Source organism: Balaenoptera physalus (assembly GCF_965194825.1).
Source record: "Balaenoptera physalus genome assembly, contig: SUPER_1_unloc_25, whole genome shotgun sequence".
Lineage (NCBI taxonomy): Eukaryota > Metazoa > Chordata > Mammalia > Artiodactyla > Balaenopteridae > Balaenoptera > Balaenoptera physalus.
In genome coordinates, this window is record NW_028126574.1 from 366,277 (window position 1) to 438,365 (window position 72,089).

The 72,089-nt window shown below is 40.5% G+C and overlaps 2 long non-coding RNA genes and 1 pseudogene across 3 annotated transcripts; all 3 read left to right on the forward strand.

Moving 5' to 3' along the window:
• Positions 1 to 476: 476 nt before the first annotated feature.
• LOC309650512 (serine/arginine-rich splicing factor 3 pseudogene) lies at positions 477 to 1,026 on the forward strand (annotated as a pseudogene). The gene has a single exon. The product of its transcript is annotated as a serine/arginine-rich splicing factor 3 pseudogene (transcript).
• Positions 1,027 to 8,207: 7,181 nt separating this feature from the next.
• On the forward strand, positions 8,208 to 44,198 carry LOC309650504. The gene is made up of 2 exons (XR_014257597.1): positions 8,208 to 8,319; positions 44,031 to 44,198. It is a non-coding gene; the product is annotated as an uncharacterized lncRNA (long non-coding RNA).
• Positions 22,806 to 25,400, forward strand: LOC309650497. Its single transcript, XR_014257590.1, has 3 exons — positions 22,806 to 22,998; positions 23,775 to 24,112; positions 25,304 to 25,400. It is a non-coding gene; the product is annotated as an uncharacterized lncRNA (long non-coding RNA).
• Positions 44,199 to 72,089: the final 27,891 nt, after the last annotated feature.

A 72,089-nucleotide genomic window follows, 5' to 3' on the forward strand; every position in this document is an offset into this window, starting at 1 on the left:
AGGGAGAGAGAGAGAGGGAGAGGGAAAGAGGGAGAGGGAGAGTGGAACAGGGAAAGAGGGACAGGGAGAGAGGGAGGGATAGAGGGAGGAGAGGAAGCAGGGAGAAAAGAGAGAAAGAACACACCATCTACACTTCTGTCAAATGACACCGGGGATCCTTACACAACCAGGAGAAAATAACACAGGGAGGCTCTTTCTCAGCTGGAACTGGAACTGCAGACGGGGCCAAACACCACCAGGCTGGCCACAAATGTCCAGCCGCTGCTCCAGCCCCGTCAGCTGTGAGTCCGGTCACCAGGGCTCTGAGTGTCTGCTCCAGGGAGCTGGGGTTCACCCTCTCACCCGGGAGGCTGGGCCAAGACAGCAGGGCCCCGGGCTGGAACATAGGTGGGAAAGCATCCCCACAGGATAGCTTGTGTAAGCAGATTCAGCTGCCAGATTCTAGAGGCCCGGGACCACCCTGTGGCCCGTGAAACCCAGGAGCCACGAGGGTCTTGCATCGTGATTCCTGTCCATTGGACTGTAAAGTTTATGTAGGGAATCTTGGAAACAGTGGTAACAAGGCTGAATTGGAACGAGCTTTAGGCTATTATGGACCACTCTGAAGTGTGTGGGGTGCTAAAAACCCTCCTGGCTTCGCTCTTGTTGAATGTGAAGATCCCCGAGATGCAGCTGATGCTGTCCGAGAACTAGATGGGAGAACACTATGTGGCTGCCGAGTAAGAGTGGACCTGTCGAATGGGGAAAAGAGAAGTCGAAATCGTGACCGCCTCCTTCTTGGGGTCGTCGCCCTCGAGATGATTATCGGAGGAGGAGTCCTCCACCTCCCACACATCTCCAAGATGGAGAGCCTTCTCCGTCAGCCAGAGCAGGTCCCTTTCTAGATATAGGAGAAGAGAGAGATCCCTGTCCCAAGAGAGAAATCACAAGCCATCCCGATCTTTCTCTAGGTCTCCTAGCCGATCTAGGTCAAATGAAAGGGAAATGGAAGACCACTTTGCAAGAGGAGTGGTGTACAGGCAATAACTTCATTTGGCAGGAGTATGTACAGAATATTCAAGTTTTGTTTGAGACTTCCGAAGCTTGGTGCACTTTTTAAATGTTTTAGTTGTTCACACTTGTTTGTCTCTTGGGACAGTGACACATAAAGGTGTCATTCTCTATGGTTTGAAATGGATCCTATGAGGCATGTAATATGAAGAATTGTTACCTTACAATGTTCCCTTAAGCAAAATTGAATTTGCTTTGAATTTTTGGTCTTGCCTAGACTGATAATGAAACTCTAACTCCTGCCCACCTAAAGTGTGATGTTTACTATTATGGAAACAACACTGGCAAACATTGAAAAGACTTTCTGTAGCTGGGATATGGTATGCAGCTGTAGTTAAGCAAGCAGTCTTTAAAAGGTGCTGTGAACCCAAGCCAGCAGGTAAAAATGAAAGCCGCACCCTTACCCTAGATTAGAGGTTTAAAAATTCCACTAGTCTTCACACTGGACAAGAGGTTGTCCAGGGAGTTTAAAATCTAAGAAGTTTCAAGGAAGTTAGTTTACCTTTGAGTTAGGTCATACGTCCCCTCTGTGTTTGCTGTACATGAATACATAGCTCTTTGTAATATTCTTTGGAAATTTGAGATTATCAAGATACCAATGTCCTGCCAGATTAAGAGTATATTGTAGAGCTGAACTTTGAGTTACTGTGCAATTTTTTTTTCATGCTGTCATTTGTAATATGTTTTGTGAGAATCCTTGGGATTAAAGTTTTGGTTGCAAAAGAAAAAAAGAAAAGAAAAGAATCCGCCTGCCAATGCAGGGGACACAGGTTCAAGCCCTGGTCCGGGAAGATCCCAGGTGCTGCAGATCAACTAAGCCCGTGGGCCACAACTACTGAGCCTGCACTCTAGATCCTGGGAGCCAGAACTACTGAGCCCCCGTGCCACAACTACAGAAGCCCACACGCAACGACGACCCAACGCAGCAAGAAAAAAAAGACGATACTGGCCAGGTGATCAAGGGTAAAATCGTTTGTCATAAGTCCCGTTGATGGTGTGTATCCTTGATGTGACCTGAGGAAAATGGCATTTTTATCTCTGTCTGGGTCTTCCGCCCCAAACCCCATAACTCCAGACCAACCATAAGAAAACATCCGAAAACAAACAGACAAACAAATTGAGGGACAAAATACCTGACCAGTCCTCCTCAAAACTTTCAAGGTATCAAAACCCAGAGACGTCTGAGAAATGTCACAGCCCAGAGGAGACTGGGACAGAAAAAGGATGTTAGGGGAACACTAGGGAAATGCTAATAAAGTTTGGACTTTAGTTAATAACAATGTATCCATCTTGGTTCCTTAGTTGGATAAACATGTCGTACTAAGGTACTAACGAGTTGGAAATAGGGGTACTGGGTCAGGGTCCACGGCACTCTGTACACTCTGTACAGATCTTTGCAACTTTTTTGTAACTCTAAGCTCTAAAATTAAGCGAGTACTGAACAGAGCTAAGAATGTTATTTCCCTGATTTGAACATGCCTGAGTTTCTTTTCATGGTCACATTTTTGCTATCTGGATGTGTCTTGGCATCAGTAGCAAAGGAGAGTTGCCAGCCCCTGGGAAGATGTGGGTGGTTTGCAGGTGGCTTGCTCTGGAGCTGAAGACCACGGTGGGAAGTCTGCAGCCTCGGGCTGCACTTAGAACCATGGGAGGGGATGGGCCAGCTCAGTTAGGGATGGAACCTATAAATAAAACTTTTTTCTTTTCCGTTATGGCTTATCACAGGATACTGAATATAGTTCCCTGTGCTAGACAGTAGGACGTTGTAGTTTATCCATCCTATATTTAATAGTTTGCATCTGCTAACCCCAAACTCCCAATCCAACCCTCCCTCACTGTTTCTCCCCCTTGGCAACCACAAGTCTGTTCTCTATGTCTGTGAGTCTGTTTTTGTTTTGTGGACGAGTTCATTTGTGTCGTATTTTAGATTTCACATATAAGTGAGATCATATGATATTTGTCTTTCTCTTCTGACTTACTTCACTTAGTATGATCATCTCTAGGTCCATCCACGTTGCTGCAAATAGCATTATTTCATTCTTTTTATGGCTGAATAATATTCCATTGTATATATGTACCACATCTTCTTTATCCATTCATCCATCAGTGGACATTTAGGTAGCTTCCATGTCTTGGCTACTGTAAATAGTGCTGCAATGAACATTGGGGTGCGTGTATCTTTTCTTTCTTTCTTCCTTCTTTCTTCCTTTCTTCTTTTCTTTCTCTCTCTCTCTTTCTCTCTTTCTTCCTTTTTTTCTCTCTCTCTTTCTCTATTTCTTTCTTTTTTCTTTCTTCTTTTATTGTCACACGGCATGTGAGATCTTAGTTCCCTGACCAGAAATGGAACCCATGCCCCCTGCACTGAAAGCGCGGAGTCTTAACCACTGGGCAACCAGGGAAATCCCAGGGGTGTATGTATAGTTTTGAATTAGAGTTTTCTCCGGATCTGTGCCCAGGAGTGGAATTGTGGGACCCTATGGCAGCTGTATCTGTTCCTGCACGCCTCACATCAACCACCTGCACTCCAATCCTTGCTCTCAACGTCATCTTCGGGGAACCCAACCTGCGACAGGGACCTTGACAAGAAGAAATGGCTCAGGGAAAAGCTACCTGCACAGGGAGGAGATAGAGGCCATCGCCCCTGGGGTGCGGCGGGGACAGTGGGCACAGAAATTTGTCATTTCACCCACCCCCGATACTCATCTCAGCCCTCCTGGCTGCCCCACTCTAGGTCACCTCGGGATACAGAGGTGACCCGGTTAGAGTCCCTGCCTGTGCAGGAATCTGGGGGCACCAGCGGGTCTGAATAATATTAGTGCAGGGTATCCCCCATGGCACTGGGTTTATTCGGAGCGGGTCATCCTCTGCTGAGGGCCTCTCCTGGTCACTGTGTGGGGTTTAGCAGCATCCCTGGCCGCACCCATTTGATTCCAGGGTCCCCTCCCCCCCAGTTGTGACAACCACAGATTTTCCACACACATCACGGAAGAACTGGGTGAGGCGGGGGCAGGATGGCTCTGGGCGAGGACAGCTGTGTTGAAGCAACCAGCCTGGCCCAGGGCAAGGTCTGCCCCAATCCCGTCAGCGCCTGAATTTAGAACTGCCCCTTTCCTCTCCCACCTCCCTTGCCCTGCAGTGGTCTCCGAGACATCATCCCCATGTAATAAATCACACCTTCTCAGTTTACTGTTTGCTGCCCTCGCTAGAACGTGAGCTCTTTGAGGACAGGGATGCTGTTATGTCCCCAGCACCTAGAATAGTGTCTGCTCTGTAGTAGATGCTTCATAAATACTTGCTGAATAAAGGAGTTGAATACAGGGATAAGTGGATGAATGAATGAAGGTTACAATGGAAGGAGGGGGGAGATTCCCTTTCTGGCTCTCGGGGGTTGGGAGATCAAGTGAAAGATCTGTCCTAAATAGGCTGACCAGCCTTCTGGGGTCCCCTGGGACTGAGGGTTTCCCCAGAATTCCAGCGCTCAAACCTGAGCGGTCCTGGGCAAACTGGGGGCGGGTGTTGGTCACCCTATCTAAACACAGTAACAATTCCAGCTGCAATAGCAATGGCCAATGACCTCTACGGTCTTATTGACCATGCACAGTTCTCTACCTGGCAGGGAAGGGTGGGCCGGGATTGGAATTCTGGTGATCCAGGGCGGGTGAGGGCACACCCCGGGCTTGTGGAGTGGAGTCCAGGAAGGTTCTGGAGGAAGTGACAGTGACACAGGAGGGAGGGAGGAGTCTAAGGAAGAACGTCCCACATGACAACATGTGCCAATGGCCCTGGGCCCAAGGTCACACCTGACCAGGGCTTGCTTTTTTTTATTTTCTAATTTACTTTTTCCCACATGGATATGCAATTGTCCTAATGCCATTTATTGAAAACTCCTTAATTTCCCTACTTTCTATCATATCAAGTTCTCATATATCTGTTTCTGGACCTTTATTCTATACCATAGAGCTATACGTCCCATCCTTGCACCACTAGGGCTGTTTCATCACTATAACTTTATTTATCCATTTTTTTTGGCCGTGCCGTGCGGCATGTGGGATCTTATTTCCCTGACCAGTGATCGAACCCGCGTCCCCTGCAGTGGAAGCTCGGAGTCTTAATCACTGGACCTCCAGGGAAGTCCCCAGGGCTTGCTTTGACATCCATGGAATGGTGGCAGGTGGGCACAGGGAGCAGCTGTCTGTGAGCCATTCTGTGTAGAAATGCAGGGTGGAGGGGAGGACAGGTGGAGCTGGAGGGGGAGAAGCGGAGGAGGGAGGGAGGAAGGGAGGGAGGCCGGGCGAGAGACAGACAGAGAGTTTCCTGAGACAATAGCTCTGGCCGTGTCCTAGGGCATGAAAGCTGAAAATAGCTCCTAGTGCCGGGAGCCTTGGAGCCGGAGCCTGGGAGCCACGGTGACTGGCTCTCCTCCCTGGTGTGTGTGTGTTGCAGCGGGGGGGTGGGGGGGTTGGCTCTGGGCTTCTCAGGCTGGGAATGGGGTGCACAGAGCAGGGACGGAGCAGGGACCCTTCTCTCTGGGACCTCGTGGGCCATCCTCAGCTCACAAAGCTGAGCCACTCCTGGCCCTACGAGTGGGGGGCTTATCCTCCCTGTCCCCTGGATCATACCCCCTCACACACAACTTCCCCATGTGTGTTCCCAGCAACCAAGAGAATCTGTTTTTAAAAGATTTGGGGGAGGGGGGTAACCATACAAACAAGAGCAGAATGGATACTTTTTCAGAATATGAATGGCTCTGTGTAAGCCCACCCCCAGGGTAACCACAGTCCTGACCTCTAACACTCTTGACGAGTCAGCCTTGGTCTGGGCTTGCGGACCCACGGAAGCTTCCTCATCCCCTCCTTCAGATCCCGACTCTCCCTCGGCGTCTTTGTGAGAAGCACCCGGGGAAGTGGGACTGCTAGGCTGTACTGCTGCTAGAACTCCACCTGGGCTCCACCAGGCTCCAGCCCCCTGCCCTGTCCACCTAACTGATCCTGAGGCACCTCAACTGGTAGGAGCAGCATCACCTTCCCTCCTGGGACTTGTGACACTTAAGGGAGACCCCGAAAGACAAGCCTTTGGCTCCCTGGCTGGCAAAGAGCAGGTACTCAATTGTCATAAGTGTCCGTATCAGTGAGGGTTCTCCAGACAAACAGAATCCATACGGGGTGTGTGTGTATATACACACACACGTACATATGTACAAGCATACAAAAATATACAGCTGTGTACATATGCAGTATGCGTACACACATATACACATATAGTATATACAATAAACACATACATATATACACACATAAAATGCAGTTTGTATATATACAGTATGTATACACACATATACACATAATATATACAATACACACATACATATACACTATACATACACACATATAAAATGCATAGTTTGTATATATACAGTATGTACACATACGTATAACATATGCAATATACACACCTAGGTACATATATATCATACATATATACACACATACAAAGATATTTAGGTGTGCATATAGACAGTATACATACATACACATATAATATATGCAATACATACACGTACATACATATAGACACACATATACACCTACATATAAAAGCATATAGCATAAAAATATATATGTACTGTATATAGAAATTCATCATATATATACATACATATATCATATATATAAGATATATACACATACATATATACAATGTATACACACACACACACCTATATGTAAATATGCGCATGGACATACACATATAAATTCATACGCAAGTGTGTATATAATAGTATATTCATATATACATATAATACCTAGAAACATATACACATGCAGGTATACAACAGATATACACACCTATATATAAATATACACTGTATACATACATACATACAGTGTACATACACTGTCTATATACACACACCCATAAATCAATATATGGGTGTGTGTATATATACAGCATGTTCACATTTATAATATGTATACTATATATATATACACATACATACATGTATACAATATATACACACAAATATATAGGCTTGTATGTATACTGTATATAGTACTTACACATATACTACAAACGCACGCACATATAAACATATGTGTATACATATATATAATATGTATACACACATATACAAATTAATAGGCTTGTATATATTCAGTATTTTTACATATATAGTTTTGTTTTAAGGAGTTGACTCATGTGACCGTGAGGCAGGCAAGTCAGGGCAGGACTCTGGGCTGGAGACACAGGGAAGAGCTGATGTGCCAAGGCCATTGGAGGAACAGTTCCCTCTTTCTACGGAACCTCATTTTTCTCTCCAGTCCTTCAACTGATGGACGAGGCCCACCCACGCCACGGCATTGACAATCTCCTTTATGCAAAGTGGTCCAATTTCAGTGTTCATCTCTTCTGAAAAATACCTTCCTGGCCACATCTGGAATAATGTTTGTGGTTGCCGGGGCCCCACGCAGTGCGCACATGAGATTAACCATCCCCGTGGCGATGACACTTTATTTTCTCCCTTGACCATTGTCACTACTATTCCAATTAAAATGGCAGCGCCATGAGGGCAGGGCATTTCCTTTTTTGCCAGTACTGAGCGTCCAGGTCTGGTGCCTAGCATAGGCTAAATACACAGCATTTTTGTGAACAGAAGCCAGGATTCCGGCTGCCATATTTAATGAGGAATTATAGTCTTATTATTGGGGGGGAGGTGTCACGGTACGTTAAGGGCGGGAGTCGAACCCGCCACCCCAGGCCCCGAGGGGTCTCCCCGGGTCTCCACTTCGGGCCGGTGGGTGTGGCCGGGGGCAGCTGAAGACGTGCGTGCGTGCTTGCGTGCGTACGTGCGTGCGTGCGTGCGAGGGGGCGGGTCCACGGGGCGGGAGGCGCTCGCTGCGAGTGAGTGGTTCAGCTGGCCCCCGGCTCATTGTGCTTGCCTCACGCCGGCCCCAGTTGGCAGCAGCGCTGGAGGCCCCGGGCCTGTGACCACAAAGAGGGAGCCGGGGGCCGGACGGGAGCAGGCCGCCGGCGGCGGCGGCGGCGGCGGCGGCGCGGCGGCGGCGCCGGCTGAGGCCCAGGCCAGGCTCCCTCCCCTCAGCCTCCCGCCCGCCCGCCTGTCCCGCCCCCGCCGGCGGCGCCCCGCCCCTCCCCCAACCGCCAGACTAGCCTGGTGCGGGTGCCGCGCGCGAAAACGTGGGGGAGAAGCTGAGGCTGGAGTCGCCCGTGGTGGCCGAGCCCGCCGTCTACCCATGGCTGCTGCTGGTCTACGTGAGTGTCGCCCGTCCCCTCTTCCTGGACCTCCACCTCTCTTCCCCCAGGGCGCGCGCTGAGCCCACCGAGAAACGGAGCGACTCGAGTCGCCAGACCCTCTTTGGAGCCCCCCTTCCCGCCCTGCCTGCTTCTCCGCGGCCGTTTCCAGCCCCCGTGCGCAGGGTGGGCAGAGGGGAGCCGGGGCCGGCCGGGGGCACAGACTCGGCTGCGGGGACCCCGCGCTTCCGAGGGTCGCCCGAGCCGGTCTGCCGTTGGCCCTGTAGGGCTGGGGACCCCGGTCCCCCCCCACCGGCCTGAACTGCTGGCGGGCTTGCCCTTCCGTACTTTATGATCTGACACGTCGGGTTTCTTTTTCCTGGCCAGCTTTACCATTACCTGCCCAGCTTTCCCAGCATCCCCTGATAATGTGTTAGATATTCAAGTTTTAGGGCCCGGTCCCAGCCCTATGGAATCAGCAACTCTGGTGGGGCTCAGTGATCTCTGTTACAACAGACCCTCCAGATGATTTTTATTCACCTTAAAGTTTGAAAATATCTGCATTGTCAGCTGGCCAAAGCATCCACCAGCAGGTGAAGGGGAGTGGCGCCTGGAAAAGATAGGGACTAGCCAAGGTAAGTACAGTAGCATTTGCCATGGTAGTAATGGAGAATGCCTTTTCTCCACTGGTTGGCACAGACTAGTAGTATCTGGGAGCAGTGGCAGGGTTATTTCGGATGCTTTACATTGCAATGTAGAGTGACCGCTGTCCTGGTTTGCCAGGGACTTCCCCTGTGTGAGCACTTAAAATCTCATCCTGGCAAACCCCTTAGCCTTGGGTTTGAAAAACTTAGGGAATAACATGAAATTTAGGGGAAACATGATCTAGGTTTTGGGCAAGTCACAAGTGCTAATTAAAGCTAAGCAAGTATGGACAACATCTAGCCTCCTTTACCCCTTTGCGGGGAGGTAAATCTTGATTGGGTGAGAGGACTTATTGTTAAGAGATCTTTGTAGAAACATCCCCTTCTGCTTAGTCCGCTGGTTCTCGGTTCTGGCTAGACATTGGCATCGTCTGAGGAGAGTTAAAATGATTGTATTGGTCTAGCATGACCAACCGTCGGTGTGAGGGTTTTTAAAAAGTGCTTCAGAGGATTCTAATGTGCAGCCAAATTTAGGTGCCACTGCTTAAGCTTTTGAACCGCTGCTACGTATTTTCACCTCATCTTGCTGTGAGAATATCCAACTGTAGTTGAGGTTTGTTTTTTTTCTTTTTCTTTTTTTAACTGTCTTATTATAAGATTTACTGTCTTAAATAAGATTGAATGTACAGAAACTCCTGCTAGTCCATCTGGTATAGCTGGATACCCGGAGTAATATCGTTAAGATATGTACCATTTAAGTATTGTGACTGGCCTTTTAAAAATTAACATATGCATTAAATTAGTATTGATAGTATAGATCTCTTTCGAAGTTGTCATGTTGGGGAGCTATACCTCTAATCTGCTGCCATTGCTAAATATCTGGACACCTCTTATTAGGAATTGCTTTAAAAAATCTTTAGGGATTAAAACCAAGATTGCTGTATTATTTGTACTGGGACCACAAAAACCTCACGAAGTTCCCCTGCTGTACCTTCTACCCCCATCTCTAACCCTTGGCAACTTCTAATCTGTTCTCCATCTCCACAGTTTTGTTATTTTAAGAATAATATGTAAACATAATCATGAATTACTTAATCTTCGGAGATTGGCTTTTAAAAAATTTTCCCTCAGCATCATTCCCTTGAAGTTCATTTCAATTTTTGCATATATTAATAATTTGTTCCTTGTTGTTGCTCGGTAGTATTCTATCATAAGATTTTATCACAATTTGTTTCAACATTCACCCATTGAAAGACATTTGGGTAGTTGCCAGTTTTCGGCTATTAGAAATAAAACTGCTATGAACATTTATGTGTAAGTTTCTGTGGGAACTTCATTAAGTTTTTGTTTCTTTTGGATAAATGCTCAAGAGTACAATTACTGCATTGTAGGGTGAATCTACTTTTAGGATTAAAAGAGACTGTCAAGCTGTTTCTCAGAGTGGCTAAACCATTTTATTTTCCCACCAGTGATGTGATATAATTTTTCTACGTACTCGCTAGCATTTGATGTTGTCACTATACTTTAATTTTAGTTATTCTCTGATATCTCATTATGGTCTTAATTTGCATTTCCCTGACGGCTAACGATGTTGAACATCTTTTCATGTGCTTCTTTGCCATGTGTATATTCTCTTCCATGAAATGTCTGTTCCTGTCTTCTGACTATTTTCTAGTTGGATTTTTTTAAGTTGTTTGGAGAGTTCTTTGTATATTATAGATACAAGTCATTTGTCTCCTATGGGATTTTCAAATATGTTTTCCCACTGTGTAGTTTGAGTTTTCATCCACTTAAAAGGATCTTCTATGAAGCATTTTTAACTTATTTTGATGAGATCCAATTTATCAGTTTTTGCTTTTATTGATCATACTTTCGGTGTCAAGTCTAAGAATTATTCACCTAGTTCTAGATGCCAAAGATTTTCTCCTATTTTTTTTTTTCTAAAACTGTCCTGCTTTTACATTTAAGATTATGATCCACTTTGATTTAATTTTTGTGTAAGATGTGTAAGGTTTAGGTTAAGGTTCATTGTTTGTTTGTTTGTTTTTGTCGAGGGATGTCCAACTGTTTCAGTACCATTTTTTGAAAAGTCTATTCTTCCCTGATAGCTTTTGCACTGCTGTCAAAACCAAGTTAAATGTATTTGTGTCGGTCTATTTCTGGGTTCTCTGTTCCATTCCATTGATCTGTGTATCTACCCTCCATCATTATGGCGAAATCTTGAAATTGGGTAGATTAATTCCTCCCATTTTAATCTTCCTTTACAAATTGTTTTAGCTATTCTTCAGCCTCTTCCTACCATATAAATCTTAGAATAAGCTTGTCTATATCCACAAAAACCTTGAGGGCATTTTAAGAGTAATTGTGTTAAGCCTGTTAACTTGGGGAGAATTGACATCTTTATTATGTTGTGTTTTCTAATCCATGAACAAGGTATGTCTCCCTATTTGTTTGGGACTTTTAAAATTTTCTTCATCAGCATTTTGTAATTTTCAGTATAGAGGTCCTATAAATGTCTTATTGGGCTTCTATTTAAGTATTTATTTAGGTCAGTTGTAAATGGCATCACATATTTTTATTTAAGCTTCTACACATTTGTTATTAATATGTAATTTGATAAAATTGTGTGGATCTTGTACTCTAAAACATTTACAAACGAATATTATTTCTCAAGCTTTTTGTGGATTCCTTGGTATTTTCTCCATTTAGATTATCATCTCATCTTCAGATATAGACAGTTTTAGTTTTCCTTATTCAATATAATAGGATATATTACTATTCAACATTCAGTAGGATATATTCCTTCCTATTCAACATAGTAGGAATAGTTCTTTCATCTTTTAAATAAACTTTTTAAAAATTTAACTGTTAAATTTATCTATTTATTTATTTTTGCTTTATTTTCTTACTAGAACCTCCAGTAATATATTTAATAAAAGTGGTGAGAGCAGATATCGGTGCCTTGTTTCTGATCTTACAGAGAAAGCGTTCAGTCTTTCACAGTTAAATATAATGTCGGTATAGGTTGTTTGTAGATCACCTTTATGAGTTTCAGTATGTTCCTTTTCTATTCCTAGTTTGCTTGGAGTTTTTTTTCTTCTTTTTTTAAAATCATGAATGGGATTGGATTTTATCAAATGCTTTCTCTGCTTTAATGATTAGGATCACATGACTTTTCCCCCTTAATCTGTTGGATATGGTAGATTACATTGTTTGATTTTCAAATATTTAACCAACTTTGCATAACTGGAATAAATACCGCTTGGTCATGGTATATTATTCTTTTTATATATTTCTGGATTTAATTTGCTAATATTTGGCTGAGGATTTTTACAGCCAATTTCATAAAAAATACTGGGCTGTAGTTTTCTTCTTTCTATACTGTCCCAGTCTGGTTTTGGTATCAAGGTAATACTGGCTTCATAAAATTAATTAGGAACTGTTCCCTCTACTTCCGTTTCTTATCAAGTCATGTAAAATTGGTGTTAATGCTTTAAGTCTTGGGTAAAAGTGAAACATCTAAGCCTGAATATTTCTTTTGGGAGTTTTTAAATGAAAAATCAGTGTTTCTCATAGTTACAGGAAAATTGAGATTGTCTCTTTCATCTTGGCTGAGTTTTGGTAGTTTTGGGTGTAGACGCATTGGTCCATTTCATCCACAGTTTTGAATTTATAGTGTAGACTTGTTCATAATAACGTGTCCCTTATTAACCTGCAGGATATGTCATGGTATCCCTGGTTGCATTTCAGATATCTGTGATTTGTGCCATCTCTCTTTTTATCTTTATCAGTCTTGCTACATCTTTCTTGATTAGATTGTTTATTTTGAAGAACCAGCCTTTTGTTTCATTGATTTCCTCCCCCCCCCCATTTTCCTGTTTTTAGTTTCATGGATTTTTGTTTCATCTTTATTATTTCCTTCTTTCTGCTTGTTTAGTGTTTTTTCCTCTTCCGTTTTTACTATTTTAATATAGAAAATTAGACTATTTCTTTGAAATATTTTCTTTCCCAATTTAGTGCTATAAACTTGCCTTTCAGCATTGCTTTCACTTCATTCCACAAACGTTGATCTGTTATATCTCCATTTTCTTTTATTCTATGCATTTAAAATTTTTTCCTTGACTTTTTACCCATGAGTTATTTGGAATTGTGATGTTTAGTTTTCATGTGATTGACGATTTTCCTGTTGTCTTTCTGTTATTGATTTCTAGTCTGGTTCCATTATGGCTAGAGAACATACTCTCTCTGATTTTAATTCTTTTAAATCTGCTAATGTTTTTTTATCACCCAGTGTATGGTATATGAGTGAATGTTCCATGGACACTTGAATATGTATTCTGCTTTTATTGAGTGTGTTCTTTAAATGTCAGTTATATCCTGTTGATTGATGATGTTTTCAGTTCTTCCATACCCTTGCTGATTTTTCTCTCTGGGAGTTCTATAAATTGCTGTGTTGAAGTCTCAAATAATAATTGTGGATTTGAAATTTTCTCCTTTTACCTTTTTCAGTGTTTGCTTCATGTGTTTTGAAGTTCTGTTGTTTGGTGCACACGCATTTAGTATCACTAGGTCATCTAGGTGGATTATTCCTGTTATCTTTATGTAATGACCCTCTTTGCCCCTAATAATTTCCTTTGCTCTGAAATCTACTTTATCTGATATTAATATAGCCATTTCTGCTTTTTCTGATGAATGTTCACATGATATACCTTTTTCATCCTTTTACTCTGAACTACCAATATCATGATGTTTAAAGTAAGCTTCTTATAGACAGTATATAGTCGGATCATGCTTGTGATTTTTTCATCTACTCTTCCAATGTCTGTCTTTGACTTGGCTATTTAGATCATTTACAGTTAATGTAACGATTGCTATGTTAAAGATGAGGTCTAGCATTTTATTTTTTTTATGTTTATTTTTTATTTTATTTTTTTCACACACACACACACTGTATTTTATTTTTACAAGAGATAAATAGACTGACAACAAGCATTCTACATGGATGACCACAACAAAAGCAACAATGATTGCAATTACCAAACATGAAACACACTCATGCTATGTCATAATATTGACATTCAGTCCAGTAATCCTCCACTGTAACAGCTCCTTTACTTTGCAGTGAAAATTGATTTGTATATTCTTTGCCTCTGAGTCCTTGTGAGATTTTTTTTTTAATTCAGACGGAAAGTCACAAAAATTATACTCATCCTCATCAGTTCACTCAGTCCCATGTAATTAAATTTTTTTTCATCTTGATCTTTTGTTAGCACTTTTATGAGTTCATCAGTTTTTCATTAGAGTTCTGAAAATGCTTATTCATTCAGTTCAGTAGTACAGTCAGTTACCAGAAACCTGTACTTGTCAGAGTCTTTTCCATGAATTTCTTGAAGATGAAACCCTTTTATAGGAACATATTTGCCAAAGCATCAGAGTACACCCAGAACTGTCTGTAAATGAGAAAAGACTTAAAAATGACCACAGTTAAAGATTTGATGAAAGTTCATAATAATGCAGTTGACAAGAAAATTAGTTATTTCTGAGATATACATTTTAAAGTAATAACTAGGATTATTACTTATAACATTATACCAGAACATATAAGATTTTTAGAAATTTCATGTAATGTCTGAAACATTTATATTAACATATTTCCATACATATTTCAATACAAATACAAATATAAGATTTTTAGAAATTTCATGTAATGTCTGAAACATTTATATTAACATATTTCCATACAAATAACCCAATGAAAGTTTAGTATTAGTTGTTTTGTTTGTTTGTTTTTTTATACTGCAGGTTCTTATTAGGCATCAATTTTATACACATCAGTGTATACATGTCAATCCCAATCGCCCAATTCAGCACACCACCATCCCCACCCCACCGCAGTTTACCATTTTATTTTTTGTTTTGTCTTTTACCTCAGTTTCTCAATCCTGTGTTTCTCTTATTTTGCCTTCTTGTGGGTTACTTAAACATTTTTTAATAAGTCCATTTTAATCTAATTTATTTATAATCGTTTGTGGATACTGTTTGTATAGTTTTCTTAGTGGTTGCTTTTGGCATTACACTATACATATGTAACTTATCATAGCCTACTGGAATCAGTGGTTTATTACTTCAAGTGAAGTTTCAAAATTTTACTTCCATTTAGGTCTCTTAATAGTCCCCAGTTTTAAAGTATGATTTTCTGTAGTATTTCCTTTATATACATTGAGAACCACATCAGATGGTGTCATAATTTTTGCTTTGACCATCAGAGGGAATTTAAGAAACTCATGAGGCTAATGATAGTCTCTTATATTTATCCCACTTGTTTTCACCCATTCCATTGTTCCCCTTTTCTTTCTGAAGTTGCCAGTCTTCTGTTATTTTTTTTTATGTTTGCATAACAGTAGGTGATATCTGGGCTTTCCAGTGCCATTGGATATGAGTTTCAGGAAACACTGAGCCTGGCTCACTTAATGCTACTGAGTTGGAGGGTTTGTATACGTTGGGCCTGTTGGCACAGCAGATGCTAGCAGATTAGACTAATGCTGATGGGACTAGTGCCACAGGAGGATGCATTCCCATTCAGGCTATGCTGCTGCTACAGTAGATCAAATCCCCCTCTACCCCAAGTGTGGGGCAGTGACCTGCTGCTGTCACTGCTTCTTTATTAGGCTGCTTTCGCCTCAGGTGTGTGGTGGGATCCCTTGGAAGCTGCTGCTGCTGTCAATCACAGGGTTAAATTCATTTTAGAAATACTTAAATATAAATATATAGCCTGGCTCTTGTAGGACCTCTGTATTTGTTTTTTTATTGCTTTCATACGAATTACCACAAATTGAGTGACTCAAAACATCGTAAATTTATTACCTTACAAGTCTGACATTGGTCTCAATTGAGTAAAGTAAAAGTGTTGGCAGGATCGACAGATGAATGGATAAAGCTGTGGCACGTATATACAATGGAATATTACTCAGCCATAAAAAGAAATGAAATTGAGTTATTTGTAGTGAGGGGGATTGACCTAGAGACTGTCATACAGAGTGAAGTAAGTCAGAAAGAGAAAAACAAATACCGTATGCTAACACATATATATGGAATCTAAAAAAAAAAGAAAAAAATGGTTATGAAGAACCTAGGGGCAGGACAGGAATAAAGACTCAGCCATAGAGAATGGACTTGAGGACACAGGGAGGGGGAAGGGTAATCTGGGATGAAGTGAGAGAGTGGCATGGACATATATACACTACCAAATGTAAAATAAATAGCTAGTGGGAAGCAGCCACAAAGCACAGGGAGTGGAATCCTGCAGTGTTTGCTGATGGGTCATTTTGGAAGAGCTGACTTTCAGTCTGAAGCTCTGCCTGTTTGCATCTGAAGAATCTGCATTTAAGGAGAGGGTGTATGAGGAAGGGGGTGTATGAGGGACAAAGGTGTCCTGGGTGCAGATGAGCCAGGACCTGACCAGCTGCCTTTTGGGTCCTCTGGTCCCATCTCTTGGTCTGTGCCTCATCTGCATCATCACTGTCCCTGCTGGCACCCCTGGGGTGTTGTTGTCTGAGTGAGATTTCCCTGGTGCCCCTGCTCTCCTCCCCTCCTCCTGCTGGTTGGGGAGGGAACTGCTTGTTGTGTGGTCTGTACTCCTGAGGCACGAAGGACCCTGTAGCATGGACCTGCAGAGTGTGGGATGTGGTCCCAAGAGCATGGGGCCCACATAGGACACAACATCGGGGCATGACCAGTATTAGGGCTGCCTCATCACTGACAGGGAATGTTGTCCAGATCGTGCTCGGGAGGGTGTGGTGGGTGGCCTGGGACCCTAGAGGCCCCATTCCTATCCTGGAGCTTGGAGAGTGCATCCCCATGGGCTCCAGATTCACCCCATATCTCAGCCATATCCCTCTGTCCTGTCTTTGAACTCAGGAAAACGAGTTCTCTTGTCCACAACATAGGCCTGGTCCTGTTGGTATTAGGATTCTTTAAGTTAGGCATCCTGGGATAGCTCTTTTTAGGCCTGAGAAGGAACAACTCAGGAGTGTACAACAATTTCAGATGAAACTAATATTCAATGACTATCTCTAACTACTCGGTTGTTGACTTCTATTAGTCATTATTCTCCTGGTTTTAGCTCTGATGTGGGGATTACAGAGGAGTCAACATTTAAATCTTCATAATCTGTGTATTTGTAGCTTCAGTATCATTACTGACCCATAGTTTTTTATGGTTTGGGAAGAGTTATTGATTTCATGTGTCATGTAAAGGATTCACAATGATGATAGGGCAATTAAGATTACAATAATGGCTAGTAAATTGTTCACATTTTCTCTACCTGTGCATCTATTGTATGCAAGTGAGTTAGTTTAGATGTCAATATTAGTGAAATGATATAGAGGACTAGAGAACTTATTTTAAAAATCACTATTAATGTGTGATGATGAAAATGTAAAAGTTCTTCCATAATCGGTGATGTTGTATCTTGAGAGCCTAGATGAAAGTGATATGCCTTAGTAATATACAGGATTTTAGCCTATGATTTAACTTTGACAAAGCTACATCACTTTTTACTTTTATCTCATTTATTGAGAAAGACATAATTGTTATGGTGTTGGCTTGAAACTGGTTGAAAAGGACTTGAGTCCTTCCTTATTTCACATTTACATAGGTAGGATCTTGAAACATAGGATATGGTGGAGGGCATTCGTGTAACCATTCTAGGTTAGGAGTAGCAATTTCCACTGCTAAGACTTCTTGTTTAGATGCAAATGCTTTTCAAAGTATGAAGATTATTAGCATTACTGCTGCTACGGAGATGAATGAGCCTAAAGATAAAATATTTCATGTTGTGTGTGCCTCAGGGTACTCAGACTAACGTAGTGACATCCCTGAGAGGCCAAGAAAGTGCTGCAGGAAGTCATATTTACTACTACAAATATACTTGTGAAGTGAATTTTTGCTCATGCTGAGTTAACTGTATAACCTGAGAATAGTGGGAATCAGTGTAGGAAGCCTCCTATAATAGTGAAGACTGCTCCCATGGACATTAGGTCACAGAAGTGTGCTACTACATAGTATGTATCCTGGAGGACAATGTCTGGGGATGAGTTGGCTAAGATGATTCCTGTCAAACCACCTACTGTTAAAAGAAAAACTAAAGCCTAAAACTCATAGTATAGTGGGAGGTCATATAATATTACCTCCGTGAACAGTTGCTAACCAGGGACTTCCCTGGTGACGCAGTGGTTATGAATTCGCCTGCCAATGCAGGGGACATGGGTTCGAGCCCTCGTCTGGGAAGATGACGCATGGCGCGGAGCAAAAAGCCCATGCACCACAACTACTGAGCTGCCCTCTAGAGCCTGCAAGCCACAACTACTGAAGCCCACGCGCCTAGAGGCCGTGCTCTGCAACAAGAGAAGCCACTGCAATGAAAAGGCCGTGCACCGCAACCAGAGAAAGCCCACGTGCAGCAACCAAGACCCAACGCAGCCAAAAAAAAAAGAAACGAGAAAGAAAACTTAAATAAAGAGTTGCTAATCAGCTAGATACTTTTACTCCTGTAGGGATAGAAGTAATTACGGTAGCTGATGCAAAGTATGCTCCTGAGTCGACAGCTATCCCTATGGTAAACATATGATGGGCCCACAAGAGAAATCCTAAAAAGCCAGTGGACGTGACTCATACTAGTCCCAAATAGCTGAAAGGCACTTTTTGTCCTAAATAGTATGTAATGATATGTGAGATTATAACAAAGCCTGGTAGGCCATGAATACAGACTTCAGGGTGACCAAAGAGTCAGAATAGGTGTTGGTATAGGATTCAGTCTCCTCCTGCAGGGTCAAAGAAAGTAGTGTTTAGATTTCTGTCTCTTAACAATATGGCAATTCTGGCTGCTCAGACTGAGAGTGGTAATTATAGTAATATGGCTATAGTTGGGAAAGATTAAACAAATACTGGTGTTTGGTATTGGGATATGACTGATAGTTTTGTATTAAACACTATAGTAATAAAAGTAATAGCACCAAGAATTGAAGAGACACCTGCTAAATGTAAGGAGAAAATGGTTAGATCGACAGAGGCTCCTTCATGGGCCAGATTGCAGGCTAGAGCTGAATATAGGGTTCCACTTGTACCAGAACCAGCTTCTACTATTGGTGATATGAGTAAGAGTAAGAATGATGGGGGAAGTAGTCAAAAGTTTATATGATGTACTGGGGGAAATGCTACCTCAGGTGCCCCAGTTATTAGTGGCCCAAGTCAGTTTTCAAATCCTGAAATCATAATGGGTACAACTATAAAGAAAATTATTACAAGTGCAGGGACTGTTATGACTACCTTACAGATTTGGGCATCTCCAAGTAGCGCTCCAGGTTAGCATAGGTCAGCCAGGATTAATATACTTAAGGCGCTGCCTGCTACTCCAGCTCAAGCACCAAATAGTAAAGATAAAATGCCGATATCTTTGTGATTTGTTGAAAATACTCAGCAGTGTATGAACAGAGGTAAAATGACTGAGCTAGCATTCGACTGTAAATCTAAAGACAGAGATTGAGCCCTCTTTCTGGCAAACCCTGTGGTGAATCAACAGATTGAATTGTAACTTGAGAGAAGCAGCTTCAATTCTGCCGGTGATTTTCCTGCCTTTTTTTTTCTTCTTTTTTCTTTCTCAAAGGGAGGAGAAGTAGATTGAAGCCAGTTGACTAGAGGATTTGCCTGTTAACTAAAATTTCCTGGGGTTAAAACTCATCAATCTCGTAAGGATTTGGCTTAATTACAGTGTTTGCTTTGCATTCAATTGATATAGGAGAAAGTCCTGCAGTCCTTATTTTTAGAAATTAAGTAAATTGTACTTGTTTAGGGTTTTGAAAGCTCTTGGTCTAAGCTAACCTAAATTCCTAGTCCAGCACTGATAGGATGGGTGTTATGGGTAGTAATCGTGTGGCTATTATGATGAGTAATGATAGGAAAGTTATTTGTTTTGTATGTTCAAATTGTTGTACTTTTGTGTTGTTTAATGAAGGGAATATAGTTAGTGATGTGGGTTATGTTAGCTGCAAGTAGAAGTATATGCTGAGGACTGCTGTGATGGCTATTAGTGTTGGTAGAATGATGTTATCATTTTTGTTATCTCTTGGATAATTATTCATTTGGGTCAAAACCCTGATAATGGTGGGCGACCTCCTAATGACACTATAATGCTGAGGATAAGGATCCTGATGGGAGGTGTTTTATCTCATGTGTGTGATAATGATACCCTTGTAGTACATGATCTGGGTATAAATAGGAAGAAGATAGTGTTGTTATGATATAAATTAGTATGTTTAGGATTGTTATACTTGGAATATACATTATAATAGCTGTTATTCATCCTATATGGGCAACTGATGAGGAGGCTGTAATTTTTTCCAGGTGAGTATGGCTAAGTCTGCCTCAGCGTCCAACTATGATTTATAATATCACTATGATTAACAGTATGTTTAGGTTGATGGATGGTGACATGTGGTATAAAACTGATAGGGGTGCAATTTTGTCATGTTGATAGCATCAGGCCTGCTGTTCATGGAATGCCTTGAGTTACTTCGGGCACTCAGAAGTGAAATGGGGAATGTCCTACTTTTGTGACAAGGACGATTGTCATGATAGTGGATGCTGCTGGATTAAAGATTTTTGTAATTCATTGTGTTCTTTGACCAGAGTATATTAGATTAATGATAATAGCCATTATAAGTAGTATTGATGTGGTGGATTGTTTTAGAAAATATTTGTTGGATGCTTCTGTAGCTTATGGGTTCATGTTTTTTATTAGAATGGGGATACCATTAACCAGTGTGAGCTTGTTACTACAATTATATTTCCTGAAATAATGGTCAGTAGAATGATAGTAAAAAACAATGAGAGTTTATTAGTACAGGAAGGATATACAACAATATTTTGGGGGTATGGGCCTTGAAGCTTTCTTAGAGAACCTTACTATATAGCATTGTGGTGTAATGTGGTAGCATGGAGAATGTAAAATTCTTAGAAATAAGTTCAATTCCAGGAATAAGCGCATTTAAACCTCTATCATTTACTTTATCAAAGTAACTCTTTAGTCAAACATATTTCTTAAGTTTGCTGTGGGTTGCCTGGTATGATGACAGGTAGTGAAAACTCTCATATACATAGGGCTAATGTTAGTAGTAAAAAGATTTTTTATAAGAGATGTATACGTTGATCATATCAAAATTGTGGGTAGGATGCTCGAATTCATCGAAAGGAGATTGTTAGATGTGTTTTAATGATGACTTGGGCTGTATATAATTCTGGCACGTAGGGATTGTCGAATGCTCCTAAAAATAGAATGTTGTGGAAATGTTTATTATAAGGAAATTGACATATTCTCTAGGAAGGACGGGGTGAATGGGCCTGCTACATTTTCTACATTGAAGACATATACAGGTTTTGATTCTACTTCTGTTAAATCAAGTGGGGCTTCATTGGATTTCTGCTACTGCGGAGATAATCAAATTCTGGGTAGGGGTCAGGAGAAAATTAGTCATAGGTGTTCTTGTGTAATAATTACTGTTGAAAGTGTAAATGATCCATTTAGCATTAGGACTGAGAATAGAATAACTGCCAGCAAGACTTCATATGAGATTGTCTGTGCTACTGTCCGTAGAGCTCCAGTGAGTGAGTATTTTGAATCTGAAGCTCAACCAGATCAGAGGATGGAATAAATGGCTAGGCTTGATATGGCTAATATAAATAGTATGCCTACATTTATATCAATTAGTGGATAAGATATGGGAAGAGGAATTCATGTTGTGAGAGCCAGGGTTAAGGCTAGCATTGGGGCAATAATATATAAATTGATGATGTTGATGGTCATGGTGGTTCTTTAATAAATAATTTGAATGTCTCAGTAATGGGTTGTAATAATCCATAGGGGCTGATGACTTTTGGCCCTTTCTGGATTTGTATATAGCCTAGGATTCTCCATTTAGTTAATATGAGGAATGCTATGGTGAATTAAATTGGGTACTTTGTGAAAGAATGTTGATTATAAATATATTCTTAGGAAGAGAACTTGAACCACTGCAGATAAAGGTTTCAGTTTTACCTAATTACCGGGCTCTGCCACCGTAACAAACCCTGTTCTACAGTAGGGTATGTATAAATTAACTGAATGTAGATTATATCATCATTTAGTTTGAAGACATTTTGTAAAGTAAGCCGTATTGCTCTTGTCCTTTCATACTGGAAGAAATCTGCAATAGACAGAAACCAACCAGGATGACTCCAGTCTGAACTCAGATCACGTGAGACTTTAATCGTTGAACAAACAGACAATTAATAGCAGTTATACCATTGAAATGTCGTGATCCAGCATCAAGGTCATAAAACATATTGCTGATATGAACTCCAGAATACAATTACTCTGTTATCCCTAGTAAAACTTGTTCCGTTGATCAGTGGTTTAGAAGAACAGGTGATAAAGCATTTTGACTAGCTGGTCTAGATTTTAATCACTCAGAGGCAGTTTTATTCTCCAAAAAATAAATGGCGCACGGGCTCAAGGCACACCGGCTTCAGTACTTGTGGCACGCAGGCTCAGTAGTTGTGGCCCACTGGCTTAGTTGCTCCGTGGCACGTGGGAAATTCCCAGACCGGGGATCGAACAGGGTCCCCTGCATTGGCAGGCGAAATCCTAACCACTGCATCACCAGGGAAGTCCCAGAATCGCAGTCTCCCTTTTAATATACCTTAAGCCCAAAGAATCCATGGAAAATTGTTACAGAAAATAAGACAAAAAAATATTGTAAGGACTATAACAGAAGCATATAATACACAGTTCATATAGACACATCCCAAGCAGTTACAAAGTATATTAAAAGGGAGGCTGCAATTTTAAAAGAATAAGATAAATTATACCCACAAACTCCCAGTCTTTCCTGAAACATTGCAATCTGAAACCCTATTGTAGGAAGCAGAAGATTCCAGGAGACATTCTACAAATGAAGGACTCTAAACCCTGTGGTTGGAAAAGGAATTCTGGAAGGAAGGTATCCTCACCCAAGGAGAGCAGGTTCCTATACTTCTCTAACATCACACCCCTATAGAATTCCCATTGATCTTGGTCCAGGCATTGTCACTCCTCTTGAGAGAAATCTATGGCCACATCCTGGAATGGCAGCAGTCCCTGAAATTAAAAGTACACATGCCATGTGGCCATGGGAAGAGTTCATAATGTGACCCAAGAAGAAAACAGCAAGTTAAGAGAACTGGTTTTAATTATAGAAGACTGTCTTCAATTATCCACTAATATATATATATTTACAAAGTAACTTTCTCTACCTTATTTGTAACTACAAGAAAAGAGTATGGCATGTGATCCACAAAACCAGTGTAGAGACTATACTTATCTGGAAAAGAAATGATAGAATGATGGTTTCAACACAGGCATATGCATTTTTGAGTGTTTTATTTATATCAAACTGGATAAAATGTGTGTATTTCTCAGACAGAAAAGACATGTCGAGGTAGAAATGTACCTTTCAACTATTCATGGGTACACAAGTACACTGGGGAGATTTTAAAAGTGCAGATCGTGATTCAGTAGGTCTGGTGGGCCTGAGTTCTGTTTTTTCCTCAAGCTCATTTTTAACTAGTGATGCCACAGTCTCTGATTCATTAACCACAGTTGGGAATAGCAGAGACATAATTAGAAAGGTAAAAATTCATATTTAACTTTGAACTTAAAGTGTTTTATGGATTTTACACCTTTAATAGAATAGTAAGCACAGCAGCAACAATCATTTGTGAATATTTACTATAGACTGTGTATCTTTCTTTCTTGTGTAGGATTCCAGGAAAAAGGCCTGGGCTGCGGCCACAGTGGGCGGGGCCCCCAGGCCGGGCCGCCCCTCCAGGACCCCCAGAAGGGCTCCTGGAGGCTCCAGGCGGCTTCTCCCCCGGCGCCGCCCTCCCTCCCGGAAGGCCTGGGGGCAGAGCGGTCCCACCTCCTCGCCCAGAACGGATCCCGCGTTTCCGCAGAGCTGGAACTCCCGGCTCGGGGTCTCTTCCCTCCGCCGTCACTGAAGTGCCCCGGAGCCCGAAGGGAGGGCGGCCTCACTGAGGCTGCCGGCTCTGGAGGGGCCCCGGCGGCCAAAGCCGCGACAGTCCTGGGGATCGCGGGCCGGGTAAGTGGGCGCCAACCCTCCTCCTGGTCTGGTGCCCGGGCGTCAGTGCAAGACCAGCTTCTGAGGGGCAGGGGTTCGCTGCCACCCGCCGCTGCTGTGCAGAAAGAGCGGCCCCCAGCGTTCTGGTTCCGGGGAACTTCGGTCCCTCCTCTCGCCCCTGCCCTCGGCCTGGCTCGCGGGGCCTGGTGGGCGTGGGGAGTGGGTCGGCCTGAGCGTCCTGAGGGGAAACGGGGAAAGGGAGGCGCAGGGTCCGGTTGGAGCGTCAGCGCCCCTCCTCCTGACTGCGGGGAAAGCAGCTGAAAACGCATCCCCAGGCTCGGAGGTCCCTTGTTCAGCCGAGTCTCTCTGCGCTCCTTCCTCCCTGAGCTAAAGTACTGGGGGGAGGGGACAGGGGAGGGGAATGGCGCAGGTAATGGGGAACATCAAAAGGTGATTGTTAACTAAGGAAAACCAGCTCTCCCAAGGTGAGGAATGTAGCGCTTTTCTTTGTATGGGAAGATGCAAGCGTCTGGGCTCACTGAAATCATTCCTTTGATATGCACCTCAGCTCGCTGGGGCCAGCATTCTGTATTTGCATATCCTGAGTTCCTCAGGGCCTGCTGGCTCACACTGGAGGGCTGCAAGTGCTGATGTCTGTGACATCCTTTTTTTACTGATATGGCAAGAAATATTCCATTTCTTACAGGCTTGAGGGGCAGAGAGTGAAAAAGAGTAGGAGACTCTCACTCAGCATGTAATTTGGCATATATATATATATATATATATATATATATATATATATATATATATATAAAATATTTATATTTAACTGTGCTAATAGAGACTCTCAATTCCAATCAATTTGTACTACTGCCCTCTATGTATTAATTTCATCAGTATCATATAAAAAATGCCTATAAAGTTGACATAATCCATTTAAACAGGATAATTATTTTTAAAGGAAACATAATAGAAATATAAAAACAAAACCCTTACCACCAAAGGCTGTGTGTGGAACAACCTAAATATATGTTCCATTGTTAAAATATTGAAAGATGTATTCAGTAGAAATATCAACAAAATGAAAAATAATAAGGGCAGCGGAATGCTGAAATATTGTATCTTTATCATTAAAGTGGCAGAAAATCATTTATTAGTAGGCAGTGAGGGCAGAGGATGCCTGATTTTTATATCTTTTTCATATTTGTGCAGTTGTTTCAGCAAGTAACTTAAAGAAAAGATGGAAAAACAAGGAGGTTTGTGCCTGAGATCATGTTGATGTGAAACCAGGGATGGCCACCTTGTGCCAGGTGCGTGAAGTTTACCTGGCCAGGTAGACCGCAGAGCTCCTGAGAAGCCAGGGTTGGAATTCTTCTGCTGGTTGCCCCTTAGCTTCTGTGACTTGATTGATTTTGAGTCATGTTGGGGGATAGACCTGATCACAGGAAATGGGTGGAAATAGAGTGATTTGGGGAGCAGCTAACGACATTCATCACAGCTCATGGCCTGATTGAATTTTAAAAAACAGGAAAACAAATGCTTCTTATGGAATCAGAGAATGTGAGGGGTGGACAATCCCAGAAAATGAGAAACACCCATCCCATTTTCCAGATGAGAAAACAGAGGCCCAGCAAGGTGAAATCCCTCACCCAAGTTGCACCTCTCTCTCCTCCCCACTACATGGTTCATGAAAGTAGGACTCTTCCTGTCTTGATCACTGCTGAACTCCAAACAGGGCCAGGCATCTAGCAGCTGCTTCAAAAATTTTGGTTGGGCTTCCCTGGTGGTGCGGTGGTTGAGAATCTGCCTGCCAATGCAGGGGACGCGGGTTCGAGCCCTGGTCTGGGAAGATCCCACATGCCGCAGAGCAACTCGGCCTGTGAGCCACAATTACTGAGCCTGCGTGTCTGGAGCCTGTGCTTGGCAACGAGAGGCCACGATAGTGAGAGGCCCGTGCACCACGATGAAGAGTGGCCCCCGCTTGCCACAACTAGAGAAAGCCCTCGCACAGAAACGAAGACCCAACACAGCCATACATACATACATACATACATAAATAAAAAGAATGTAAGCAGACAAGAATAGCATTAAAAAAAAATTTGGTTGACTGGATGAACAACGCTATTTCTTTCTTTCTCACTCTTATTCAGGACTGTGCCAAGAACTCCCCAGGTTGCAATGTAATTCGATAAATGTAAATATTAATTGAGTTTTGGTGTGATGAGGGCTTAGGCTTTGAAGGTTACAGATTTGGTTCAGATCCTGGTTCTGCCACTCAATAGCTGTTTGGCTTTGGGAAAATTACTAAACCTCTCTGAGCTTACTTCCTCCTTTGTAAAGTGGGGATAAAACTATCTGAGCCAGCAGAGCACCTGCATCAGGGATGTGCACTAAGTATTGGTCTTTCTCACTCTCCCACTCCTTCCCTCTGTTCTTCCCCAAGAAGATGTATAGAAGGATATAGTAGTTTTAAAAAAAATTAATTTAATTATTTTTGGCTGCGTTTGGTCTTCGTTGCTGCGTGTGGGCTTTCTCTAGTTGCAGGGAGCGGGGGTTATTGTTTGTTGCGGTGCGTGGGCTTCTCATTGCGGTGGATTCTCTTGTTGCGCTTGTTGTGGAGCACCAGCTTTAGGCGCGCAGGCTTCAGTAGTTGTGGCCTCCAGGCTCAGTAGTTGTGGCGCATGGGCTTAGCTGCTCCGCAGCATTTGGGATCTTCCCTGACCAGGACTCGAGCCCAGGTCCCCTGCCTTGGCAGGCAGATTCTTAACCACTGCGCCACCAGGGAAGTCCGATACGGTACTTTTTAAAAAGGGGTTTTAATTTATTTCAGAAAATATACATTTTTCTTGTAGAAAAGTTTATTCCCCTATAGAAACATAAACACGCAAACCACTCCAAATGCTGTATTCTATGGGTTAGATATTATCAGTCACATTTTATAAGTAATTGGGCAAATGCCAAAGCACTAGCTACTGGGGAGTAAGAAGACTCAAATCTGGGGTGCCCCCCACCCCAATTTCAAGAGCATGGTGTGTTTTTCAAATCCATGTTTCATCTGGTCTTTGTTTCTCATCCATATTCTGTGTCTGCCTTTCACCAGAAGGCTCAGATCCTCCGCTTTCACACCCTCCCGGCTGGCTGTGCCCCAGCTCCCGCCCTGGAACCTCTGCATGCCTGGGTGTGCCTGCTCCCCCTGTGCATCACCAGCTTTGCCAGGGAGCTGCTGTATCGTGCACTGCTTGCTGTGCCCAGAGTACCTGGACCCTTCTGGTACATGAAGTACACCCTCATCACCATGTGTGCACGCCCATCCCCTTACCTTATATCCTGCCTCTAAGCCAGGGTTGGGGGTGACTACAGTGTGCATTCAGCTGTGTGTGAGGTGCTGGGATCAAAGTGAAGTTCCCAACTTTTGAAGTTGCTGGCTTGAGGGGCACACAGGGATTTAAAATCAGGTCACCTGACTTAAAGGGGGGACTGATTGATTTAAAGCCAAGGCAGCTGACTTAAAGCCTGCGTCCCTCAGCTGCAGGACGAGACCAGCTTTGGCGGTACACGGGTTCGCTCCAAGGCAGGACTGCTTTTCAGGAAGAGCTTCCAGTAGTGCCTTAGTGCAGGGGGACTTGGTCCGTGGTCTTGCCCCTGCCCTCAGAGGGGGGCCACCTGCTCTTCTGGAGAATCAGGGAGGGGGAAGTGCAGAGTCCCAGCTGGAGTTGCGTCACCCTTGTCTGATGGCAAGGAAAGGGGGGCAGGGCTGTGTGGTGTCCTGGGGCTGGACTCACCAGGTCGACTCAGCCTCTCAGCCCCCTAACCTCCCCTCACACACCCCACAAGAGTTTTCAGTAATATGTAATTGCGCCTTAGGTTCTCGGTCTTCAAACTCATACCCAGGCTCCCAGATCCCTTGATTCAGCCTATTCCTCTGTGCTCTTTCTTCTGTTACATACAGTCCGAGAGGGAGGGGCTGGGGGATGGGACTGGAGGGATCCCGGCAGCACTGGCCTCAGCTGACTAAAGAGATCCGGGGCCTGCGCTATCACACATGTGCGAGGACCCTTAAGGCGGAATCGAGGGGGCCAGTTAGAGGCAGTGCTTGCTGCCTCAAGTGAGTATGGATCACCATCGGGTGGGGAGCATGCTGACCCCTGAGAAGTACTGTTAGGAGGATGTGTTCCTCCCTCGGCTTCAAGGACGTGGGTGGGCTTCAGGGCTCCAGTTCCTCTCCAGGCCTCCAGGTCCGACTGCACCACAGCAGGCTTGCAGACCTGTCTTCCTGTCCCAGAACTTGCCAGGCTCCAGGAAGAATCCAGACTGCAGAAATGGTGCCTGAGCACTCCAGCGTAAGAAGTGCTGTCCCTGGGGACCCAACAGTGGAGGGAGGAAGGGTGAAGGGACTGGGGGTTAGGGTAGGGAGGGGTGGCTGCCCTGGGAGACATTGAGAGAAATATCGCCCCCCACACCCCTGCCCCTGCAACTGACGCATTGATGCCATAGGATCTCAGGGCCTTTTAGTCAGAGATGCCTCTGCTTCTTTACTCCTGTGTTCAAAACTATGCAAAACCAACTCTTCATCCTCTTGCTGCCTTGCCAGGACTTTTAAAGCACTGTTCTTTTGAAGCACTCGTTCCCTAAACTGCAGTTTGGAGCTGTCCCAGCTATTTAAAAGTGTTCTCCTTAAACTGAGACTAAATCCTACTCTTTTGGAAAAATGTCCTTAACTTCATTGGAGATCATCTTTTCTGCCCATTCCTTCCTTCTACTGCCCTCTTAAGAACCCCTGTGCTCAAAGAGCTTGGTGATTTATTTTTTGCTTGATGTCTAAAAGAAACCTTCCCCATGCACCCCAAAAAGCTTTCCTGGATCATAGGTGTTTCAAAACCATGACAGTGTTTTGCAGTTAGTATACACTGTGTAGATTGCCTAGCAATCCCTCCAAGAGCCAGAGGTGAGCAACACTTTTGCTTATTTGATGGGATGTCCTTCAAGTTTAGGAAGGTACCATTCTTATGACCCAGGAGATAAGACAGAGCCCTGGATGGCTGTGGCTGTGATTAGATAACTTCTGATGATTTTATTTCCCTTACTGAGCTGCTGCTTCTAGGTCAATTTCATTTCATTACCTGTCCATTTTTAAAGAAAGACTGACAAAGTCACTGGAATAGGTCAGGAGTCTGAGCTCAGGGTTGGTCAAAGGTACTCACAGGGAGGAAGGTGGATAAAAATAGGTGGGTAAATAGGAGGGTTGGCAAGTACAGCCAGGACACCCGTGTTCATCGTGCATACTAATAAAGGCCAGAATCTCCTCATTTATCTCTGGTGGGAAGTTCTGATGGTTTCACAGGATCAAACTCAAATCATATTCAAACTAGGGGATTTCCTTGAGCATAAAAGGAAGTATCCATCCCTAGCAGGAGTCGCTGCAGAGGAATAAAGACGTAGATGTAGAGAATGGACTTAAGGACACAGGGAGGGGTAAGGGTAAGCTGGGATGAAGTGAGCGAGTGGCATGGACATATATACACTACCAAAGGTGAAATAGATAGCTATTGGGAAGCAGCTGCATATAGCACAGGGAGATCAGCTCAGTGCTTTGTGACCACCTAGAGGGGTGGGTTAGGGAAGGTGGGAGGGAGACACAAGAGGGAGAGGATATGGGAATATATGTATACGAATAGTTGATTCACTTTGTTATACAGCAGAAGCTAACACAACAAGGTAAAGTAATTATACTCCAAGAAATATGTTAACAATAGCAACAACAAAAAAACCCAAATCTAAGTCAATCAAGCCAACGGAGACATTGTATGTGTTTACAGTTCAAGAAATCCACAAGAGAATCCTTTATTCTGTAGGCAATGAATGGTCCATTCGAAAAGAAAAAAACTTTCTAAAATGTTGTTTTTCCATTTATTGTTCAGAACATCCTTTTTATACCTCTGCATTTCTTACTATTCAAAGCCAAGTCACGTGAGTTACAGGGAAGCAGCTGATTGATTTAAAGTTGGGTCATGTGATTTAAAATCCAGTGGCAGTTGTTTGATTTAAATCCCAGTTAAATGACATGAGGAAGGGGTGCTAGAAACTGCTTTTTCATCTCTGGCTCAGAATATCATATTTACCTTGGTTCTTCTTATGATTTAGAAAACTTGTGCTGTCTCTCCTTGGAATCATCAGGAGAAAAATACAGTATTTCAGGTTCATTCTTGATACCAACTTCTCACAGTTAAGGTGTATTGACTAAAAGATCTTCCTTCTTCAAGAGATTCCAAACTTCTGTAAGACACTTCATTGTAATTGGAGAAAAAAGAAGAATGAAATCAGGCCAGCAGCTGCAGGAGACCAAGGCAGCCCCCATGACTAGGGAAGGAGAAGGAAGGGCTGAGAGTTGCCTTTAGAGCAGACAACCTCCAGAGGGCGCTGAAGCACGGGCAGAGCCCACCTGCCACTCCCAGTTTGGCACTCCAGGGTCAGATTTGGGTTTGGAGATGGGGTTGCTGTAACCCCAAGGAGGTGAGCAGAGAGGAGGAGTTGATTACCTCTGATTGTCCTCTGACTCTCTGATTTGATTATCCTCTGACTCTCTGGCCCAAATTGCCTGACGTCACAGGGGGGGGACAGAGTTTTGCTTTCAGCAGCTGATGGGACCCTTCCAGGCTGGTCCGGTCGCCCAGTGGCCCGACAGCCTGACAGGCTGACTGCGGTATGATCGCCCTTCTTTTCTCCAGAATCTGTACATCAGGAGGTGCATGGGTGTGGGAGCCCATTCACCGCCACCCCCCACCCCCAGGGGGGATGGCACCTTCCCTGGCTGTACCCTATGATCACCAGGTGCTTGAAATGAATGCAAGATTTTTGACTGGAAGGAAAAGCTCACGTAACCACTTCTGCCTCATAATGTGTGGGATTTACTATAATGGAAGGACATTATAAAGAACAGGTAGAAAACTCACCTGTTGGTCTCCATGTAGGAGTTAATTTTGCATGAATCCCTCCTACATGAGTAGATAGCAGAGGTTTATTTTTGTTCCCGTGTGTGTAGTTGTGTCAGAGGATGTAGGTATGGTGATTTGAAGCCGTCAAAGAAATATTCTCAGAACTCTCAAGACTTCTCTTGATTGGAACCGAAAGAGACCTGGAAAAGGAGGAAAAGAAAAGGAGGAGGGAGAACGAATGACTGTTTCTCAGTAAATTCACCTTCCTGGTTGATTGTTCTGTCTTCTCATTTCTTTTAACTTCCATGTATGTCTAGTGGTATAATGTAGAAAGGCTGATTTTTATGCTTTAAAAGATTTTACATCACAAAGAAACTAGAAGTGGCTAACAGAACTTATTCAAATCAATTTTACCTAGAGACTTTGATATTAAATTTGTATACTAAAATGGGTTTATCCAAATTTTCTCTTTCTTTTTGAGTGAATATTTGTAACATATTTTTGTAGATAATAATTTATCCTAGATATACAAAATTGTGAGAATGGGTACCATTTTTTACCACTTAAATGATTTCTTTTAAATGAATAGATTGTACAGTTTAAATGCCAATGTTGTGTCTTACATGTTGTGTTTTAATTCCTGATTTCCAAAACTTGTGTTTATTTAATTGATTTCTATCTAATAATCTGTCTCCCCTTTATTGTTTCTTACTTTATATTTTATTGATCTATAGTTAATTTACATTATTATATTAGTTTCAGAGGTACAACAGTGATTCATAAATGTTTAGCTTCTTCTCCATTTATAGTTATTATAAAAGAGTGGCTATATTCCCCATGCTATACAGTACACCACTGTAGATTATTGATTTTATACATAGTGGATTGTACCTCAAAATCTCCTACCACTATTTTGCTCCTCCACCCTATCTCTCCCTGCTGGTAACCACTAGTCTGTTTTTTAATCTGTGAGTCTGTTTTTTGGTTGTTGTTGTTGTATTCAATTTTTCAGATGCCATGTGTAAGTGATAACATACCATGCTTGTTTTCTCATAACATACCATGCTTGTTTTCTCTGCAGCGTATTTTACTAAGCATAATACCCTCCAAGTCCATCCATGTTATTGCAAATGGCAAAATTTTATTTTTTGCTGAAGTCATCATAAAAAATCTTTTTTATCCACTAAGCTATTGATGAACACTTAGTTTGACTCTATATCTTGGCTATGGCAAATAACACTGTTTTGAACATTGGGGTGCAGTTATTTTTTTGAAATAGTGTTTTTGTTTTCTTCTGATATACCCAAGAGTGAAACTGCTGGATATTATGGTAGTTCTATTTTTAGTTTTTTGTGGAACCTCCATTCTGCTTTCCACAGTAGCTGCACTAATTCACATGCACATCAAGAGTGTACAAGAGTTTCCCTTTCTCCACATCCTCACTAACCTTTGTTATTTGTGATCTTTTTGATGACAGCCATTCTGACAAGACTGAGGTGATATATCTCATAGTTTTGATTTGCATTTTACTGCCGATTAGCTATGTTTAGCATCTTTGTGAGTTCTGGCTGTCTATCTGTATATTTTCCTTGGAAAAGTGTCTATTTAGGTCTTCTCATTTTTTAAAAAAAAAGATTTTGGGTGTTTTTTTGATATTGAGTTGTATGTGCTCTTTCTGTAGTTTAGCTATGAACCCTTGCTTAGTCATCTTTTTGGTGTTAACCTCTTATCATGTGCAAATATTTTCTCTCCTTCAGCAGGTTGTCTTTTCATTTTGTCTTTGGTTTCCTTTGCTGTGCAAAATCTTTTAAGTTTAGTGAAGTCCCATTTGTTTATTTTTGCTTTTGTTTCATTTGCCTTAGTAGATTGAACCTAAAACTGTTGCTATCATTTATGTTGAAGAATGTTCTATATTTTCCTTTAGGGGTTTTATGGTTTCTGGTCCTACATTTAGGTGTCTATTCAGTTTTGCATTTATTTTATATATGGTGTTCTAAAATAATCTAATTTTATTCTTTTCCATGTAGCTGACCAGTTTTCCTAGTACCACTTATTGAAGAGACAGTTTTTTCTCCATATTGCCTGCTTTGTCATAAATCAATTAAATATAAGTGTGTGGGCTTATTTATGGGATCGCTGTTCTCTTCCAGTGATCTTTGTGTCTGTTTTTGCTCTGGTACGATTCTCTCTGATTACTGTCACTTTGCAGTATAGTCTGAAGTCAAGGTGCGTGATGCCTCCAGCTCTGTTCTTTCTCAAGATTGTTTGGCTATTTGGGGCCTTTGTGTTTCTATACAAATTTTAAAATTACTTTTTCAAGTTCTGTGCAAATGCTTTGGTATTCTGATAGGGATTGCATTAAATCTGTAGACTGTCTTTGGTAGTATGGTTATTTTAAGAGTATTAATTCTTCCAGTCCATGCACATGCTATGTTTTTCCATCTTTTTGTGTTGCCTTCAACTTCTTTCACCAATGGCTGATAGATTTCTGAGCACGTCTTTTTTTTTATAGTGATTTCTTTAATTTATTTATTACTTATTTATTATTTATATTTTGGCTGTGTTGGGTCTTCGTTTCTGTGCGAGGGCTTTCTCCAGCCGCGGCAAGCGGGGGCCACTCTTCATCGCGATGCGTGGGCCTCTCACTATCGCGGCCTCTCCTGTTGCGGAGCACAGGCTCCAGACGCGCAGGCTCAGTAGTTGTGGCTCACGGGCCCAGCTGTTCCGCGGAATGTGGGATCTTCCCAGACCAGGGCTCGAACCCGTGTCCCCTGCATTGGCAGGCAGACTCTTAACCACTGCGCCACCAGGGAAGCCCTGAGCACATGTCTTTTACCTGCTTAGGTGTGTTTATTCCTAGGTATCTTATTCTTTTTTTAAAGAAATTCACGTTCTTTTATTTATTTATTTATTTATTTATTTATTTATTTATTTATGACTGTGTTGAGTCTTCGTTTCTGTGCGAGGGCTTTCTCTAGTTGCGGCAAGTGGGGACCACTCTTCATTGCGGTGCGCGGGCCTCTCACCATCGCTGCCTCCCTTGTTGCGGAGCACAGGCTCCAGACGCGCAGGCTCAGTAATTGTGGCTCACGGGCCCAGTTGCTCCGTGGCATGTGGGATCTTCCCAGACCAGGGCTCGAACCCGTGTCCCCTGCATTGGCAGGCAGATTCTCAACCACTGCGCCACCTGGGAAGCCCTCTTATTCTTTTTGATGTGATTGCATATGGTATAGTTTTCTTAATTTTTCTTTCTGACAACTTTGGGTTTTGTTTTTTCTTCTTTTTCTAATTCCTTCAGGTGTAGTGTTAGGTTGTTTATTTGATATTTTTCTTGTTTCCTAAGAATAAGCTTGTATCACTGTAACTTCCCCCGTGAACTGCGTTGGCTGTGTCCCATAGATTTTGGATCATTGTGTGTTCATTTTCATTTGTCTTGGGTATTTTTAGAATCCCTCTTTAATTTCTTCAGTGTTCCTTTCTTCCCCGTTTATTCCCTTCATCTGTGACGTGAGGACTATCTTTAATATTATGTTTGGATTTCTTTCAGTTTTGTGTGAGTGTGTATGTGTGTGATTATTTAAGTTGCTGAGCTCTTAATTTCACATGGACACTACCAACCATGCATTGTTACCCTCCTCCCCCACAGTTACTGAATTTGACCTTATATTTTACATCTACTTGTTTTGTGTGTCCCTTAACTTCTTATTGTGAATATAGATGGTTTTATTTCTGTTTTCTTTCATCCTTCCTATTAGCTGTGTACATGGTTGATTTACTACCTCTGTTGAATATTTGCCTTAAGCAATGAGGTTTTTCCTTTAGTAAATTTCCTTTCCTAATTTTTATGTTTCAGTCGTGGCCTTTTCTTTTTCACTTAGAAAAGCCCCCTTAAGATTTCTCATAAAGCTGGTTTGGCGATGCTGAGCTCTTTTAGTTTTGCTTCTCTGTAAAACTTTAGATCTCTCCATCAAGTCTGAAGGAGAGCCTTGCTGGGTAGAGTATTTTTGGTTATGGGCTTTTCCCTTCCATGACTTTAAATATACCGTGCCACTCCCTTCTGGCATGCAGAGGTTATCCTGAAATGTCAGCTGATAACTTTATGCAAGTTCCCATGTTTGTAACTTGTTGCTTTTCCTTTGCTCCTTTTAATAGTGTCTTTTTATCTTTATTTTTTTTGCCATTTTAATTACAGTGAGTCTTGGTGTGGTCCTCTTTGGGTTGATCCTGTTTTGGCCTTACTGTGTTTACTGGCCTTGGATGTCTGTTTTCTTTCCCAGGTTATGGAAGGTTTCAGCTCGTATGTCTTCAGGTAGATTCTACACTGCTTTCTCTTCCCTTTTGCTTCTGGGACCTGTATAATGCAAATATTAGTACACTTGATGTTGTTTCACAAGTCTGTTCAACTTTCCTCTTTTCATTTTAATCTATTGTTTTACCGTTCATCTTCAGTGATTGCCAGTACTCTGTCCTTCAGTTTTCTGATTCATTCCTCTGTATCATTTAGTCTACAGTAGTTTCCTTTTAGTGTATTTTTCATTTCAGTTATTGCATTCGTCATCTCTGTTTTGTTGTTCTTTAATGGTCTAACTCTTTTTAAAAAAACTTCTAACTTCTTGCTCTGGTCGTCCATTCTTCTCCTGAGTTCTCTGATCATCTTTACCGTCATTACCTTGAACTCTTTCTTGAGCAGATTGGCTATCTCCACTTCACTTAGATCTTCTTCTGAGTTCTTATCTTGTTCCTTCATTTGGATCGTGTTTCTGTGTCACCTCATTTTTCTTAACTTGCTGTTTTTATTGCTATGTATGTAGTAGGTTCGTTACATTTCCTGACCTTGGAGAAGTGGCCTTTTGTAGGAGAGGTCCTATGTGTCCCAGCAACCCAGTGTCCCCTGGTCACTAGAACTATATGTTCTAGGTGTACCCCCTATGTGGGCTGCTTGGGCTCTTCTGTTGTGGTGGGCTGACTACTGTGGGTGGTCTGGTAGGCTTGGCTGCCCCCAGGCTGCTTGTTTGCCAGGCTCTGCCTTGTATGGAGGCTGTCTGTGCTGCTTGGTGAGACTAAATCATAAGGCAGCTGGCTGCACAACTCTGGGGGACACCAAATCTAGTGCTGGTTCACTTATGGGTAGAACTGCAGTCCATGTGATATCAGGGTTAGTGCCCAGTCACTGGTCCTGGGGCTATGCTGGCTACTGGGAGGAAGAGACAGGTCCTGAGTTCTGGCTTCAGGGCCCAGGAGTTGCAGAGTTGGTGTTGGATCACTGTTCCTGACACAGCTATCTGCAGGGTCTGGGGTGTCCCTAATCTTGTGTTGGCATTCTGATGGGCAGGGTCAGGACCCAGCTGAGTCCATGGCTGCTTCTGGCCTGCAAGTGAGTGTTCTGGTCACACAGGCTGCTGGGCTGTGGTATTCCTGGAGCTGGTGTGTGCCTGTTGGTGTATGAGGCTGATCCCAATGCTAGAGCAGGTTTGCTGTTGGGTAGGTCCAAGCTCCATCCAGTCCCTGTGCAGTTATCACCTGCCAATGGTGAGGCTGACTCCAAGGCCAGAGTAGACTCACTTGTCAGAGGGGCCAGGGACTCTGGGGCTGGTGCCTGTCCACTGAGGTGTGGAGGCTGGTTCTGGGGCTTTTGGTGGCTGGGCCCATGTCCAGGGGCAGCTGTGCATTGAGAGGGTCTGAAGGCAGCCTGTTTGCCGGTGGGTGGCGCTATGCCCCTGCTCAGTTAGTTGCTTGGCCTGCAGCATCCTAGTACTTGTGTCTCTAGTTTGGTGGAAATGGGTAGGGGTAGGTCCTGAGGCTAAAAAGATAGAGAGAAGATTCTCAAATTATGCTTGCTGGTACCAGTGTCCACGAGGTAGAAGGAGCTCCCCCGAATGGCTGCTGCCAGTGTCTCTGTCCCTGAGGCTGTGCTGTAGTTGCCTCTTGCCTCTCTGGGAGACTCTCCAAGATCAGGAGGTAGGTGTGACCCGGGATCCTTTCAAATGACTGACTGCTTCTGTTCTGATTCTCGGATCATGTGGGATTTTGTGAGCATCTTTTAAGAGTGGAATCTCTATTTCCCACAACCCTCTGGCTCTCTGGAAAATAAGCACTACTGGTCTTCAAAGCCCAACTTTCTAGGAACTCTTCTTTCCAGAACAGGATCCCTGGGCTTGGGAGCCTGATGTTGGCTTCATATCCCTTGCTACCTGGGAGCACCTCTGAAATTGTAATTATTCTCCCATTTGTGGGCCACCCACCTGGTGGTGTGGGTCTTGACTCTATTGAGATTTTGCCCTTCCTTCCTGTCTTGTCGAGGTGCCGTCCTTATGTCTTTAGCTGTAAAACATCTTTTACGGTAGGTCCCGGTCTTTTTCATCAATTGCTGTTCTGTAAACTGTTGTGACTTTGGTGTCCCCATGAGAGGCATCAAGCTCTGGGTCTTTGAATGCTACCATATTGGACAATCTGTCCACTTCTTTCTTAAATCACATTATTTAATTTTTCTTAGTATCTTATTTGATTAGCGACAGTTTGAAATTTATTATCACTCATGTTTACTTCGCCTGTTTAAAGAAATTGAATAGTGCATTCATTCAGTTTGAAATGAAGGTAGTGGCCGGTGAATTTCCATACCTCAAAAATCAAGGATAGGACAAAAGCCTTTTCGACCTGTGTTACCCTCAAACTCTGCACCCCACCCCAGCCTGGGGATTAACCTCTTGCACCCATGCTCACTTTCTGTTTTTGGACCGTTAACCATCATTGCATCTGTATGTGTGTTGACAAAGTGAACTCTAGTCTTTCCAGTTTTTGAGTTTTGTTTTTTGGTTTAGGGAAGAGTCCTAGTATGAATGTACATTTACTGGTCTGCTGGAGTTCATATATAAACCTGTCAAGCACATTACTAGAATTGGTATTGCTTGTATATACACTTTCATAAATTTTAGAGACAATGGTAGAACAGAAGTGAATTGTATTTCAAATCCCACAATATTTTCACACCATGAAAACCCTTCCCTGTTTAATATATTTGTGTGTAGTTTATCTTTATGCCCATACTATATTTCCCAGAGATGGGTAAGTGTTATGTTTCTTGCTAGCACATTTACCGTATTGTTCAAAGTCAGGCGTTTAGTGGTTTTAGCATGATCCTATTTCCATGAACTCGCAAATACAAGACCTTCTCTCACACTGTCTTTTACTCCCTGCTGTTTTATATTGCCCTCCTAATTCTCAGTCCTGGTCTTTCTTTATGTTCTTCATCAACCTGGATAGGTTATACTATTTTCTCCCTTATTCAAGACCAATAGAATAGAATAGAACACCCAGAAATAAACCCTGATATATGGCCATATGATTTTTGACACGTTGCCAAGGCTTTTCAAAGTAGAAAGGATAGTATTTTCAACAAATGGTGCTGAGAAGTCATGTTGTCAACATGCAAAAGTAGGAAGATGGACCCATACCTAACATCATATGCAAAAATTAATGAAAACGTATCAAGAAACTAACTATAAGACCTAATAAAATAAAAAGTCTTATTAGAAGATACAGGACAAGGGCTTTATGACATTGGATTTGGCAGTGTTTTCCTCAATATGAAACAACAGAACAACAAAGGTACAGCTAACAAAACAATTAAAAATGTGCAGTACATAATTTAAAAAAAATGTGTATCAAAGAAATGTAAACGGAATAAAATGGCAACCCACAAGATGGGAGAAAATATTTGAAAGCCATGTATCTGACAAGAGATTTCTATTCAGAATATACAGAGAATTCCTATACCTCAATAAAAAGCAAACACCCTGTTTCAAAAATGGATAAAAGACTTGAATAGATGGTTCTTCAGAAAGATGTACAAATGACTAAGCACTTGAATAGATGCTCCATATCACTAAATGCATGTTTATATATTTGTGTGCATGCATACACACACAAATACACAAGCAGAAAACAAGTACTGGTGAGGATGTGAGGGAGTTGGAACCATTGTGCTATGACAGTGGGCATGTAGAATGATACAGCTGCTTTGCAAAAGAGTATGGCAATTTTTCAGATATTGAAAAATAGAATTACTACATGATCCAAGAATTTTACTATGAGGTATACCCAAAGGAATTGAAATCAGGGTCTTAAAGAAATATTTGTACTCCAGTGTTTAGAGGAGTAATAATCACAGTAGCTAAAATATGAAAGCAACCTAAGTGTTCATCCACTAGTTCCTGGATAAGCAAAGTGTGGTATACCCATATAACACAATATTATTCAGCCTTAAGAAGGAAAAGATCTAGGAATATGCTACAACATGGATGAATCTTGAGGAAATTGAGCTACCAAAAATGCCATTTTTTGTGACTTTAAGTGAGTCATAACAATACAACTACTTATTTCAATTATATGGGGTACTTAGTGTAGTCAAAACCATAGAAATTGGGAGGGTAATGATGCTTTTCAGGTGGTTATGGAACAAAAAGGAAAGTTATGTTGAAAGGATACAGAGTTACAGTTTTAAAACGTAGAAAAGATTTAGAAAGATAAATGGTGATGTTGATCGCCCAATCATATGAATGTATTTAATATCACTGAATGGTGCACTTTATAATAATTAACATGTTATATTTTATGTTATTTGATTTTACCAACATACACAATTGGGAAAGAATGTAATATCAGGAAAGGGAGTGGACCTGGGGTAGAGCAGAGAGTAATCAGAAGGGTGAGACCCTGCATATGTTGAAGAAGAAGAACTGAGAGTCTTCATTGGCCAGAAGAGACTTTATAAAAAAAAATTACTCTGAGGGTGTATTAAATAGATATCTATGGGTGTACTGCTATCTCCCATGGGTTATCTTAAAGAGTCTTTAATAAAGTCCATAAGGCTTGCTGAGGCTTTTTTAAAAACTGGATTCCCTAGGAGATATTTAGATGGTGGTACTTAAGTCTATGTCTAGGTTGACAGATTTTGCAGGGAAGACGAACTTGAGAACAGTGGAGGTCCTGAGAGTGTAAGTACATGGAAATTAGAAAAAAATAATAAAGGGAATTAGGAAAACTGTGGACTTCGAAGGTCATGTATTAGTGAGTCAGTCCTGAGGTTTCTAAGGATTTATATACACAGTTGCTATTTGGATTACTTGTTGATAAAGATAAGTGGAAAAACTAGAGTCGTTTCCAAGTGTAGGTAAGATATAATGAGAGGATGGAGGTAGAAAGTAGGGAGGCCCAGAGAGAAGTGGGAATGTCATATTGGGCCAAGATGGTGGTAATATCCAGCAGAACAGATGGTAGGGCAGACTATGGATTCATCTTTTTTATTTCGGCTCCCCACCTCATCCTTAATAATTCTTTGGGAATATTTCATGGCTCTGTGATGCAGGTACAGAATTCGAGTGAGGAGACTGCACCCTCAGTGTCCAGCTGTCTGAGTCCTCAGTGTGCTTCAAATGATGGAGAACTATTGCTTCTTTATGAGAAGAGTTAGTACCTCGTAGCTAAGCTTAAGCTGGAGCTTATGCAATATTGATTCCATTTTATATATACTGTTGGCATGGAGGTTCCTCCTCCTCTTTTCTTGACCATTATGAAATGAATCTATATTTCTCAATATTTGGGTATATCAGGTAAATACATTAAGTAAAGGAATCTTATATATTGCTCCCTGCATAGTTTGCTCTTTCTTGTTTCTCTTTTCTCTTTACTAAATTAGCACAGGGAGAGACCTTGAAATGTTCTAATCAGGAGAGATTAGAACATCATATTTCTAGAGAGGTTGGTTGGACAGAGCAGGGGTCCCAGTGAAAATCAAAGCTTCTGTTTCTACTTGGAAGTGTACCTGTATAGAGTAGAGGGCTCCAGGAAATATCCTAGAATATTCCAATGTCCCTGCAGGAGATCATTAAGAGAGGTAGGATCTGGTACCAGATCAGTGTACTATGCCATGTTTGTCAGTCATCTGATGTGAGATTCTCAGAGCCAATCCCATATGGTAGGGCTGAGTGCAGAGTGATGAAGAACCTGTGAAAGCCTTTGACTTCATGTTAAAGATGAAGCTCTGATTTCGGGGAGAATTTTCTTACCTGACTGAATGTCACCCTTCTGTGGTGATGAGATTCTGTGCTTTACCTCCGTTGATGACCACTGACTGAAAATCATTAGAGAGTCATGTCTAGAAAGCATTCTTTATTTAATTCCTTAAAGAAGAAAACATAGAAAACATTTTTATCCACTTTCAAATTGAGGATCAAGGGGAATGACATCAGTGAAAATGTCAGAGTAAGGAGCTCTGGCTTGTGTCCATCCCCAGAAACACTGACATACGTGGTGCAACCTGTCAAAATGATCTTATCAACACATGTAAGTTTTCTTTTCTTTTCGCCCTGTAGATTTATCTTTCATTGAAACTCTGCTTACTACAGGATGTGGAGAATAAACAGGGAAGTAGAAACTGTATTTCCTGATGAGAGAATCACTAAGTCACATTAGCTATTCTGAGCTACGTCTTACTCACCGTGACTGTAATTAAAACAAACAAACAAACACTTTTTTTTTGATAAGTCAGTTCTGACATTTCCTCGTTAAAGACATGGTAACATGGTAACAGATACAGACTTAGACATTTGCCTGCCTCTGTCTTTCCGATTCTTGTGGTCTTAGGTTATAGGCCCAAAAGGTGCCCTGCCGCATCATCTGGTAGCTCAATTTTTACCTTTTCAAGCAGGTCCATTCAGTTTTCGTTAGTGCTGTTACCACTTTACATTCCACCAGCAGCTAGAAGGTACAGAGTTCTCTAAAAGCCCTTTAGCATTTATCGTTTGTAGACTTTGTGCTGATGGTCATTTGACTGGTGTGAGCTGAAACTTTTTGGAAGTTGGATTTGTATGTGGCTAATAATTCCTTATACTGAGTTTTAGGCATGTCCTTTTTTTTCTTTTCGTTTTTTATTTAAAGAGTGACTACAACTTCCCTCTTCATATTGACTTCTTGAAACATTTGTCATGTGTTGAATTTTCTTACCTATTCCCGACACCAGGGCATTTTTTGAGGACAGGTGTCATTTACAGCCCTGCAGTCCTTGTGACTATTAAGCAACCATTAGCACTTGGTTTAAAGCTGATGTTGTGGGGAACAGCCACAAGGCGGCAGCATTATTATGTTCTCAACTCTTGTTACTAGGGCAACAGAGTCTTCCTGGAGGTAGTGTTCCAAGGCTGTCAATTAGAGAGGAATGTGCTGAGACAAGTCCCCAGAAGTTTATGTCTCTTTACTTCTGTTTGTTTTTTAAATTTAATTTCTATTTCTTATAGTACTAAATTTGATTAGAGTGTTGTGGTTTTCTGGCTGTACAGAATCTGCTCAATGATTCACACATATGTCTGTTCATCTTCAGATCCTGTTACCATGTATGTTGTTAGTGAATGTTGAGTAGACCTCCCTTGGTATTTGGTAGGTGTTTTGTCATTATATATTTTATATGTATTGGTGACTATATAATTCATATAGTTTATATACATTTAACATACATTAGTATATGTATGTTAGCCCCATAGTCCTAATTTATCCATCCTCCCACCTTTCATTTTGGCTAACCATTAGTTTGTTTTATAAGTCTGTGAGTGTCTTTTTCTGTGGAAATGTGTTCATTGGTAGCAATCTTAAGATAACATGTATACGTGATATCATAGGATATTTGTCATTCCCTCTTGACTTACTTAACCTAATATGATTATTTCTAGGCTCATCTGTAGTCCTGAAAACAGCATTGTTCATTGTTTTCACGAAGCTACTATTCCGTTCTGTCCATATACCACATTTTCTTTGTCCATTCATCTGTTTATGGACCTTTTTTTTGCTTCCATGTCTTGGCTATTTCAGTATTGCTGCACTGCACATTTGCCAGTCTCCGTCTTTCCGATTCTGGTGGTCTTAGGTTATAGGCCCAAAAGGTGCCCTGCCGCATCATATGGTAGCTCAGTTTTTACCTTTTAAAGCAGCTCCGTTCAGTTTTTGTTAGTGCTGTTACCACTTTACATCCCACCAGCAGCTAGAAGGTACAGAGTTCTCTAAAACCCCTTCAGCATTTATAGTGTGTAGACTTTTTGCTGATGGTCATTTGACTGGTGTGAGCTGAAACCTTTTTGGACATTGGATTTGCATATGGCTAATAATTCCTTACACTAAGCTTTAGGCATGTCCTTTTTTTTCTTTTCCTTTTTTTTTAAAGAGTGACTACAACTTCCCTCTTCTTATTGAGTTCTTGAAAAATTTGTCATGTGTTGAATTTTCTTGCGTATTCCCTACCGCAGAGCATTTTTTGAGGGCAGGTGTCATTTACAGCCCTGCAGTCCTTCTGACTATTAAGCAAACATTAGCACTTCGTTTAAAGCTGCTGTTGTGGGAAACAGCCACAGGGCGGCAGCATCATTATGTTCTCAACTCTTGTTACTAGTGCAAAAGAGTCTTCCTGGAGGTAGTGTTCCAAGGTTGTAGATTAGAGTGGAATGTGCTGGGACAAGCCCCCAGAAGTTTATTTCTCCTTAGTTATGTTTGCTTTTTAAATTGAATTTCTATTTCTTATTGGAGTAAATTTGATTAGAGTGTTGTGATTGTCTGGCTGTACAGAATCGGCTCAATGATTCATACATATGTCTGTTCATGTTCGGATCCTGTTACCAGGTATGTTATTACAGAATGTTGAGTAGACCTCCCTTGGTATTTGGTAGGTGTTTTGTCATTATATATTTTATATATATTGGTGACTATATAATTCATATAGTTTATATGTTACAAGTTTATATACATTTAACATACATTAATATATCTATGTTAGCCCCATAGTCTTAAGTTATCCATCATCCCACCTTTCATTTGGCTAACCATTAGTTTGTTGTATAAGTCTGTGAGTGTCTGTTTCTGTGGAAATATGTTCATTGGTAGCAATCTTAGGATAACATGTACACATGATATCATAGGATATTTGTCATTCCCTTTTGACTTACTTAACCTAATATGATTATTTCTAGGCTCATCTGTAGTCCTGAAAACGGCATTGTTCATTTTTTTCCCGAGGCTACTATTCCATTCGGTATGTATACCTCTTCTTCTTTGTCCATTTATCTGTTGATGGACATTTTGTTTGCTTCCATGTCTTGGCTATTGTAAATACTGCTGCAGTACACGATTTTCCATCCTGTGTCGTTTTTTTTTTTAAGATTTTTTTTTAAATTAATTAATTAATTAATTAATTTATTTTTGGCTGTGCTGGTTCCTTGTTTCTGTGCGAGGGCTTTCTCCAGTTGCGGCAAGTGGGGGCCACTCCTCATCACGGTGCGCGGGCCTCCCACCATAGCGGCCTATCCCGCTGCGGAGCACAGGCTCCAGACCCGCAGGCTCAGCAGCTGTGGCTCACGGCTCCAAATGCTCCGCGGCATGCGGGATCCTCCCACACCAGGGATCGAACCCGTGGCCCCTGCATTGGCAGGCATACTCTCAACCACTGCGCCACCAGGGAATCCCCATCCCGTGTCTTTTTGATTCTGACTTTCACAGGTGAAAAGCCCAATAGTGGGACTTCCGGATCATATGGTGACTCAATTTTTACCTTTAAACGCGCTGCCATTCTGTTCCTATTATTGGCCGATACCAGTTTACATCCCACTTAGACCGAGAGGTTTCGCTATTCTCCACAACTTCTTCAACATCTATTGTTTGTAGACTTTTGGCTGATGGTCATTCTGACTGGTGTGAGGTGATACCTTTGTGTAGATTGGATTTGCATGCGTCTCACATTTCCTGATGTTTTGCGTTTATCAATGTCCTTTTCACTTTTTTTTAAGATTGAGCGAAACTTACAACTTCTAACTGCCTTCTTGAAAGATTTGCTGCGTTTGGAATTTTTTGGCCATTCCCTTCCCCAGGACATTTTTTGAGGGCATGAGTCATTTACAGCCCTGCAGTCCTTGTGAATATTAGTGACCATTAGCAGTAGATTTAAAGCTGCTGTTTGAGGAAACGGCTTTAGGGTGGCAGCATTTCTACGTTGCCAACTCTGCTTGCTAGGGAAGCAGAACCTCGCTGCAAGTTGTGGTTTTAGGTTGCAGATTAGAGTGGAATGTGCCAGGACAAACCCCCATAAGTTTAACCTCCATAATTCTTGTCTGTCTCTTTAAGTTGTAGTTTTTATCAGAGCAAATTTGATTGAAAAATGTCTTTTTTTCTAAGTGTACAGAATCTTGTTCATTTACACATATACCTATATCTATTGATCTTTGGGTCCTTTTCCATGTAGGTTGTTACAGAGGGTTGAGTAGACCACTCTTGGTATTCCATAGGTCTTTGGGGATTATATATTTTATATGTATTAGTATATGTGTGTTAACCCCAATATCCTAATTTATCCATTCCTCACACCTTTTCTTTGGCTTAACCATAAGTTTGTCTTCTCAATCTGAGATTGCCTTTCTCTATGGAGATATGTTCATTTTTATGAATTTTCAGATAACATAAGGGACATCATAGGGCATTTGTCTTTCGCATTCTGACTTACTTCACGTTGTGTGATTATCTCTAGGCTCATCTGTGGTGCTGCATATGCCATTCTTTTATTTTTTTCCGTGACGGATATTCCATTCTGTCCATATACCACTTCTTCTTTTTCCATTCATCTGTTTATGGACCTTTTTTTTGCTTCCATGTCTTGGCTCTTTCAGTATTGCTGCAGTGCACATTTGCCTGACTCTGTCTTTCCGATTCTGGTGGTCTTAGGTTATAGGCCCAAAAGGTGCCCTGCTGCATCATATGGTAGCTCAATTTTTACCTTTTAAAGCAGCTCCATTCAGTTTTCGTTAGTGCTGTTACCACTTTACATCCCACCAGCAGCTAGAAGGATGAGAGGTCTCTAAAACCCCTTCAGCATTTATAGTTTGTAGACTTTTTGCTGATGGTCATTTGACTGGTGTGAGCTGAAACCTTTTTCACGTTGCCTTTGCATGTGGCTAATAATTCCTTATACTGAGCTTTAGGCATCTCCTTTTTTTTCTTTTCCTTTTTTTTTAAAGAGTGATTACAACTTCCCTCTTCCTATTGACTTCTTGAAAAATTTGTCATGTGTTGAATTTTCTTGCCTATTCAATATCCCAGGGCATTTTTTGAGGACAGGTGTCATTTACAGCCCTTCAGTCCTTGTGACTATTAAGCAACCATTAGCACTTGGTTTAAAGCTGCTGTTGTGGGATACAGCCACAAGGCAGCAGCATTATTACGTTCTCAGCTCTTGTTACTAGTGCAAAAGAATCTTCCTGGAGGTAGATTTCCAAGGTTGTATATTAGAGTGGAATGTGCTGGGACAAGCCCCCAGAACTTTATGTCGCCTTACTTATGTTTGCTTTTTAAATTTAATTTCTATTTCTTCTCGGAGTAAATTTGATTAGAGTGTTGTGGTTTTCTGGCTGTACAGAATCTGCTCAATGATTCATACGTATGTCTGTTCATCTTCGGATTCTGTTACCTTGTATGTTATTACAGAATGTTGAGTAGACCTCCCTTGGTATTTGGTAGGTGTTTTGTCATTATATATTTTATATGTATTGGTGACTAAATAATTCATAGAGTTTATATGTTATATGTTTATATACATTTAACATACATTACTATATCTATGTTATCCCCATAGTCCTTATTTATCCATCCTCCCACCTTTCATTTTGGCTAACACTTAGTTTGTTTTATAAGTCTGTGAGTGTCTTTTTCTGTGGAAATATGTTGATTGGTAGCAATCTTAGGATAACATGTATACATGATATCATAGGATATTTGTCATTCCCTCTTGACTTACTTAAGCTAATATGATTATTTCTAGGCTCATGTGTAGTCCTGAAAACGGCATTGTTCATTTTTTTCCCGAAGCTACTCTTCCATTCGGTATGTGTACCACTTCTTCTTTGTCCATTTATCTGTTGATGGACATTTTGTTTGCTTCCATGTTTTGGCTATTGTAAGTACTGCTGCAATACACGGTTTTCCATCCCGTGCCTTTTTGATTCTGGCTTTCACAGGTGACAGGCCCAGATCATATGGTGACTCAATTTTTACCTTTAAACGCACTGCCGTCCTGTTCCTATTATTTGGCCATTACCAGTTTACATCCCACTTAGACCGAGAGGTTACGCTTTTCTCCACAACTGCTTCAGCACCTATTGTTTGTTGACATTTTTTTTCACACACACACAGTGTATTTTATTTTTACAAGAGATAAATAGACTGACACTAAGCATTGTACATGGATGACCACAACAAAAGCAACAATGATTGCAGTTACCAAACCTGAAACACACTCATACTATGTCATAATATTGACATTCAGTCCAGTAATCCTCCACTGTAACAGCTCCTTTACTTTGCAGTGAAAATTGATTTGTATATTCTTTGCCTCTGAGTCCTTGTGGGATTTTTTTTTAATTCAGACAGAAAGTCACAAAAATTATACTCATCCTCATCAGTTCAGTCAGTCCCATGTAATTAAATTTTTGTTTTCATCTTGATCTTTCGTTAGCACTTTTTTGAGTTCATCAGTTTTTCATTAGAGTTCTGAAAATGCTTATTCATTCAGTTCAGCAGTGCAGTCAGTTACCAGAAACTTGTACTTGTCAGAGTCTTTTCCATGAATTTCTTGAAGATGAAACCCTTTAATAGGAACATATTTGCAAAAGCATCAGAGTACACCCAGAACTGTCTGTAAATGAGAAAAGACGTAAAAATGACCACAGTTAAAGATTTGATGAAAGTTCATAATAATGCAGTTGACAAGAAAATTAGTTATTTCTGAGATATACATTTTAAAGTAATAACTAGGATTATTACTTATAACATTATACCAGAACATATAAGATTTTTAGAAATTTCATGTAATGTCTGAAACATTTATATTAACATATTTCCATACATATTTCCATACAAATACAAATATAAGATTTTTAGAAATTTCATGTAATGTCTGAAACATTTATATTAACATATTTCCATACAAATAACCCAATGAAAGTTTAGTATTAGTTGTTTTGTTTGTTTGATTTTTTATACTGCAGGTTCTTATTAGGCATCAATTTTATACACATCAGTGTATACATGTCAATCCCAATCGCCCAATTCAGCACACCACCATCCCCACCCCACCGCAGTTTTCCCCCCTTGGTGTCCATATGTCCATTCTCTACATCTGTGTCTCAACTTCTGCCCTGCAAACCGGCTCATCTGTACCATTTTTCTAGGTTCCACATACATGCATTAATATACGATATTTGTTTTTCTCTTTGTGACTTACTTCACTCTGTATGACAGTCTCTAGATCCATCCACTTCTCAACAAATGACTCAATTTCGTTCCTTTTTATGGCTGAGTAATATTCCATTGTATATATGTACCACAACTTCTTTATCCATTCGTCTGTTGATGGGCATTTAGGTTGCTTCCATGACCTGGCTATTGTAAATAGTGCTGCAATGAACATTCGGGTGCATGTGTCTTTTTGAATTACGGTTTTCTCTGGGTATATGCTCAGTAGTGGGATTGCTGGGTCATATGGTAATTCTATTTTTAGTTTTTTAAGGAACCTCCATATTGTTCTCCATAGTGGCTGTATCAATTTACATTCCCACCAACAGTGCAAGAGGGTTCCCTTTTCTCCACACCCTCTCCAGCATTTGTTGTTTGTAGATTTTCTGATGATGCCCATTCTAACAGGAGTGAGGTGATACCTCATTGTAGTTTTGATTTGCATTTCTCTAATAATTAGCGATGTTGAGCATCTTTTCATGTGCTTCGTGGCCGTCTGTATGTCTTCTTTGGAGAAATGTCTATTTAGGTCTTCTGCCCATTTTTGGATTGGGGTGTTTGTTTCTTTAATATTGAGCTGAATGAGCTGTTTATATATTTTGGAGATTAATCCTTTGTCCGTTGATTCGTTTGCAAATATTTTCTCCCATTCCGAGGGTTGTCTTTTCGTCTTGTTTATGGTTTCCTTTGCTGTGCAAAAGCTTTGAGGTTTCATTAGGTCCCATTTGTTTATTTTTGTTTTTATTTCCATTACTCTAGGAGGTGGATCAAAAAAGATCTTGCTGTGATTTATGTCAAAGAGTGTTCTTCCTATGTTTTCCTCTAAGGGTTTTATAGTGTCCAGTCTTATATTTAGGTCTCTAATCCATTTTGAGTTTATTTTTGTGTATGGTGTTAGGGAGTATTCTAATTTCATTCTTTTGCATGTAGCTGTCCAGTTTTCCCAGCACCACTTATTGAAGAGACTGTCTTTTCTCCATTGTATATCTTTGCCTCCTTTGTCATAGATTAGTTGACCATAGGTGCGTGGGTTAATCTGTGGGCTTGCTATCTTGTTCCATTGATCTATGTTTCTGTTTTTGTGCCAGTACCATATTGTCTTGATTACTGTAGCTTTGTAGTATGGTCTGAAGTCAGGGAGTCTGATTCCTCCAGCTCCATTTTTTTCCCTCAAGACTGCTTTGGCTATTCGGGGTCTTTTGTGACTCCATACAAATTTTAAGATGATTTGTTCTAGCTCCGTAAAAAATGCCATTGGTAATTTGATAGGGATTGCATTGAATCTGTATATTGCTTTGGGTAGTATACTCATTATCACAATGTTGATTCTTCCAATCCAAGAACATGGTATATCTCTCCATCTGTTGGTATCATCTTTAATTTCTTTCATCAGTGTCTTATAGTTTTCTGCATACAGGTCTTTTGTCTCCCTAGGTAGGTTTACTCCTAGGTATTTTATTCTTTTTGTTGCAATGGTAAATGGGAGTGTTTCCATAATTTCTCTTTCAGATTTTTCATCATTAGTGTATAGGAATGCAAGAGATTTCTGTGCATTCATTTTGTATCCTGCAACTTTACCATATTCATTCATTAGCTCTAGCAGTTTTCTGGTGGCAGTTTTAGGATTCTCTATGTATAGTATCATGTCATCCGCAAACAGTGACAGTTTTACCTCCTCTTTTCCAATTTGTATTCCTTTTATTTCTTTTTCTTCTCTGATTGCCGTGCATAGGACTTCCAGAACTATGTTGAATAACAGCGGTGAGAGTGGACATCCTTGTCTCGTTCCTGATCTTAGAGGAAATGCTTGCAGTTTTTCACCTTTGAGAATGATGTTTGCTGTGGGTTTGTCATATATGGCCTTTATTATGTTGAGGTAGGTTCCCTCTATGCCCACTTTCTGGAGAGTTTTTATCATAAATGGGTGTTGAATTTTGTCAAAAGCTTTTTCTGCATCTATTGAGACGATCATATGGTTTTTATTCTTCAATTTGTTAAGATGGTGTATCGCATTGATTGATTTGCGTATATTGACGAATCCTTGCATCCCTGGGATAAATCCCACTTGATCGTGGTGTATGATCCTTTTAATGTGTTGTTGGATTCTGTTTGCTAGTGTTTTGTTGAGGATTTTTGCATCTATATTCATCAGTGATATTGGTCTGTAATTTTCTTTTTTTGTAGTGTCTTTGTCTGGTTTTGGTATCAGGGTGATGGTGGCCTCATAGAATGAGTTTGGGTGTGTTCCTTCCTCTGCAATTTTTGGAAGAGTTTGAGAAGGATAGGTCTTAGCTCTTCTCTAAATGTTTGATAGAATTCACCTGTGAAGCCATCTGGTCCTGGACTTTTGTTTGTTGGAAGAGTTTTAATCACAGTTTCAATTTCATTACTTGTGATTGGTCTGTTCATATTTTCTGTTTCTTCCTGGTTCAGTCTTGGAAGGTTATACCTTTCTAAAAATGTGTCCATTTCTTCCAGGTTGTCCATTTTATTGGCGTAAAGTTGCTCGTAGTAGTCTCTTAGGATGCTTTGTATTTCTGCGGTGTCTGTTGTAACTTCTCCTTTTTCATTTCTGATTTTATTGATTTGAGTCCTCTCCCTCTTTTTCTTGATGAGTCTGGGCTAATGGCTTATCAATTTTGTTTATCTTCTCAAAGAACCAACTTTTAGTTTTATTGATCTTTGCTATTGTTTTCTTTGTTTCTATTTCATTTATTTCTGCTCTGATCTTTATGATTTCTTTCCTTCTGCTAACTTTGGGTTTTGTTTGTTCTTCTTTCTCTAGTTTCTTTAGGTGTAAGGTTAGATTGTTTACTTGAGATTTTTCTTGTTTCCTGAGATAGGCTTGTATAGCTATCAACTTCCCTCTTAGAACTGCTTTTGCTGCATCCCATAGGTTTTGGGTCGTCGTGTTTTCATTGTCATTTGTCTCTAGGTATTTTTTGATTTCCTCTCTGATTTCTTCAGTGATCTCTTGGTTATTTAGTAACGTATTGTTTAGCCTCCATGTGTTTGTCTGTTTTACGTTTTTTTCCCTGTAATTCATTTCTAATCTCATAGCGTTGTGGTCCGAAAAGATGCTTGATATGATTTCAATTTTCTTAAATTTACTGAGGCTTGATTTGTGACCCAAGATGTGATCTATCCTGGAGAATGTTCCGTGCGCACTTGAGAAGAACGTGTAATCTGCTGGTTTTGGATGGAATGTCCTATATATACCAGTTAAATCTAACTGGTCTGTTGTGTCATTTAAAGCTTCTGTTTCCTTATTCATTTTCATTTTGGATGATCTGTCCATTGGTGTAAGTGAGGTGTTAAAGTCCCCCACTATGATTGTGTTACTGTCGATCTCCTCTTTTATAGCTGTTAGCAGTTGCCTTATGTATTGAGGTGCTCCTATCTATGTTGGGTGCATATATATTTATAATTGTTATATCTTCTTCTTGGATTGATCCCTTGATCATTATGTAGTGTCCTTCCTTGTCTCTTGTAACATTCTTTATTTTAAAGTCTATTTTATCTGATATGAGTATAGCTACTCCAGCTTTCTTTTGATTTCCATTTGCATGGAATATCCTTTTCCATCGCCTCACTTTCCGTCTGTATGTGTCCCTAGGTCTAAAGTGGGTCTCTTGTAGATAGCATATATATGGGTCTTGTTTTTGTATCCATTCAGCCAGTCTATGTCTTTTGGTTGGGGCATTTAATCCATTCACGTTTAAGGTAATTATCGATATGTATGTTCCTATGACCATTTTCTTAATTGTTTTGGGTTTGTTTTTGTAGGTCCTTTTCTTCTCTTGTGTTTCCCACTTAGAGAAGTTCCTTTAGCATTTGTTGTAGAGCTGGTTTGGTGGTGCTGAATTCTCGTAGCTTTTGCTTGTCTGTAAAGCTTTTGATTTCTCCATCAAATCTAGATGAGATCCTTGCCGGGTAGAGTAATCTTGGTTGTAGGTTCTTCCCTTTCATCACTTTAAGTATATCATGCCACTCCCTTCTGGCTTGTAGAGTTTCTGCTGAGAAATCAGCTGTTAACCTTATGGGAGTTCCCTTGTATGTTATTTGTCGTTTTTCCCTTGCTGCTTTCAATAATTTTTCTTTGTCTTTAATTTTTGCCACTTTGATTACTATGTGTCTCGGCGTGTTTCTCCTTGGGTTTATCCTGTATGGGACTCTCTGCGCTTCCTGGACTTGGGTGGCTATTTCCTTTCCCATGTTAGGGAAGTTTTTGACTATAATCTCTTCAAATATTTTCTCTGGTCCTTTCTCTCTCTCTTCTCCTTCTGGTACCTGTATAATGCGAATGTTGTTGCATTTAATGTTGTCCCAGAGGTCTCTCAGGCTGTCTTCATTTCTTTTCATTCTTTTTCCTTTATTCTGTTCCGCAGCAGTGAATTCCACCATTCTGTCTTCCAGGTCACTTATCCGTTCTTCTGCCTCAGTTATTCTGCTATTGATTCCTTCTAGCGTAGTTTTCATTTCAGTTATTGTATTGGTCATCTCTGTTTGTTTGTTCTTTAATTCTTCTAGGTCTTTGTTAATCATTTCTTGCATCTTCTCAATCTTTGCCTCCATTCTTATTCCGAGGTCCTGGATCATCTTCACTATCATTATTCTGAATTCTTTTTCTGGAAGGTTGCCTATCTCCACTTCATTTAGTTGTTTTTCTGGGGCTTTTTCTTGTTCCTTCATCTGGTACATAGCCCTCTGCCTTTTCATCTTGTCTATCTTTCTGTAACTGTGGTTTTTGGTCCACAGGCTGCAGGATTGTCGTTTTTCTTGTTTCTGCTGTCTGCCCTCTGGTGGTTGAGGCTATCTAAGAGGCTTGATGGGAGGCTCTGGTGGTGGGTAGAGCTGACTGTTGCTGTGGCGGTCAGAGCTCAGTAAAACTTTAATCCACTTGACTGTTGATGGGTGGGGCTGGGTTCCCTCCCTGTTGGTTGTTTTGCCTGAGGCAACCCAACACTGGAGCCTACCTGGGCTCTTTGGTGGGGTTAATGGCAGACTCTGGGAGGGCTCACGCCAAGGAGCACTTCCCAGAACCTCCGCTGCCAGTGTCCTTGTCCCCACGGTGAAACAGAGCCACGCCCCGCCTCTGCAGGAGACCCCCAAACACCAGCATGTCGGTCTGGTTCAGTCTCCCCCAGGGTCACTGCTCCTTCCCCTGGGTCCCGATGCGCACACTACTTTGTGTGTGCCCTCCAAGAGTGGGGTCTCTGTTTCCCCCAGTCCTGTAGAAGTCCTGCAATCAATTCCCACTAGGCTTCAAAGTCTGATTCTCTAGGAATTCCTCCTCCCGTTGCAGGACCCCCAGGTTGGGAAGCGTGACGTGGGGCTCAGAACCTTCACTCCAGTGGGTGGACTTCTGTGGTATAAGTGTTCGCCAGTCTGTGAGTCACCCACCCAGCAGTTATGGGATTTGATTTTACTCTGATTGCGCCCTCCTACCGTCTCACTGTGGCTTCTCCTCTGTCCTTGGACGTGCGGTATCCTCCTTGGTGTAGTCCAGGGTCTTCCTGTCAGTGATTGTCCAGCAGCCAGTTGTGATTCTGGTGCTCTCGCAAGAGGGAGTGAGAGCACGTCCTTCTACTCCGCCATCTTGGTTAATGCTCTGTTTGTTGACATTTTGCTGATGGTCATTCTGACTGGTGTGAGGTGATAGCTTTGTGTAGATTGGATTTGCATGCGTCTCATAATTCCTGATGTTTTGCGTTTATCAATGTTCTTTTCATTTTTTTTTTAAGATGGAGCTAAAGTTACAGCTTCAAATTGCCTTCTTGAAAAATTTGCCACGTTTCGATTTTTTTGGCCATTCCCTACCCCAGGACATTTTTTGAGGGTATGAGTCATTTACAGCCCTGCAGTCCTTGTGAATATTAGTGACCATTAGCAGTAGATTTAAAGCTGCTGTTTGAGGAAACAGCCTTAGGGTGGCAGCATTTCCATGTTGCCAACTCTGCTTGCTAGGCAAACAGAACCTTGCTGCAAGTTGTGCTTTTAGGTTGCAGATTAGAGTGGAATGTGCCAGGACAAACCCCCGTAAGTTTTAGCCTCCGTAATTCTTGTTTGTGTCTTTAAGTTGTAGTTTTTATCAGAGCAAATTTGATTGAAAAATGTCTTTTTTTCTAGGTGTACAGAATCTTGTTCATTTACACATATACATATATATCTGTTGATCTTTGGGTCCTTTCCCATGTAGGTTGTTACAGAGTGTTGAGTAGACCACTTTTGGTATTCCATAGGTCTTTGGGGATTATATATTTTATATGTATTAATATAAGTGTGTTAACCCCAATATCCTAATTTATCCATTCCTCACACCTTTTCTTTGGCTTAACCATAAGTTTGTCTTCTCAATCTGAGATTGCCTTTCTCTAGGAAATATGTTCATTTTTATGAATTTTCAGATAACATAAGGGACATCATAGGGCATTTGTCTTTCGCATTCTGACTTACTTCACATTGTGTGATTATCTCTATGCTCATCTGTGGTGCTGCATATGCCATTGTTTTTTTTTTTTTTGTGACTGATACTCCGATCTGTCCATATACCACTTCTTCTTTGTCCATTCATCTGATTATGGACCTTTTTTTTGCTTCCATGTCTTGGCAATTTCAATATTGCTGCAGTGTCATTTGCCTGCCTCTGTCTTTCCGATTCTTGTGGTCTTAGGTTATAGGCCCAAAAGGTGCCCTGCAGCATCATATGGTAGCTTAATTTTTACCTTTTAAAGCAGCTCTGTTCAGTTTTCGTTAGTGCTGTTACCATTTTACATTCCACCAGCAGCTAGAAGGTACAGAGTTCTCTAAAAGCCCTTCAGCATTTATAATTTGTAGACTTTTTGCTGATGGTCATTTGACTGGTGTAAGCTGAAACCTTTTTGGAAGTTGGATTTGCATGTGGCTAATAATTCCTTATACTGAGCTTTAGGCATGTCCTTTTTTGTCCTTTTCCTTTTTTATTTAAAGAGTGACTAAAACTTCCCTCTTCATATTGACTTCTTGAAACATTTGTCATGTGTTGTATTTTCTTGCCTATTCCCTACCCCAGGGCATTTTTTGGCGACAGGTGTCATTTACAGCCCTGCAGTCCTTGTGACTATTAAGCAACCATTAGCCCTTGGTTTAAAGCTGCTGTTGTGGGAAACAGCCACAAGGCGGCAGCATTATTACGTTCACAACTCTTGTTACTGGGGCAACAGAGTCTTCCTGGAGGTAGTGTTCCAAGGTTGTAAATTAGAGTGGAATGTGCTGGGACAAGCCCCCAGAAGTTTATGTCTCCTTACTTCTGTTTGTTTTTTAAATTTAATTTCTATTTCTTATCGGAGTAAATTTGATTAGAGTGTTGTGATTGTCTGGCTGTACAGAATCTGCTCAATGATTCATACGCATGTCTGTTCATCTTCGGATCCTGTTACCATGTATGTTATTACAGAATGTTGAGTAGACCTCCCTTGGTATTTGGTAGGTGTTTTGTCATTATATATTTTATATGTATTGGTGACTATATAATTCATATAGTTTATATACATTTAACATACATTAGTATATGTATGTTAGCTCCATAGTCCTAATTTTTCCATCCTCCCACCTTTCATTTTGGCTAACCATTAGTTTGTTTTATAAGTCTGTGAGTGTCTTTCTCTGTGGAAATATGTTCATAGGTAGCAATCGTAGAATAACATATATAAATACCTGATATCATAGGATATTTGTCATTCCCTCTTGACTTACTTAACCTAATATGATTATTTCTAGGCTCATCTGTAGTCCTGAAAATGGCATTGTTCATTTTTTTCCCGAGGCTACTATTCCATTCTGTCCATATACCACTTTTTCTTTGTCCTTTCATCTGTTTATGGACCTTTTTTTTGCTTCCATGTCTTGGCTATTTCAATATTGCTGCAGTGCACATTTGCCTGTCTCTGTCTTTCCGATTCTGGTGGTCTTAGGTTATAGGCCCAAAAGGGGCCCTGCCGCATCATATTGTAGCTCAATTTTTACCTTTTAAAGCAGCTCCATTCTGTTTTCGTTAGTGCTGTTACCACTTTACATTCCACCAGCAGCTAGAAGGTACAGAGTTCTCTAAAAGCCCTTCAGCATATATAGGTTGTAGACTTTTTGCTGATGGTCATTTGACTGGTGTGAGCTGAAACCTTTTTCATGTTAGATTTGCATGTGGCTAATAATTCCTTATACTGAGCTTTAGGCATGTCCTTTTTTTTTTCTAAAAACTGACTACAACTTCCCTCTTCATATTGACTTCTTGAAACATTTGTCATGTGTAGAATTTTCTTGCCTATTCCCTACGCCAGGGCATTTTTTGGGGACAGGTGTCATTTACAGCCCTGCAGTCCTTGTGCCTATTAAGCAACCATTAGCACTTGGTTTAAAGCTGCTGTTATGGGAAACAGCCACAAGGCGGCAGCATTATTACGTTCTCCACTCTTGTTATTAGTGCAAAAGAGTCTTCCTGGAGGTAGTGTTCCAAGGTTGTAAATTAGAGTGGAATGTGCTGGGACAAGCCCCCAGAAGTTTATGTCACCTTACTTATGTTTGTTTTTTAAATTTAATTTCTATTTCTTATCGGAGTAAATTTGATTAGAGTGTTGTGGTTTTCTGGCTGTACAGAATCTGCTCAATGATTCATACAGATGTCTGTTCATCTTCGGATCCTGTTACCTTGTATGTTATTACAGAATGTTGAGTAGACCTCCCTTGGTATTTGGTAGGTGTTTTGTCACTATATATTTTATATGTATTGGCGACTATATAATTCATATAGTTTATATGTTATATGTTTATATACATTTAATATACATTAGTATATGTATGTTAGCCCCATAGTCCTAATTTATCCATCCTCCCACCTTTCATTTTGGCTAACCATTAGTTTGTTTTGTAAATCTGTGATTGTCTTTTTCTGTAGACATATGTTCATTGGTAGCAATCTTAGGATAACATGTACGCATGATATCATAGGATATTTGTCATACCTTTTTGACTTACTTAACCTTACATGATTATTTCTAGGCTCATTTGTAGTCCTGAAAACGGCATTGTTCATTTTTTTCCCAAGGCTACTACTATTCCATTCTGTCCATATACCACTTCTTCTTTGTCCATTCTTCTGTTTATGGAACTTTTTTTTGCTTCCATGTGTTGGCTATTTCAGTATTGCTGCAGTGCACATTTGCCTGCCTCTGTCTTTCCGATTCTGGTGGTCTTAGGTTATAGGCCCAAAACGTGCCCTGCTGCAGCATATGGTAGCTCAATTTTTACCTTTTAAAGCAGCTCCATTCTGTTTTCGTTAGTGCTGTTACCACTTTACATCCCACCAGCAGCTAGAAGGATGAGAGGTCTCTAAAACCCCTTCAGCATTTATAGTTTGTAGACTTTTTGCTGATGGTCATTTGACTGGTGTGAGCTGAAACATTTTTCACGTTGCCTTTGCATGTGGCTAATAATTCCTTATACTGAGCTTTAGGCATCTCCTTTTTTTTCTTTTCCTTTTTTTTTCAAAGAGTGATTACAACTTCCCTCTTCCTATTGACTTCTTGAAAAATTTGTCAGGTGTTGAATTTTCTTGCCTATTCCCTATCCCAGGGCATTTTTTGAGGACAGGTGTCATTTACAGCCCTGCAGTCCTTGTGACTATTAAGCAACCATTAGCACTTGGTTTAAAGCTGCTGTTGTGGGATACAGCCACAAGGCAGCAGCATTATTACGTTCTCAGCTCTTGTTACTAGTGCAAAAGAATCTTCCTGGAGGTAGAGTTCCAAGGTTGTATATTAGAGTGGAATGTGCTGGGACAGGCCCCCAGAACTTTATGTCGCCTTACTTATGTTTGCTTTTTAAATTTAATTTCTATTTCTTATCGGAGTGTTGTGGTTTTCTGGCTGTACAGAATCTGCTCAATGATTCATACGTATGTCTGTTCATCTTCGGATTCTGTTACCTTGTATGTTATTACAGAATGTTGAGTAGACCTCCCTTGGTATTTGGTAGGTGTTTTGTCATTATATATTTTATATGTATTGGTGACTAAATAATTCATAGAGTTTATATGGTATATGTTTATATACATTTAACATACATTACTATATCTATGTTATCCCCATAGTCCTTATTTATCCATCCTCCCACCTTTCATTTTGGCTAACCATTAGTTTGTTTTATAAGTCTGTGAGTGTCTTTTTCTGTGGAAATATGTTGATGGGTAGCAATCTTAGGATAACATGTATACAGGATATCATAGGATATTTGTCATTCCCTCTTGACTTACTTAAGCTAATATGATTATTTCTAGGTTCATGTGTAGTCCTGAAAACGGCATTGTTCATTTTTTTCCCGAGGCTACTCTTCCATTCGGTATGTGTACCACTTCTTCTTTGTCCATTTATCTGTTGATGGACATTTTGTTTGCTTCCATGTTTTGGCTATTGTAAGTACTGCTGCAATACACGGTTTTCCATCCTGTGCCTTTTTGATTCTGGCTTTCACAGGTGACAGGCCCAATAGTGGGCCTTCCAGATCATATGGTGACTCAATTTTTACCTTTAAACGCACTGCCGTCCTGTTCCTATTATTTGGCCATTACCAGTTTACATCCCACTTAGACCGAGAGGTTACGCTTTTCTCCACAACTGCTTCAGCACCTATTGTTTGTTGACATTTTTTTTCACACACACACAGTGTATTTTATTTTTACAAGAGATAAATAGACTGACACTAAGCATTGTACATGGATGACCACAACAAAAGCAACAATGATTGCAGTTACCAAACCTGAAACACACTCATACCATGTCATAATATTGACATTCAGTCCAGTAATCCTCCACTGTAACAGCTCCTTTACTTTGCAGTGAAAATTGATTTGTATATTCTTTGCCTCTTGAGTCCTTGTGGGATTTTTTTTTAATTCAGACAGAAAGTCACAAAAATTATACTCATCCTCATCAGTTCAGTCAGTCCCATGTAATTAAATTTTTGTTTTCATCTTGATCTTTCGTTAGCACTTTTTTGAGTTCATCAGTTTTTCATTAGAGTTCTGAAAATGCTTATTCATTCAGTTCAGCAGTGCAGTCAGTTACCAGAAACTTGTACTTGTCAGAGTCTTTTCCATGAATTTCTTGAAGATGAAACCCTTTAATAGGAACATATTTGCAAAAGCATCAGAGTACACCCAGAACTGTCTGTAAATGAGAAAAGACGTAAAAATGACCACAGTTAAAGATTTGATGAAAGTTCATAATAATGCAGTTGACAAGAAAATTAGTTATTTCTGAGATATACATTTTAAAGTAATAACTAGGATTATTACTTATAACATTATACCAGAACATATAAGATTTTTAGAAATTTCATGTAATGTCTGAAACATTTATATTAACATATTTCCATACATATTTCCATACAAATACAAATATAAGATTTTTAGAAATTTCATGTAATGTCTGAAACATTTATATTAACATATTTCCATACAAATAACCCAATGAAAGTTTAGTATTAGTTGTTTTGTTTGTTTGATTTTTTATACTGCAGGTTCTTATTAGGCATCAATTTTATACACATCAGTGTATACATGTCAATCCCAATCGCCCAATTCAGCACACCACCATCCCCACCCCACCGCAGTTTTCCCCCCTTGGTGTCCATATGTCCATTCTCTACATCTGTGTCTCAACTTCTGCCCTGCAAACCGGCTCATCTGTACCATTTTTCTAGGTTCCACATACATGCATTAATATACGATATTTGTTTTTCTCTTTGTGACTTACTTCACTCTGTATGACAGTCTCTAGATCCATCCACTTCTCAACAAATGACTCAATTTCGTTCCTTTTTATGGCTGAGTAATATTCCATTGTATATATGTACCACAACTTCTTTATCCATTCGTCTGTTGATGGGCATTTAGGTTGCTTCCATGACCTGGCTATTGTAAATAGTGCTGCAATGAACATTCGGGTGCATGTGTCTTTTTGAATTACGGTTTTCTCTGGGTATATGCTCAGTAGTGGGATTGCTGGGTCATATGGTAATTCTATTTTTAGTTTTTTAAGGAACCTCCATATTGTTCTCCATAGTGGCTGTATCAATTTACATTCCCACCAACAGTGCAAGAGGGTTCCTTTTTCTCCACACCCTCTCCAGCATTTGTTGTTTGTAGATTTTCTGATGATGCCCATTCTAACAGGAGTGAGGTGATACCTCATTGTAGTTTTGATTTGCATTTCTCTAATAATTAGCGATGTTGAGCATCTTTTCATGTGCTTCGTGGCCGTCTGTATGTCTTCTTTGGAGAAATGTCTATTTAGGTCTTCTGCCCATTTTTGGATTGGGGTGTTTGTTTCTTTAATATTGAGCTGAATGAGCTGTTTATATATTTTGGAGATTAATCCTTTGTCCGTTGATTCGTTTGCAAATATTTTCTCCCATTCCGAGGGTTGTCTTTTCGTCTTGTTTATGGTTTCCTTTGCTGTGCAAAAGCTTTGAGGTTTCATTAGGTCCCATTTGTTTATTTTTGTTTTTATTTCCATTACTCTAGGAGGTGGATCAAAAAAGATCTTGCTGTGATTTATGTCAAAGAGTGTTCTTCCTATGTTTTCCTCTAAGGGTTTTATAGTGTCCAGTCTTATATTTAGGTCTCTAATCCATTTTGAGTTTATTTTTGTGTATGGTGTTAGGGAGTATTCTAATTTCATTCTTTTGCATGTAGCTGTCCAGTTTTCCCAGCACCACTTATTGAAGAGACTGTCTTTTCTCCATTGTATATCTTTGCCTCCTTTGTCATAGATTAGTTGACCATAGGTGCGTGGGTTAATCTGTGGGCTTGCTATCTTGTTCCATTGATCTATGTTTCTGTTTTTGTGCCAGTACCATATTGTCTTGATTACTGTAGCTTTGTAGTATGGTCTGAAGTCAGGGAGTCTGATTCCTCCAGCTCCATTTTTTTCCCTCAAGACTGCTTTGGCTATTCGGGGTCTTTTGTGACTCCATACAAATTTTAAGATGATTTGTTCTAGCTCCGTAAAAAATGCCATTGGTAATTTGATAGGGATTGCATTGAATCTGTATATTGCTTTGGGTAGTATACTCATTATCACAATGTTGATTCTTCCAATCCAAGAACATGGTATATCTCTCCATCTGTTGGTATCATCTTTAATTTCTTTCATCAGTGTCTTATAGTTTTCTGCATACAGGTCTTTTGTCTCCCTAGGTAGGTTTACTCCTAGGTATTTTATTCTTTTTGTTGCAATGGTAAATGGGAGTGTTTCCATAATTTCTCTTTCAGATTTTTCATCATTAGTGTATAGGAATGCAAGAGATTTCTGTGCATTCATTTTGTATCCTGCAACTTTACCATATTCATTCATTAGGTCTAGCAGTTTTCTGGTGGCAGTTTTAGGATTCTCTATGTATAGTATCATGTCATCCGCAAACAGTGACAGTTTTACCTCCTCTTTTCCAATTTGTATTCCTTTTATTTCTTTTTCTTCTCTGATTGCCGTGCATAGGACTTCCAGAACTATGTTGAATAATAGTGGTGAGAGTGGACATCCTTGTCTCGTTCCTGATCTTAGAGGAAATGCTTTCAGTTTTTCACCTTTGAGAATGATGTTTGCTGTGGGTTTGTCATATATGGCCTTTATTATGTTGAGGTAGGTTCCCTCTATGCCCACTTTCTGGAGAGTTTTTATCATAAATGGGTGTTGAATTTTGTCAAAAGCTTTTTCTGCATCTATTGAGACGATCATATGGTTTTTATTCTTCAATTTGTTAAGATGGTGTATCGCATTGATTGATTTGCGTATATTGACGAATCCTTGCATCCCTGGGATAAATCCCACTTGATCGTGGTGTATGATCCTTTTAATGTGTTGTTGGATTCTGTTTGCTAGTGTTTTGTTGAGGATTTTTGCATCTATATTCATCAGTGATATTGGTCTGTAATTTTCTTTTTTTGTAGTGTCTTTGTCTGGTTTTGGTATCAGGGTGATGGTGGCCTCATAGAATGAGTTTGGGTGTGTTCCTTCCTCTGCAATTTTTGGAAGAGTTTGAGAAGGATAGGTCTTAGCTCTTCTCTAAATGTTTGATAGAATTCACCTGTGAAGCCATCTGGTCCTGGACTTTTGTTTGTTGGAAGATTTTTAATCACAGTTTCAATTTCATTACTTGTGATTGGTCTGTTCATATTTTCTGTTTCTTCCTGGTTCAGTCTTGGAAGGTTATACCTTTCTAAAAATGTGTCCATTTCTTCCAGGTTGTCCATTTTATTGGCGTAAAGTTGCTCGTAGTAGTCTCTTAGGATGCTTTGTATTTCTGCGGTGTCTGTTGTAACTTCTCCTTTTTCATTTCTGATTTTATTGATTTGAGTCCTCTCCCTCTTTTTCTTGATGAGTCTGGGCTAATGGCTTATCAATTTTGTTTATCTTCTCAAAGAACCAACTTTTAGTTTTATTGATCTTTGCTATTGTTTTCTTTGTTTCTATTTCATTTATTTCTGCTCTGATCTTTATGATTTCTTTCCTTCTGCTAACTTTGGGTTTTGTTTGTTCTTCTTTCTCTAGTTTCTTTAGGTGTAAGGTTAGATTGTTTACTTGAGATTTTTCTTGTTTCCTGAGATAGGCTTGTATAGCTATCAACTTCCCTCTTAGAACTGCTTTTGCTGCATCCCATAGGTTTTGGGTCGTCGTGTTTTCATTGTCATTTGTCTCTAGGTATTTTTTGATTTCCTCTCTGATTTCTTCAGTGATCTCTTGGTTATTTAGTAACGTATTGTTTAGCCTCCATGTGTTTGTCTGTTTTACGTTTTTTTCCCTGTAATTCATTTCTAATCTCATAGCGTTGTGGTCCGAAAAGATGCTTGATATGATTTCAATTTTCTTAAATTTACTGAGGCTTGATTTGTGACCCAAGATGTGATCTATCCTGGAGAATGTTCCGTGCGCACTTGAGAAGAACGTGTAATCTGCTGGTTTTGGATGGAATGTCCTATATATACCAGTTAAATCTAACTGGTCTGTTGTGTCATTTAAAGCTTCTGTTTCCTTATTCATTTTCATTTTGGATGATCTGTCCATTGGTGTAAGTGAGGTGTTAAAGTCCCCCACTATGATTGTGTTACTGTCGATCTCCTCTTTTATAGCTGTTAGCAGTTGCCTTATGTATTGAGGTGCTCCTATCTATGTTGGGTGCATATATATTTATAATTGTTATATCTTCTTCTTGGATTGATCCCTTGATCATTATGTAGTGTCCTTCCTTGTCTCTTGTAACATTCTTTATTTTAAAGTCTATTTTATCTGATATGAGTATAGCTACTCCAGCTTTCTTTTGATTTCCATTTGCATGGAATATCCTTTTCCATCGCCTCACTTTCCGTCTGTATGTGTCCCTAGGTCTAAAGTGGGTCTCTTGTAGATAGCATATATATGGGTCTTGTTTTTGTATCCATTCAGCCAGTCTATGTCTTTTGGTTGGGGCATTTAATCCATTCACGTTTAAGGTAATTATCGATATGTATGTTCCTATGACCATTTTCTTAATTGTTTTGGGTTTGTTTTTGTAGGTCCTTTTCTTCTCTTGTGTTTCCCACTTAGAGAAGTTCCTTTAGCATTTGTTGTAGAGCTGGTTTGGTGGTGCTGAATTCTCGTAGCTTTTGCTTGTCTGTAAAGCTTTTGATTTCTCCATCAAATCTAGATGAGATCCTTGCCGGGTAGAGTAATCTTGGTTGTAGGTTCTTCCCTTTCATCACTTTAAGTATATCATGCCACTCCCTTCTGGCTTGTAGAGTTTCTGCTGAGAAATCAGCTGTTAACCTTATGGGAGTTCCCTTGTATGTTATTTGTCGTTTTTCCCTTGCTGCTTTCAATAATTTTTCTTTGTCTTTAATTTTTGCCACTTTGATTACTATGTGTCTCGGCGTGTTTCTCCTTGGGTTTATCCTGTATGGGACTCTCTGCGCTTCCTGGACTTGGGTGGCTATTTCCTTTCCCATGTTAGGGAAGTTTTTGACTATAATCTCTTCAAATATTTTCTCTGGTCCTTTCTCTCTCTCTTCTCCTTCTGGTACCTGTATAATGCGAATGTTGTTGCATTTAATGTTGTCCCAGAGGTCTCTCAGGCTGTCTTCATTTCTTTTCATTCTTTTTCCTTTATTCTGTTCCGCAGCAGTGAATTCCACCATTCTGTCTTCCAGGTCACTTATCCGTTCTTCTGCCTCAGTTATTCTGCTATTGATTCCTTCTAGCGTAGTTTTCATTTCAGTTATTGTATTGGTCATCTCTGTTTGTTTGTTCTTTAATTCTTCTAGGTCTTTGTTAATCATTTCTTGCATCTTCTCAATCTTTGCCTCCATTCTTATTCCGAGGTCCTGGATCATCTTCACTATCATTATTCTGAATTCTTTTTCTGGAAGGTTGCCTATCTCCACTTCATTTAGTTGTTTTTCTGGGGCTTTTTCTTGTTCCTTCATCTGGTACATAGCCCTCTGCCTTTTCATCTTGTCTATCTTTCTGTAACTGTGGTTTTTGGTCCACAGGCTGCAGGATTGTCGTTTTTCTTGTTTCTGCTGTCTGCCCTCTGGTGGTTGAGGCTATCTAAGAGGCTTGATGGGAGGCTCTGGTGGTGGGTAGAGCTGACTGTTGCTGTGGCGGTCAGAGCTCAGTAAAACTTTAATCCACTTGACTGTTGATGGGTGGGGCTGGGTTCCCTCCCTGTTGGTTGTTTTGCCTGAGGCAACCCAACACTGGAGCCTACCTGGGCTCTTTGGTGGGGTTAATGGCAGACTCTGGGAGGGCTCACACCAAGGAGCACTTCCCAGAACCTCCGCTGCCAGTGTCCTTGTCCCCACGGTGAAACAGAGCCACGCCCCGCCTCTGCAGGAGACCCCCAAACACCAGCATGTCGGTCTGGTTCAGTCTCCCCCAGGGTCACTGCTCCTTCCCCTGGGTCCCGATGCGCACACTACTTTGTGTGTGCCCTCCAAGAGTGGGGTCTCTGTTTCCCCCAGTCCTGTAGAAGTCCTGCAATCAATTCCCACTAGGCTTCAAAGTCTGATTCTCTAGGAATTCCTCCTCCCGTTGCAGGACCCCCAGGTTGGGAAGCGTGACGTGGGGCTCAGAACCTTCACTCCAGTGGGTGGACTTCTGTGGTATAAGTGTTCGCCAGTCTGTGAGTCACCCACCCAGCAGTTATGGGATTTGATTTTACTCTGATTGCGCCCTCCTACCGTCTCACTGTGGCTTCTCCTCTGTCCTTGGACGTGCGGTATCCTCCTTGGTGTAGTCCAGGGTCTTCCTGTCAGTGATTGTCCAGCAGCCAGTTGTGATTCTGGTGCTCTCGCAAGAGGGAGTGAGAGCACGTCCTTCTACTCCGCCATCTTGGTTAATGCTCTGTTTGTTGACATTTTGCTGATGGTCATTCTGACTGGTGTGAGGTGATAGCTTTGTGTAGATTGGATTTGCATGCGTCTCATAATTCCTGATGTTTTGCGTTTATCAATGTTCTTTTCATTTTTTTTTTAAGATGGAGCTAAAGTTACAGCTTCAAATTGCCTTCTTGAAAAATTTGCCACGTTTCGATTTTTTTGGCCATTCCCTACCCCAGGACATTTTTTGAGGGTATGAGTCATTTACAGCCCTGCAGTCCTTGTGAATATTAGTGACCATTAGCAGTAGATTTAAAGCTGCTGTTTGAGGAAACAGCCTTAGGGTGGCAGCATTTCCATGTTGCCAACTCTGCTTGCTAGGCAAACAGAACCTTGCTGCAAGTTGTGCTTTTAGGTTGCAGATTAGAGTGGAATGTGCCAGGACAAACCCCCGTAAGTTTTAGCCTCCGTAATTCTTGTTTGTGTCTTTAAGTTGTAGTTTTTATCAGAGCAAATTTGATTGAAAAATGTCTTTTTTTCTAGGTGTACAGAATCTTGTTCATTTACACATATACATATATATCTGTTGATCTTTGGGTCCTTTCCCATGTAGGTTGTTACAGAGTGTTGAGTAGACCACTTTTGGTATTCCATAGGTCTTTGGGGATTATATATTTTATATGTATTAATATATGTGTGTTAACCCCAATATCCTAATTTATCCATTCCTCACACCTTTTCTTTGGCTTAACCATAAGTTTGTCTTCTCAATCTGAGATTGCCTTTCTCTAGGAAATATGTTCATTTTTATGAATTTTCAGATAACATAAGGGACATCATAGGGCATTTGTCTTTCGCATTCTGACTTACTTCACATTGTGTGATTATCTCTATGCTCATCTGTGGTGCTGCATATGCCATTGTTTTTTTTTTTTTTGTGACTGATACTCCGATCTGTCCATATACCACTTCTTCTTTGTCCATTCATCTGATTATGGACCTTTTTTTTGCTTCCATGTCTTGGCAATTTCAATATTGCTGCAGTGTCATTTGCCTGCCTCTGTCTTTCCGATTCTTGTGGTCTTAGGTTATAGGCCCAAAAGGTGCCCTGCAGCATCATATGGTAGCTTAATTTTTACCTTTTAAAGCAGCTCTGTTCAGTTTTCGTTAGTGCTGTTACCATTTTACATTCCACCAGCAGCTAGAAGGTACAGAGTTCTCTAAAAGCCCTTCAGCATTTATAGTTTGTAGACTTTTTGCTGATGGTCATTTGACTGGTGTAAGCTGAAACCTTTTTGGAAGTTGGATTTGCATGTGGCTAATAATTCCTTATACTGAGCTTTAGGCATGTCCTTTTTTGTCCTTTTCCTTTTTTATTTAAAGAGTGACTAAAACTTCCCTCTTCATATTGACTTCTTGAAACATTTGTCATGTGTTGTATTTTCTTGCCTATTCCCTACCCCAGGGCATTTTTTGGCGACAGGTGTCATTTACAGCCCTGCAGTCCTTGTGACTATTAAGCAACCATTAGCCCTTGGTTTAAAGCTGCTGTTGTGGGAAACAGCCACAAGGCGGCAGCATTATTACGTTCACAACTCTTGTTACTGGGGCAACAGAGTCTTCCTGGAGGTAGTGTTCCAAGGTTGTAAATTAGAGTGGAATGTGCTGGGACAAGCCCCCAGAAGTTTATGTCTCCTTACTTCTGTTTGTTTTTTAAATTTAATTTCTATTTCTTATCGGAGTAAATTTGATTAGAGTGTTGTGATTGTCTGGCTGTACAGAATCTGCTCAATGATTCATACGCATGTCTGTTCATCTTCGGATCCTGTTACCATGTATGTTATTACAGAATGTTGAGTAGACCTCCCTTGGTATTTGGTAGGTGTTTTGTCATTATATATTTTATATGTATTGGTGAGTATATAATTCATATAGTTTATATACATTTAACATACATTAGTATATGTATGTTAGCTCCATAGTCCTAATTTTTCCATCCTCCCACCTTTCATTTTGGCTAACCATTAGTTTGTTTTATAAGTCTGTGAGTGTCTTTCTCTGTGGAAATATGTTCATAGGTAGCAATCGTAGAATAACATATATAAATACCTGATATCATAGGATATTTGTCATTCCCTCTTGACTTACTTAACCTAATATGATTATTTCTAGGCTCATCTGTAGTCCTGAAAATGGCATTGTTCATTTTTTTCCCGAGGCTACTATTCCATTCTGTCCATATACCACTTTTTCTTTGTCCTTTCATCTGTTTATGGACCTTTTTTTTGCTTCCATGTCTTGGCTATTTCAATATTGCTGCAGTGCACATTTGCCTGTCTCTGTCTTTCCGATTCTGGTGGTCTTAGGTTATAGGCCCAAAAGGGGCCCTGCCGCATCATATTGTAGCTCAATTTTTACCTTTTAAAGCAGCTCCATTCTGTTTTCGTTAGTGCTGTTACCACTTTACATTCCACCAGCAGCTAGAAGGTACAGAGTTCTCTAAAAGCCCTTCAGCATATATAGGTTGTAGACTTTTTGCTGATGGTCATTTGACTGGTGTGAGCTGAAACCTTTTTCATGTTAGATTTGCATGTGGCTAATAATTCCTTATACTGAGCTTTAGGCATGTCCTTTTTTTTTTCTAAAAACTGACTACAACTTCCCTCTTCATATTGACTTCTTGAAACATTTGTCATGTGTAGAATTTTCTTGCCTATTCCCTACGCCAGGGCATTTTTTGGGGACAGGTGTCATTTACAGCCCTGCAGTCCTTGTGCCTATTAAGCAACCATTAGCACTTGGTTTAAAGCTGCTGTTATGGGAAACAGCCACAAGGCAGCAGCATTATTACGTTCTCCACTCTTGTTACTAGTGCAAAAGAGTCTTCCTGGAGGTAGTGTTCCAAGGTTGTAAATTAGAGTGGAATGTGCTGGGACAAGCCCCCAGAAGTTTATGTCACCTTACTTATGTTTGTTTTTTAAATTTAATTTCTATTTCTTATCGGAGTAAATTTGATTAGAGTGTTGTGGTTTTCTGGCTGTACAGAATCTGCTCAATGATTCATACAGATGTCTGTTCATCTTCGGATCCTGTTACCTTGTATGTTATTACAGAATGTTGAGTAGACCTCCCTTGGTATTTGGTAGGTGTTTTGTCACTATATATTTTATATGTATTGGCGACTATATAATTCATATAGTTTATATGTTATATGTTTATATACATTTAATATACATTAGTATATGTATGTTAGCCCCATAGTCCTAATTTATCCATCCTCCCACCTTTCATTTTGGCTAACCATTAGTTTGTTTTGTAAATCTGTGATTGTCTTTTTCTGTAGACATATGTTCATTGGTAGCAATCTTAGGATAACATGTACGCATGATATCATAGGATATTTGTCATACCTTTTTGACTTACTTAACCTTACATGATTATTTCTAGGCTCATTTGTAGTCCTGAAAACGGCATTGTTCATTTTTTTCCCAAGGCTACTACTATTCCATTCTGTCCATATACCACTTCTTCTTTGTCCATTCTTCTGTTTATGGAACTTTTTTTTGCTTCCATGTGTTGGCTATTTCAGTATTGCTGCAGTGCACATTTGCCTGCCTCTGTCTTTCCGATTCTGGTGGTCTTAGGTTATAGGCCCAAAACGTGCCCTGCTGCAGCATATGGTAGCTCAATTTTTACCTTTTAAAGCAGCTCCATTCTGTTTTCGTTAGTGCTGTTACCACTTTACATCCCACCAGCAGCTAGAAGGATGAGAGGTCTCTAAAACCCCTTCAGCATTTATAGTTTGTAGACTTTTTGCTGATGGTCATTTGACTGGTGTGAGCTGAAACATTTTTCACGTTGCCTTTGCATGTGGCTAATAATTCCTTATACTGAGCTTTAGGCATCTCCTTTTTTTTCTTTTCCTTTTTTTTTCAAAGAGTGATTACAACTTCCCTCTTCCTATTGACTTCTTGAAAAATTTGTCAGGTGTTGAATTTTCTTGCCTATTCCCTATCCCAGGGCATTTTTTGAGGACAGGTGTCATTTACAGCCCTGCAGTCCTTGTGACTATTAAGCAACCATTAGCACTTGGTTTAAAGCTGCTGTTGTGGGATACAGCCACAAGGCAGCAGCATTATTACGTTCTCAGCTCTTGTTACTAGTGCAAAAGAATCTTCCTGGAGGTAGAGTTCCAAGGTTGTATATTAGAGTGGAATGTGCTGGGACAGGCCCCCAGAACTTTATGTCGCCTTACTTATGTTTGCTTTTTAAATTTAATTTCTATTTCTTATCGGAGTGTTGTGGTTTTCTGGCTGTACAGAATCTGCTCAATGATTCATACGTATGTCTGTTCATCTTCGGATTCTGTTACCTTGTATGTTATTACAGAATGTTGAGTAGACCTCCCTTGGTATTTGGTAGGTGTTTTGTCATTATATATTTTATATGTATTGGTGACTAAATAATTCATAGAGTTTATATGGTATATGTTTATATACATTTAACATACATTACTATATCTATGTTATCCCCATAGTCCTTATTTATCCATCCTCCCACCTTTCATTTTGGCTAACCATTAGTTTGTTTTATAAGTCTGTGAGTGTCTTTTTCTGTGGAAATATGTTGATGGGTAGCAATCTTAGGATAACATGTATACAGGATATCATAGGATATTTGTCATTCCCTCTTGACTTACTTAAGCTAATATGATTATTTCTAGGTTCATGTGTAGTCCTGAAAACGGCATTGTTCATTTTTTTCCCGAGGCTACTCTTCCATTCGGTATGTGTACCACTTCTTCTTTGTCCATTTATCTGTTGATGGACATTTTGTTTGCTTCCATGTTTTGGCTATTGTAAGTACTGCTGCAATACACGGTTTTCCATCCTGTGCCTTTTTGATTCTGGCTTTCACAGGTGACAGGCCCAATAGTGGGCCTTCCAGATCATATGGTGACTCAATTTTTACCTTTAAACGCACTGCCGTCCTGTTCCTATTATTTGGCCATTACCAGTTTACATCCCACTTAGACCGAGAGGTTACGCTTTTCTCCACAACTGCTTCAGCACCTATTGTTTGTTGACATTTTTTTTCACACACACACAGTGTATTTTATTTTTACAAGAGATAAATAGACTGACACTAAGCATTGTACATGGATGACCACAACAAAAGCAACAATGATTGCAGTTACCAAACCTGAAACACACTCATACTATGTCATAATATTGACATTCAGTCCAGTAATCCTCCACTGTAACAGCTCCTTTACTTTGCAGTGAAAATTGATTTGTATATTCTTTGCCTCTGAGTCCTTGTGGGATTTTTTTTTAATTCAGACAGAAAGTCACAAAAATTATACTCATCCTCATCAGTTCAGTCAGTCCCATGTAATTAAATTTTTGTTTTCATCTTGATCTTTCGTTAGCACTTTTTTGAGTTCATCAGTTTTTCATTAGAGTTCTGAAAATGCTTATTCATTCAGTTCAGCAGTGCAGTCAGTTACCAGAAACTTGTACTTGTCAGAGTCTTTTCCATGAATTTCTTGAAGATGAAACCCTTTAATAGGAACATATTTGCAAAAGCATCAGAGTACACCCAGAACTGTCTGTAAATGAGAAAAGACGTAAAAATGACCACAGTTAAAGATTTGATGAAAGTTCATAATAATGCAGTTGACAAGAAAATTAGTTATTTCTGAGATATACATTTTAAAGTAATAACTAGGATTATTACTTATAACATTATACCAGAACATATAAGATTTTTAGAAATTTCATGTAATGTCTGAAACATTTATATTAACATATTTCCATACATATTTCCATACAAATACAAATATAAGATTTTTAGAAATTTCATGTAATGTCTGAAACATTTATATTAACATATTTCCATACAAATAACCCAATGAAAGTTTAGTATTAGTTGTTTTGTTTGTTTGATTTTTTATACTGCAGGTTCTTATTAGGCATCAATTTTATACACATCAGTGTATACATGTCAATCCCAATCGCCCAATTCAGCACACCACCATCCCCACCCCACCGCAGTTTTCCCCCCTTGGTGTCCATATGTCCATTCTCTACATCTGTGTCTCAACTTCTGCCCTGCAAACCGGCTCATCTGTACCATTTTTCTAGGTTCCACATACATGCATTAATATACGATATTTGTTTTTCTCTTTGTGACTTACTTCACTCTGTATGACAGTCTCTAGATCCATCCACTTCTCAACAAATGACTCAATTTCGTTCCTTTTTATGGCTGAGTAATATTCCATTGTATATATGTACCACAACTTCTTTATCCATTCGTCTGTTGATGGGCATTTAGGTTGCTTCCATGACCTGGCTATTGTAAATAG